This window comes from Capsicum annuum, chromosome 11 (genome assembly GCF_002878395.1).
Source record: "Capsicum annuum cultivar UCD-10X-F1 chromosome 11, UCD10Xv1.1, whole genome shotgun sequence".
Classification (NCBI taxonomy): domain Eukaryota; kingdom Viridiplantae; phylum Streptophyta; class Magnoliopsida; order Solanales; family Solanaceae; genus Capsicum; species Capsicum annuum.
Genome location: NC_061121.1, coordinates 231,243,914 through 231,304,130, shown reverse-complemented (window position 1 = coordinate 231,304,130; position 60,217 = coordinate 231,243,914). Strand labels below are relative to the sequence as shown.

General features: G+C 32.2%; 2 protein-coding genes and 1 long non-coding RNA gene across 4 annotated transcripts; 2 read left to right on the top strand and 1 right to left on the bottom strand.

The window, feature by feature from the left end:
• The first annotated feature begins 18,719 nt into the window (after positions 1-18,719).
• On the top strand, positions 18,720-26,574 carry LOC107848443 (lysosomal Pro-X carboxypeptidase). 2 transcript variants are annotated; one of them, XM_047399903.1, is made up of 9 exons: positions 18,720-19,161; positions 19,912-20,098; positions 20,519-20,652; positions 20,739-20,851; positions 22,147-22,387; positions 24,483-24,638; positions 25,404-25,483; positions 25,602-25,651; positions 26,212-26,574. In XM_047399903.1, exons 1-9 carry the CDS (start codon positions 18,748-18,750, stop codon positions 26,358-26,360), a joined length of 1,524 nt encoding a protein of 507 aa, XP_047255859.1. In that variant the 5' UTR covers positions 18,720-18,747; the 3' UTR covers positions 26,361-26,574. The 2 variants fall into 2 exon arrangements, with proteins under 2 accessions (XP_047255859.1, XP_047255860.1); XM_047399904.1 differs by lacking the exon at positions 26,212-26,574 and adding an exon at positions 26,065-26,102.
• Positions 26,575-32,516: 5,942 nt separating this feature from the next.
• On the top strand, positions 32,517-35,979 carry LOC107846102 (lysosomal Pro-X carboxypeptidase-like). Its single transcript, XM_047400287.1, has 5 exons — positions 32,517-32,537; positions 32,868-33,047; positions 33,694-33,849; positions 35,538-35,617; positions 35,716-35,979. Exons 1-5 carry the CDS (start codon positions 32,517-32,519, stop codon positions 35,813-35,815), a joined length of 537 nt encoding a protein of 178 aa, XP_047256243.1. The 3' UTR covers positions 35,816-35,979.
• A 21,968-nt stretch (positions 35,980-57,947) lies between these two features.
• LOC107847126 lies at positions 57,948-58,463 on the bottom strand. The gene is made up of 2 exons (XR_001667318.2): positions 58,345-58,463; positions 57,948-58,271 (listed from the first exon to the last, which is right to left on the bottom strand). It is a non-coding gene; the product is annotated as an uncharacterized LOC107847126 (long non-coding RNA).
• Positions 58,464-60,217: the final 1,754 nt, after the last annotated feature.

The following is a 60,217-nucleotide window of genomic DNA, read 5'->3' as shown; positions in this document are numbered from 1 at the left end:
GCGTTCTGCTTCCGATTATGACTGATTTGCTGATGTTGAGTTCTTAATGCTCTAGCTTGATCCTCAACTCTTAAGAGGGACTTTAAAAAGACTTAATCGAGAAATCTCAGCAAATATAGACATTTAGCTCATATTACGCATCTCCAACTGATAATTGAGGAGCGCAACAAGAGAGTGAAAATCGACAAAAAATTACTTGACTTCATTTATTACTTAAGACTATACTTCAATTCTGACTTAACTTCATTCTAAAAGAAATGATGAAACTAAGGGTGTTAAGTGGGCCGAGCCGGGTCAACCCGGAACCGGCCCGTTAAGTTTAGCCGGTTGTGGGCCGAGACGGTTCGGGTTGTAGTTAAGTGGTCCGGGCCGGGTTCAACAGTAAAATTTTTAAAAACAACCTTGAACCGGCCCACTTAGCCCAATCCAGTCTAACCCACCTAAACCCAGTTAAAAATTCGGTCAAACCTGGTCAAAATCCAAAAAAAAAAAAAAATTTCCAATATACACTATATATACCCACCTATATACATTTTAAATACGTTAAACAATATATACACACTATATATATAGTATATACTACATTAGAATTTAAAAAATATATACACATAAATACATATATACGTAACATTCAATATATACGACTATACGTACTACTTTAAATAAAACATATACGACAATATATATATATATATATATATAGTTATATAGTTATATAGTTATATACTAATTTATAAAACATATACACATATATACGTTAAATATATACGTCAATAGAAGATATATACACATATATACGTACTACTTTAAATAAAATATACTACAATATATATATACTACAATATATACACACACTATATATATAGTTTTGCACTAATTTATAAAGCATATACACATGTATACGTTAAATATATACTTCAATAGAAGATATATACACATATATACGTACCATTCAATATATACGTACTACTTTAAATAAAATATACTACAATATATATATACTACAATATATAGACACATTATATATATAGTTATACACTAATTTATAAAACATATACACATGTATATGTTAAATATATACGTCAATAGAAGATATATACATATATATACGTACCATTCAATATATATGTATTACTTTAAATAAAATATACTACAATATATATATACTACAATATATATATACACACACTATATATATTGTTATACACAAATATTTAAAGCATATACACATGTATATGTTAAATATATACGTCAATAGAAGATATATACACATATATACGTACCATTCAATACATATGTACTACTTTAAATAAAATATACTACAATATATATATATATATACTACAATACACACACACACACACACACTATATAGTTATACACTAATTTATAAAGCATAACATGTATACGTTAAATATATACGTCAATAGAAGATATATACATATATATACGTATCATTCAATATATACATACTATTTTAAATAACATATACTACGATATACACACACACAATATATATAGTTATACACTAATTTATAAAGCATATACGCATGTATACATTAAATATATACGTTAATAGAAGATATATACACATATATACGTACCATTCAATATTTAAGTACTAATTTAAATAAAATATACTACAATATATAGACACAGTATATATATAGTTATACACTAATTTATAAAATATATACACATGCATACGTTAAATATATACATCAATAGAAGATATATACACATATATACGTACCATTCAATATACACGTACTACTTTAAATAAAATATACTACAATATATATATATACTACAATATATAGACACCCTATATATATAGTTATACACTAATTTATAAAATATAGACACATGTATACGTTAAATATATACGTCAATAGAAGATATATACACATATATACGTACTATTCAATATATATGTACTACTTTAAATAAAATATATACACACACTATATATATAGTTATAAACTAATATATAAAACATATAAGCATGTATACATTAAATATATACTATTTTAGAAAATATATACACATATATACACTATTTTAAATAAAACATATGCTACTTAATATAATAAATTAATAATAGTAAAATGCTTAATAGTAAATTAATAATATATTAAAACTAAGTTTTAAATTTAAACTAGAAATTCAATTTAAATCATTAAATGAAAAAAATTACAAAGTAAGGACTAAGGAATGAATGAATGTTGAATTTTATTTATTGCAAAATGATCCAAATTTCTAATTTATATGAATGAAAAATCTACAAATTTTGCATCATTTTCTTCAATACATTCATGTTAATATTAACGGGAACTTGCATAGGATAGTCAAAGTCAATGGGGCCAAAACCATGCATTGGACTTGATTCTGCTGAGTTTTTCCGTGAAGTCATAATTTCTTCAAGTCTCTGCTCGTTGTTCGGCTCCGCTTCCATTCTTGATTTCTTCGTTCGGCTCTAATCCAATCTCTGAGGCAAACGAGAAGATTCATTGCATTACTTCCCAATGAATGTCGGTTGTCTCCAAGTTGTTGTCGTCCTTGACGAAAAACGCTCTCCGATGCAACGGTTGACATTGGAACATTCAAGATATCTCTAGCTAATCTTGAAAGCACATGATATTGTGTTTCATTACTCCTCCACCAATCCAACACGTTGATTCGTCGTGTGCGATCCTCTATCGGCGACCGAAGATAATACTTGATCTCTTCCCAATAAGTTGATGTGTAAGCTCCCTCATCGACATTGTTCCAACAATTTAAATCATAAAAGTGATCATAAAAATCGCTATGTGCCGGCCTTTTAGAAGATGATGGCTCCTCGGGAGGATGAGGAGCGACAGTTGGAGTGATATTTGTAGGAATGGCTAAATCAACTAAATCAGCATAGTGATTATATAATTTATCTATGTATTCATTCGCATCACCCATAGCCATCCACAAATCAGGTTGTACTTGTTGAGAAGCATTGCTAGAATTTATTTCTAAATTATTATAAATAATAGTACTAAAGTGACACATAGTATTATATTTCATGCATGGATTAAGCATAGCACCAACCAGGTAAATAGGGGCAATCGAAAAAAAATATTTTTTAAATTTAGTAAACATGGCACTACAACATCTTTGTAACCTTCTTTATTTTTATATTCTTTGAGTAAAGCAGAAATATCGGCTATATATGCCAAAATATTACAAATAGTATGATAATAAGCACCGAAAAATTCAACCGTAGCTATATAAATTTTTTCCAAAAACTTAACAAGATCATTAATGACAACCCAATCAGAATCATGTAACATGCAATCAGCAGAATCAGCAAACGAACCACAATATTGGTTAAAAGATAGTGTAATAGAAACTCTATATTTATAACAAGTTTTTAAAAAATCATACGTACCATTCCATCTAGTTTCACATTCTTCAAGCATCAATATCGGTGCAAGTTCATTTTGTTCGCATTTAAGTTTAAAGTCTCTAATTCTACTTCTACGATTATTTCTTTGAATAAAACCAACGGCAAGATGAATTTTTTCAATATAAAACTCAAAAAACTCAAGACCATCTCTTACAATAAAATTATATATATGACATGCACACTTAATAAGAAAAATTTTAGGTAACGGTGGAGATAGCTTAAATTTTAATTTTGTTATAGCAGTCTTGTTGTTAGAAGCATTATCAAAAGCAATACATAAGATTTTATTTTCAATACCATAAAATCTGTAACTTTAGCAATCGAATCAGCAACAAAATCTCCAATATATTTACGATCTTCATCATATAAAAAAGCAAGAATACGTTTTTGCATAATAAAACTACTATCTATCTAGTGACAAGTAGTAGTTAAATAATCATTTTTATTTACAGCACGCCGAAGATCAGAAGTTAGGGACATTCTACATTGAATATTTTTTAACAATGTTGATAAATAAAAATAATATTGTGAATGAAGTCTAAAAATATCGGCCCGACAAGCACTTCTAAGAATACCATTAAACATAGGATTATAAATTGCTTGAATATAATGAATAAAGGCATCAGAAGAAGGAAAACTAAAAGGCAAACAACCCACAACTACCATATTAGCTATTTCTTCCCTGTTCCTCAATTTATTATACTTCATTATTACCTGACCGATTGCTGGGTCCATTCTAGTTTGCGTTGCTCCACCAACATTCGCATCACCTCGTGCAATATTTAACTCTCTTTCGTGAGCATCACCTATATGTCTCATTAATGTACTCGTACCCCCTTGCTTGCCTCCGCTTTTATGCTTATATATTTGTTGACAAATATTACATTGCACCTCAGTATCTGATGTACGTTCAAAAAATTACTATGCAATACTAGTTGTTTTACGAGCTCTTGGGGCACGGAGAGGATGGGGAGGGAGATTAACCAATTCAGATCTAACGTTAGCATTTCCTACTGTGGGTGTCTCACCAATATTTTCATTATCTTTGTCTAAATTAACCGCACCTACTTCATTTTCTTCTTCTATACCGTAATTTTTCTGAGCTTCTACATAATCCATATCGTGGGTACCTACACCTAAAGGTACACCTACTTCTTCCTCAAAAGGCTGACTAAGCGGTGCCGGAGGCACACGAGTACATCTACTACTTGAAATACCTCTACCGCTAGTAATTCGCTTTTTGCTACCACTACCACTTCCGGGACAAATTTTTTTAACACTTTTAGTGGCGAGGTTTCTTAATTTATTCATAATATAAATTAAACTAAAAAAAATTCAAAACACAAATTTAATAAAATCAAATATTCAACAATTAATACACTAATTAAAAATTAAACGTAAGAGATGGAACGATAATACCAAATTTTGGAAGTATCCGAAGGTTGCGACTTTAGAAGCTTCCACTCGTACTTTGTAATCGCAAAATTAAAAAATTAAAGTGAGCACTTAAGGAATTTAAATATATAGAATATTTGAGAATTGAGAGAGAATGAGATTTGAGAGAATGAAAATTTGTGTGAAAAATGATTTGAGAGTGTAGGGTATTTATAAAAAAAAATTTGGGATTAAAAAAGTATTTAAAATGATTTTTTTTTTATAAAAAATGGCCAATTGAGCCGTTTTAAGGGCCCAAAGGGTAATACAGCCGTTGGGCCCAACGGTCGAATTTTGACCCAATCCGATTTAAAAAAAAATCTAAAAATTACACAAATACACAACTTATGTTTCCAATATTACAAAAAATCCCAACATATACACAGAATGTTATGCATATGTTGGTTATGTTATGTATATCAATAAGGAGAGAGAGTAAAGTAATTAAAATGTGGGAGAGAGTGTAATTACTTCCAAAAGGGTTGGTATTTATGTTATTTTCGGTCTGGTTAACTAGCGGGCCAAAACCGGGTTTGGTCCGAGCAGGGTGAACCAGGCCCAAACCCAAAAATAATCCGACCCGGTACCCTACAGCCCGTGGGCTGACCGGGCCGAGTTTGCTTAGTCGGTCGGGTCAGCCCGATCTATTTGACAAGTATAGATGAAACTCAATAAAGACTTTAATTTCACCCTGGTAAAGAATAAAAATCAGTCAATTCTAGACAAAATATACTGATTACATGCTCAACTGAAACACTAAAACGAATGAAATCGAAGTCAATCTTACTCAATTCTGGAAATAGGAGTCGAAAGCCAATCATTTGAGATTGATGCTCAGGTTGCACACCTTAGCAAAGAGAAAGTAAGAATTTGAGATTTCTCCCTCTAACTCAAAAGAAAGAGCTGTAACTATTTCCTTACTCTGACTTCCGTGGAAGTCTAATTGATTTCATTCTTAGATATATTTGGAAGTTGAAAGCTAATAGAATTGAAGTCAGATTATTTCTCTTTAAAATTACTGTTATTTAAAGTTCAATTTGTTCTGAATAAGAAGACCTAAAGGCGACCAAAAGTTTCTTGAGCTTCTTACTCAAAGATAGTAATGTTTCTTAAGAATTCGTGCCCTACTGATTATCTTATTTTTGCCTAACTATTGCTTATGAATGGAGCGGGTTGTCTGACGTGTTCCAAGGAAGCAGTAAAACAGAAAGTAAAGAACACAATGATTTTTACGTGGAAAACACCCAGCTCAAAAAGGTGTAAAAAACCACGACCTTCACCTCTACAGAATTTAACCCCAACTTCACTAAATAACTCTGAGCCTCAATAACAAATTATTACAAAACTCGTGTAACCAACAAATAGGAATTATAAACTCTAATTCCTATAACCCAACAACTAGAAATTATAAACTCTAATCCCTTTAACTCAACGACTAGAAATTATAAACTCTAATTCCTAACTACACATACACCTCCCAAGGTATGCGTTCCCACAGTCTCTGAGTTTTCCCCAACTCGAAGACTAGCTCCTAATTCAGTTTCTAACACACTGAAACTAATATTACATCAATAGTTCAAACACAATGAATAACTCTAAAAATCAATGCTAAAAATCTTAGCTGGATTCTATACTTAGGAACTGGTTCTTCAATGTGTTTCTTCAGTGATTGAGTAGTACTTCGTGAAGTCAATCTGTCGATTGTGCTTTTCTGCTTTGTAAGTGCATGAGTTACTCTATATGATGCATCTTCTATTTAAACACAGCTCTCCAAAGAATTATTCTTTATTTCAAACTCCTCCTTTAATCAGAACTCTCATTACATAGAGTTCTACTTCAAGTGAAACTCCTTCTTCAATTCCAACTCTTGTCTCCTTAGTGTTGTAGTCAAACTTCAACTCTTTAAATCAACTTATCTTCAAGTATTTTACTCAACCACAACTACTTCAATTTCTCACATGATCAGTAGCTTGAGTATATCAGAATTAGGCTTGCTCATTCGTTCCTGACTTTCAACAATCTTTGTTTGCATCTATCAGTAAAACCTGAAACCTGTCTTCCTATGATTGGACCAGGTCAAGTAACATGGTCCATTCATGTGTCAGTCATCAAAAACTTCATTGATCTAACAAAGAGTCCTTCAATTTATATGTTTTCTATCTTGCGTAGACGTCTTCAATCTGCAGAATCTTTCTCCTTCTACACATAGGACTCTTCAGGATATGCTCGGAAGTAAAACTCCTTCTTTCCATAGGACTCCTTTTTCAAATCAACTTGCTTTTCCTTACCATCAAGTGTTTGAATCTGTAAGACCCCGCAAACTCCTCTTGTAGTTTGAGCTTTAGAGCGTGTCAAGTGAAGTGTAAATACGACCCTAAAAGATTTTGAAGTGGCTTCCCAAGTAAGAAATATTTTGAGACATATATAATTTCCCTAATATCAACTTTTTTATGAAGAGAATTGAATAAGCTTTCCGTCGATACCAAATTCGTCCAAATTCGACACTCAAACGCAGAGTTAAAGCCATTTTAGTGAGATAGTGTGCCACCTGGCACTATAGCACGTCGCGGAGTCAGCCAAAATGGCAATTGTCAAATTCCAATGAGCCTTCATGATGCCACCGCATTGCGGTGTATTTCCATTTCGCAACCAAGGTGGCAACGTGATTTCCACCGCGTCACGCCATCAAGCAGTTTCCCAATTGTCCACTTTCCAGTAAGCTGGCGTAATTATGGCGCGTCGCGCCAGCGTGTAAAATTGGGATTTCGTTCAGGTTTCATTATTTAAATTTCTGGGACCCTTTGGTAATTTCCCTAAATCCCCAATCAGTCTCTACACGGGAATTAAAACCCCAATAGCCAAAGTTGCTCATCTATTCTCATTACTTTATCAAGAACAAAACACTCTCTCTCAAAGATAGAAAACCCTAGCCCTCAGGTTTCAAAAGCAATCTCAAGAATCCTTCCAAGAGACTTCAAGAACTTCAAGAATCTAGAAAACTTAGGTATGCAGATGTTGATTCTTGGGTTCCTTTCACCCAAGAAGTTCAAGAATCCTTTTTTAAATTCAAGAGTATATATATATTTATGAGATTTTCATGATTTATTTTGTAAATAGAAATTGAAGTTCATGTTGTTGATGAGTTTTAATTCATGACTTGATTTCAAGGATCCAAGCTTTGATCCTACTATATGACGTTCATGATAAAATTCCTTCAAGTCGCATAATATTGATGTATTCATAATAATTTAAGTATAGACTCTATAGTATAACCATAGCATTCTGCCCATATGTTTGATAGAATGCTTAAGTAAAGAGAATAGTGTCTTTTTAGTATGTTAAGCATGAAATCCCCAATTATGTGATAACTAGTGAATGCCAAGCGTTTGTTGAAATGCCTTCATGAATGTATTATTATAAGTTGCATGTATTCTTGTCCATGAGTATTCCTTATTGAACAAATATAAGATATTAGTATGCCTACCCTATACATTTACATGCTTATGACATTCAAGTGATTGACGAGATATCATATTGATTGTGTTGTGAATGATAGTCCATTGTCATGATATTCAAGTGTGGTTCTGTCTTATTAATTTATGCTATCGAGTCTTGGGGGTATTTATACTCAAAAACTTAGCTGTTTGTCTAGAGCCGAGTCAGTCTCAAGATAATCACAGTCGTGCAATGATCCATAGAATTCTGTCAGTGACAGAATATTTAGAAAAATTCAGAAATCTCAGTACTAGTTCAATCCAGCCTCAGACATCAGTCACTTTCAGACAGAAAGTAGAATTCATAAGTATTTTGTCAGATAACAGAACCAAGTGAACTCAGTCAGATCAGTCAAGAAATATGATCAGTAACAGATTCAGCTCAGTCTAAGTTCAGTTAAGAATCAGTTCAGAGTCCTTCAGTTGGGAGTAGTAACTATCACCGAGCGAGTGCGGGGATGACAACTTACCCGTTAGAGAGGCAGAGCCATTAGCAGCAATCCCTGTACTCCAAAACTGCGTAGCCAGCGCAGGACCATGAGTCACCCGTTATATTAAGGCTTGACTATCATACTGCCTTAGGCTTGACTTCCTGTTCAGGGTTACCCGTTAGAGAGGTTTGACTATAACAGAAGTCTTTACTCGTGGCACGGTATTGATACCCTTCCAGCTGGGGTTACAGGTTGGACCTCACCAGATCAGATGCGGGGCATGTCGGTTAAGTGAGAACTCCTACAGTTACAGTTTCAGTATCAGTCTTTGGAGTAGAACTCAGAAATCAGGACTGTCAGATACAGTCATCAATCTCAGTAAGGAACTCAGATAATTCTATAGATTCATAGACCACCGCTAGATAGGCTTGGTCTCACATAAAGTTATTCAGTATCAGTACCTACAGAGGTCACCCGTCAGATAGGCTTGATCTTAGTCCCAAATTTAGTTGAGTTTTTCTCAATATCAGTTCCAGTGATCACCCATTAGTTAGGCATGATCTCAAGCTTGGTCAATCTTAATCGTTATTAGAAGGTTTAGAGATCATCTCACTAGATAGGTTTGATCTCAGATTCAGCCAGTCGGTATCAATTATCGATAGGCTCAGTCATCCAGTTTATCAGTATTAATAAGTACAGATATCAATTTCAGTAGCTTTAGATATGTATAATCACAGTATGTTCAGAAACCTCAGACTGACGGCATATTCAGTATCAATTATCAGATTCAGTCCCAGTATGCTCAGTCACAGTATGCACAGTATGTTAAGTAGTTACAAATTCTCTATGTATGTTAATCCAGCTCTTGCATATCATTCAGTTAGTTATTGTTCATGCATAAGCCCTTGCATTTAGCCTTACCTCATCTACATACTCAGTACGTTTTCGTACTGATGCATTTGTGTTGTGGTATTTTATTTGATGCCATAGGTTCAGAAGCACGAGCCTCAGAGCACCCTTAGCAGTCCAGACTCAGTCAGTAGCAGTAGACATAGCAGTGAGTCCTCATCATCCAAGGATGCTTATTATTTTAGTACTTCATTATATTCTCTTTATTATCAATAGACGGAGTTAGTTGGGGACATGTTCCATCAACTCCACGGTTCAGAAAGTTAGAGGCTTTTTCAGACAGATGTATTAGTATTCAGTTTTCAGTTTGAGTATTTTAGACGTTTTGAACCTTATGGCAAGTTTTTGCCAGCTTTCCGCATTTATTGTATTATATTATGCAGTGCTTAGGTACAGATATCAGCAAAGGGTTAGCTTGTGGTCTTTTGGGGTCATGAGCACCGTGTAACGACTAGGGGTAGTCTCGGGTTGTTACAGAATCAAATTCAACTTCTTCAAATTTGCACATATTTATTTCCTTGAGTTTATCAGAATTAACCACTCATCTGGTTCTTGATTTCTTCCACCCTTGTCTTTAATCATCGATGATTTTGCTACAAGTTTCAGCTACATGAGACAGTGTGTTTGTGAACCAGGTTGACTGACATGTTTCATATCACGTTGTCAGATTGTCAATCATCAAAACTACATCGTACTCAACAATTTTAATTTGAAAAAATGAAAAAGAGTTATGATTCTCGAATTATAGAGTCAATTCCTCATATTGCCATTCAACTTAGGAAAATATCCCACTAAAGTCATTTATCTTTTTTCTATTCCAATAATGTCATTCAACTTTGTACATTTTTCTTACAAATTAATAATTGCTAAAATAATCCTTATTCTTTAAAAGAAAAATAACCAAAATAATCCCTTAAGTTAATTTTTGAATTGGAATGATCCATGTTCTTTAACAATATGATATACTAATAACTTTTTAACTGTAAAAAATAGTGCGTATGATTTTAATTCAACTTCTATTTGTAATATTAAAATAATATAGTCCACCAAAAAATGTGATTGATATTATTAAAAAAACATATATCCACTCTATTTAATTAAAAATTTAGGAGTTCAATGATAAATAATGTTTTATATTTATTTATTTTATGATTAATCTTTATTTTTTGATAAAATAGTTGAAATGTAGTTGCTAGTTTCTTCTAAAAATAATTGCCAGAAAATTCATAATTCACATAGAAGATGATGAATTCCTTCAACCTCTCGACTCTCTAGCTACTAGAAAAACAATCACATATAAATATTTTAAAGAATTTCTATAAAATATTGATGAAGGATAGCATAATAATATCATAAATCAATAAACATCAAATAAAATTATAAAATTCATATGATCATTGTGTAATTTAAAAATATTTAAGTTTTCAAATATTATTTTTGTCAATCTTGTGATATTATTTGGGAAAAACCTATATTACCTCTTCAACTTGACTTTAAAAACTAAATACATCTCTCAACTTTTTTATTTTGCTTTTTAATATTGTGATATGTCTTTTTAAATTTAATTACTCTGTCCCATTTTAATTGGTCGTCTTACTAAAAATAAATGACTCATATTAATTGATCACTTACTAAATCGTAATAGAATTAATTAATTTTTTTCATGATACCCCTATAATTCATAGCATACATTAATATCTCAACAATTCCAATTCAATATTCATTTGTATGCCCATATCATTAACATTACTAACGGGTAAAATAATAAAAAATTTCATTCAATTTATGATTTTTTAATCACCGTGTAAAATGGAATGTGCCCAACTAAAAAAGGATAGAGGAAGTTTGTAATGAAGTAAAAATGTGAAATATAGTTGGAGGTCTATTAATATTTCAAATAAAAAAAAATAAAGACTATTTAAATTCACAGTTTAACTTAAGGGACTATTTTGTTCATTTTTCTTACAAAGAATAAGGACTATTTTAGCAATTGTTAGTTTGTAAGGAAATGTACAAAGTTGAATGACATTGTTGGAACAAAAAAAAAGATAAAGTGACTTTAGTAGGACATTTTTCTAAGTTGAGTGACAATACGAGGAATTGACTCCGAATTATACCTAGCTCTAGATTAATTTGATAGACACATAATTGGTCCTTGCCATAATCAGACAGATTGTACTTCATTCTCAAACCATAATTAACTTAACTTTATTTCCAATTCTCATTTAATTTCTTGTGTCGTAAGTGCCTATCATGTCATGGTTCTTGGCACAAGAAGAAGGATAATATAAGCTCCTTCGTCAAGTTTGGATCATGACATTAAAGAATTGGTATTCTCATTCAATGCATTACAAACGAATGTATGATATTTGTTGTTTTGCAACAATTTTACTATATAATTTTACTAATATATTTTTTTTGTTTAAAAAGTCAATCTGATGCATTAAAGCTTTTGTTATGCGCGAGTTTCGAGAAGAATTGGACCACAAAGATTTATTATATACAGAGTTATCTTGCATTCTGCCAGAAGTTATTCCCAGTGCTTAAACTCGTGACCTTCTGATCACGTGATATCAACTTTGTCAATTTACTCTAAGAATTTTATTCTATCTTTTGATTATTATATAGAGTAAAGCATCTAGTACCCGTCCCTTGAACTATGACCAAATTTGCTACGACACACTCCAACTTAATGGGGGCCTATTACCCCCTGAACTAAATTTTAGTTATTTTTGTCATCCTTTTTTAGCTGACGTGACACCTTTTGTCACCTTTTTTTAGCTAATATGACACCTTTGACATGGATCCCATTTTATGCAATAAATATGCTATGTCAGCACAAAAGAGTGAAAAATTAAATATGCTAAAATTGAGTTTAGCGAGGGAATAGAACTCGTACAAAGTTAAAATGTGTCGTAGCAATTTTGGCCATAATTCGAGAGGATATTAAATACTTATCTCTTACTATATACTCCATTATATAGTTCAATAAAAACATTGAACATGGATAGATTTTTATGAAATGATTGCTTGAAACTTTGCTTCATTACTAAGCTTAGGGACCCTTGTTTAGGCATGGCTCAAACAACATTGTATTTGTGCTGACAAATTTGACTTGATTCATAATGATCAAGCACTAATTGTTGTAACTTTATGCAGAGACGGATCTAGATTTACGTGAGTTTAGTAAATTTTATTCGCATTTTATATGTATTAAGAGATTCACTTAATATCTATAAATATTATGTCGTGAATTCAATTATTATTGCCGATCAACTTGATGTCATCGTAGGAAACTGATCATAATCTTTAAAATCTCTACTTCTTTATGTGTAGCTCAACTATACAAAAAAATCAAACATGCTCTTACAAAAGTTTTATATATATATATATATATATATATACTAGTTGTGATTCTAAAGCAACAGTAACTTTCATAAAGATAAATGTCTTTTTGGAATATTTGTTAATGTGTATATATATTATATAGTCCGCATGTTAGACCATCAATTCCAACTTTTGTTACATTTTCTATAAACGTGCTTTGTTTTGGTCCAAAGGTGCATGATATATATATATATATATATATATATATATCATTACTTTAATATATAAGTTCACAATTTTTATCGAGAGGATTTAAAATTTGAAGAAAAATTAATTGAAGAGAGTTTATATCTATAATATATATATATAAAAGATTATTTTAATCATATATTAATAATATAATTTTCTGCCAAAGGAGATTCGACCCCTAGTAAAAGACTGGCTCTGCCTTGACCATCTCCATCAACTATTATCATGCATATATATAACATTACCTAGAAGTTATTGCATTTCAGAGTAAGTATTTAATTACCACCAAAGGATATGGTGCAATGGATGGGGTTGTTCTTTTCTTAATCAGAAGTCTCGGGTTTGAGCCTTCCTTAGTAAGGAGCGCTTTCCTCCTAATAGAACCCTACACAACGCGAATCCAAATTAATTGAATTCCAATGCAAATATCAGACACCGGATGAAAAACAAAAAAAATAAGTATTTAATTACGTAAAAGGAAGATGAAAAAAAAAAAGCAGCTTATTTGTCTTTTACTTAAAACCAGTAGTTCGAACGGCCACTTGGATTCTTTCAAATTATTTTTCATTATTAACAAAAATAATAATAAAGACAAAATACAATCTTGTTTTATAGTAAAAATAATTAATCCTTGTGGTTTCAAACTTTCAAGTTCAATCTACTCATTGTAGAGAATTTCCTATTTTTTCTTAAAACAAAGTTTTGTTATTCTTCTTTTTTTCATGCAAAATTGCAAGTGGCATGCTAATTGTGTATAATAAAGCCAAATTATTGTAACTACCATACGTTATGGTAATGATAAAGTTTCTTAAAGTTGCTTAACTTTCTACGTGTCTTTTCAATAAAATTAGAATAGTGGTCATAAAAGGTTACAATAAGATTCATGATTTGAAGTCACTTTTTAGAAAAAAAGAATCTTTTTTTATTTTTAGAATGCAACTTAACCATAAGTAGTATGTTATCATTAAATCTAAAGATACTACCCAATTACCCCCAAATTATATTCGAAAGAGCTCTGACACACCTCAACTTCAAGGGGGTCCTATTACCCTCTGAACTAATTAAAAATGAAATTTTCACCCTTTTAGTGACTATGTGGCACATACGTAGCACATACGAGTGTGCCACGTATGTGCCACATAGACACTAAGGGGATGAAAATTTCACTTGTAATTAGTTCAGGGTAATAGGCCCCCCTTGAAGTTGAGGTGTGTCACGGCTCTTTCGGGTATAGTTCGGGGGTAATTGAGTACAACAACAACAACAATAAAACCTAGTATATTCCCACATAGTGCGGTCTGGGGAGGGTTGAATGTACGCAGTCCATACTACTACCTCTAGGGAGGTAGAGAGGTTGTTTCCGATAGACCCCCCGCTCAAGACAAAAGACATTAAACAGAAACATCAAAATCGTAGAACATGATACAAATAAAATAGGTACAAAACTAGCAATTAGAGAAAAGAAAAAAAGAAATACATACGTAAATCAATAACTAAAGCCATAAATAAATAGATAAATACATAAATTTGCCAACAAACGACAGCAAGTCCACCTACTTACTGACTACTACTCCTCCATAACTTTCTATCCAGGGTCATGTCCTCAGTCAGCTGTAACTGCTCCATGTCACGTTTAATCACTTCTCTCCAGTGTTTTTTCAGTCTACCCCTACCCCGCTTGAAACCTTCCAAGGCCAACCTCTCACACCTATGAACTGGGGCATCCGTGCCCCTCCTCATCACATGACTAAACCATCTCAACCTCACTTCCCGAATTTTATCCTCCACCGACACTACTCCCACTTTCTCCCGAATAATTTCATTCATAACCCTATCAGCCCTAGTGAATCTACACATCCAGCGCAACATTCTCATTTCCGCTACCTTCAACTTTTGGATATGAGAAACACTCTGCTCCATAAAACATAGCAGGCCGGAATGCAACTCTATAGAATTTGCTTTTCAGTTTGAGGGGCACCTTCTTATCGCATAAAATTCTCGAAGCAAGTCTCCATTTCATCCAACCTGCCCCCATGCGGTGAGATACATCCTCATCTATCTCTTTATTCCCCTAAATCGTAGGCCCGAGATACTTAAAACTATCCCTCTTACAAACCACCTAAGAATCCAACTTTACTACCACCTCCTCCTCTTGCCTCGAGTCACTAAACTTTCACTCCAAGTACTCCGTCTTGGTCCTACTCAATCGAAAACCTTTAGACTCCAGGGTCTCTCTCTAAATCTCCAGTTTATCATTAGCCCCTTGTCGCGATTCATCAATCAGAACTATATCATCCGCGAAAAGCATACACCAAGGCACCTCGCCATGTATATTTCGCGTCAGTACATCCATCACCAAAGCGAATAAAAACAGACTAAGAGTTGATCCCTGGTGCAACCCTGTCAAGATTGGGAAATGCTCAGAATCTCTTCCCACTGTCCTCACCCGAGTCTTCACTCCCTCATACATGTCCTTAATCGCTCTGATATACGCTACCGGAACCCCCTCGCCTCCAAGCAACTCCAAAGAACCTCCCTAGGGACCTTGTCATACGCCTTTTCCAGGTCTATAAACACCATGTGAAGATCCCTCTTCCTCTCTCTATACTGCTCCATCAGTCTCTGCACAAGGTGAATTGGCTCAGTTGTGGAGCGACCAGGCATATTGGTTCTCCGAAATAGACATAATCTTCCTCAACCTCCGCTCCACCACCCTCTCCCAAATCTTCATCGTGTGGGTCAACAACTTAATACCCCGGTAGTTGTTACAACTCTGAACGTCACCCTTGTTCTTATATAGAGAAATCATCGTGCTCCATCTCCACGCCTCAGGCATCTTTGCTGACTTGAAAATATTATTAAACAAGTTGGTCAGCCACCGCAACCCTGACCCACCATAGAACTTTCAAAAATCCACCGGAATCTCGTCGGGCCCCGTCGCCCTACCCTTTCGCATCTTGCGAATAGCCTCACTGACCTCCTCTACCCTAAAACACCGATAAAAGCCAAAATCACGACACTCCCCAGAGTGCTCCAACTTTCCTAACACAACACCTTTGTTCCTCTCAGCATTCAAGAGCCTATGGAAATAAGATTGCCATCTATCCTTAATGAGGGCGTCGTCCACCAAAACACTGCCATCCTCCCCCTTAATGCACTTCACCTGATCCAGATCCCGACCCTTCCGCTCCCTAACCTTGGCAAGCCTAAACAACCTCTTCTTCCCTTCTTTCTCCTCTAACCTCTTATATAAACTTTTAAAAGCTGATGTCTTAGCCTCCGTAGCAGATAACTTAGCCTCCTTTTTAGCTACCATGTACTCCTCCATGCTCACCTGCTTCTCTTCTTCATCCTTACTCTCTGCCAACTTAGTGTAAGCCGCTTTCTTCGTCTCCACTTTTTTCTTAACCTCTTCATTCCACCACCAATCCCCCCGATACCGGCCAGACCAGCCCCTTGAAACCCCCTAACACCTCTCTAACCGACTCCCTGATGCAACCAGCGGCCCTCTTCCGCATACTGTCCACGTCCCCTCTGCACTCCCACACCCCCAACCCCTCCAACTTTGCCCCTATCTCCAAAGCACTAGTCGGAGTCAGACTGCCCCACCTAACATTAGGTTTACCCTTCCTATCCCGACGTATCTTACCCTTCTTGATAACTAAGTCCATCACCAGGAGTCTATGCTGAGTCCCAAGAGTCTCGTTCGAAATTATCTTACAATCCTTACATAAAGCTCTATCCCCCTTCCTAAGCAACAAAAAGTCAATCTGAGTCTTGGCTATCCTACTACAGAAAGTAACCAAGTGTTCTTCCTTCTTCGGAAAGCTAGAGTTCACTACCACCAACCCAAAGGCCCTCGCAAAATCCAAAAGTGCAGCTCTCTTATCATTCCTAACCCCGAACCCAAATCCCCATGTACGTCCTTGTACCCTAACGAAAAAGACCCAATGTGCCCGTTGAAATCCCTTTTAATGAAAAACTTCTTCGAGCTAGGCACACCTCTAACCACCTCGTCCAAAACTTCCCAAAATCTCTTCTTCTCCTCCTCGTCCTGACCCACCTGTGGTGCATACACACTACAGAAGTTCAAAGTAGACCCCCCCAAGACCAACTTGATAGTAATAACCCTATCACTAACCCTTTTAACCTCCACTACCTGTTCCCTAAGCTCCTCGTCCACTAAGATACCTACGTCATTCCTACGCCTATCGCTACCTGAATACCACAACTTGTACCTATCTATATCCCTCGCCTTGGAACCTACCCACTTGGTCTCTTGTACACACGCAATATTAATCTTTCTCTTCCTAAGAATCTTAACCAGTTCTATCGACTTACCCTGCAGGTTCCCATGTTCCATGACCCTACCCTCAATCTATCAACTCTCTTATCCCTTCCCTTAACACCTCACACTCCGCAAGTCGGGCCTAACCCACCCCCAGCCCCTCAGCCCCACCCCTCAAGACTCCCTGGACCCATAGGACATGACCCTAATCCACCATTAGCCAACCAAGCCACTACTCAAATACGGTACTACCAAGGCTAAAAGCATCAGTAACAATAAAGGCCCACGCAAAGCTCAAACTGCAACAAAAATTCAAACACAACAGGTGATAGAGAAATACAGAAAGTATGCACAGAAGGAAATCAGAAACAAGAAACAGGAAAATACGCAAGAGACAGACCAGAAACAGGCAGTAAATTTTCATACCCGGCCAGTATATTTTCAACATTTGATTAATTATCTTATATATATATATATATATATATATATTGTTTTAGTCAAATTTACATTGTCAAGAGATTCATTATATATAGAGAGAACAAATTAATATGCATGTCTATAATCCCATAATGCGAATTCAATTGTTAATCTTTAATTTGAATGTGTTTTTAATTTCTATGTAAGGACCTATTTATAGGCTGTTAAATGCTATAAAATTGTCAATTTGGCTAATGTCTCATTTTGACTAAACAAAATACTAGTAAATTGAATCATACAAATGTGGACATAAAGTGCAAGATATTGTTGGAGATATAATTAACTTAATGAAGTGAGTTATTTTTAATATTTGAGTTGTTTATACATTAATTTCAATATGATATTAGAGCAAACTCCGAAAAATATTGGATATTTCAATTGCAAAAGTTGAAAAATAAATATTTATAAAATTTATTCGAAACGATAAAATTCTGGCAGATAAATTAAGTTTTATCAACCCCTTTAATAGACCTTAGACAAAGCAAATTTAAATTAGCAAAACTTAATAACAAAATTCTAATAAAAGACCTCAATCGGAATGAATTCAGATTAGTCAAACGTCAAAGCGAACATCAGACATCAACTAAGAAAAAAAAATTTGTTAGATAAAAACATTCATGCCCCACATTAGAGAGTGGAATAACACTTATAAATATCTCCACAATTTATATAACACTTAACCAAAGTTTTTTTCTTCTCTCAATGAAGATGAATAGGCTTTTCTTATTCCAATGGCTTCTTTTGCTTCTCTTATTCATCTTCACAAAAACTTCAATTTCTTTAAAACTCCATAAAATCCCAAGACTCACACCACTTGTTGAAAATATAATTCAAGATTTTAACACCCTTTCTTCTTCTTCAATAAGAATTCTACCAAAAGGATTTGAGACTTATTACTATACACAAACACTTGATCACTTTAATTATGGACCAAAAAGTTACAAAACTTTTAAGCAAAGGTACATAATTAATTCTAACTACTGGGGTGGTTCAAATTCAAGTTCTCCAATTTTTGCCTATCTTGGTGCTGAATCTTCTATTGATGGAGATCCTTCTTCTATTGGATTTCTCACTAATTTTGCACCTCAATTTAAAGCTCTTCTTGTTTACATGGAGGTAATTACACTCATTAGTTCCATCAAGCATATATACATTTGGCAACTAAAATTTAGGGCAACATTGATCATAAATTTTGAGAGTAGATTTAGAAATTTTATCGTTAAATATTTGTTTAACCATGAGATTTGATTAAAATTTTGAAAATCTGACCTTTGTTTATTTCAAGTTTCACTCACAAAGCTTAAAATCTTTTTTAAGTAAAATACATGTTAAACATAACGTCGAATTCCAAAAATCTGAGTTTTGAAATTTCAACTTCAGAATCTATGATCGAAATGATTAGAGAGTCTTGAGAATGGAAAAACTATACTAAGGAGTGTCTCCTAGTGGTGGAGCCATCCTTACTCCGGGGTGGTGATGGGGTCAAAAAATTACACTGATCGCTTAGCTTCGTTAGTCCTCATTCAATAACTTTGGTAAAACATGACAAAAAATTCATAATAGAGTCCGAAAAGTATGGTGTTATTTTCTGTTTCTGAGATCAAAATTATTTATCATGAACATATACAATAGCTGCTGAATTTCTTGAGTTTTGTCCCTCTATATTTACTATACGTTAAGTTGAATTCTCTTAGCATTTTCTATGTATTTACTTATTTATATTTTGATTCTCTCTATAAAAATCTAAACTTCGACACTAACACTTTCCTTAATAAGTTCTACATCACACGAATTCTGATTAATCGAACCAACGACTTTTATGCTTTAACTTTTTTTCTTTTTCTTTTTTTGCATACTATTTTTCAGCATAGGTTTTATGGAAAATCAAGACCATTTGGGACAATGGAAGAAGCTCTAAAAGATGAAGATATTAGAGGATATTTCAATTCAGCACAAGCTATAGCTGATTATGCACAACTTTTGTTACATATTAAAGAAAAATATTCAGCACAAAAAGCTCCAATTATTGTCATTGGTGGATCTTATGGAGGAAGTAAGAAAAAAAAGTTGTTCTGAATTTTTTTCTCTTTAAATTCTTTTTTTTTTTTAGGTAATTTAGGGTTTGTTGGGGAAGCGGAAAGCATTTTTCAGAAAATGTTTTTAATTTTGTCATATTCGGTTAGTCAGAATTTTAAGAAAATATTTTTTTAGAAAATACCACCGTCCATCACACCACATCTTCACCCCATCACCGCTACCTTATTTCCATAATATATATATATATATATATATATATATACACACACACTTTTAGCATAATATTTTTTTTTTTGGCTTATGTAACAATTTCGATAAATTCACTTATATTTCAAAAAAATATTTTCGAAATACCGAACACACCCTTAAAGTTTGAATATTCTTAAAACTCTTTCTCTAATTTATTTTATTATTATTATTACAATTATTTTTGCAGTGCTTGCTTCTTGGTTTCGAATGAAGTATCCACATATAGCTCTTGGTGCATTAGCTTCATCAGCTCCAATTCTTTATTTTGATAATATCACTCCACAAAATGGATATTATTCAATTGTATCTAAGGATTTTAAAGTAAGAAATTTTGTTTCTTACTCTTAATAAGTTATTTATTTTTTTTTTTTTTTTACTAACTAATTTAATTTCTATAAGTATTTCAGGAAGCTAGTAAGAGTTGTTATCGTTCTATAAAAAAATCATGGTCTATAATTGACAAGATTGCTTCTAGAAAAAATGGACTCTCCTATCTCAGTCGAAAATTCAAGACTTGCTCGTAATGTTCTCTTTTAACTTTCACATATTTAAAAAGTTTTACATCGAATATGCTACTGTTGTTATGAATTTCAAAAAATTAAGTTTAAATATATGTGTCCTCAAATTTTTTATATCATAAAGTTATTTTTATTTGTTTTAGTAGGTAATTTGTCTCGTTTACTTGTAGATGTCTTTTAGTTAATTTGATAGTTATATATGTCATCCGTACTGTAAGAAAATTTTACACCATCAGACACCTTTATTTATTATAGCAATTAGCAAGTAAACTATTTTTTTTGGTTGAATTTATATCATTAGAGAGAGTATGTAGAGTTTTTTATTAATTAATAATAAATTAAAAACCTGGACGTGAATAATTACCAGGAAGGTGGGCTAGACACCTTATCTTACCAATTTTAATACCTATATTAATATTGGCAATCATAGAGAAAGAGCTATAGAAACTAGGTATATGTAGCAAGTAAATTTCTTTATTATGATAGCACATTTTTTTCTGCACGATTTATATGCATCGTACTGTGAAAAAAAATTATACTATATATATAAGATCACCTTTATCTGTTGTAGCAAATAGGATGTCTTATTTTTAAGGTTTAGAAATCTCACATTTCTAAGGGACACTTATTTTAGAATGAACTAATAGTAGTATGAATTACATATATGGATCGCCAATGTAAGCAACTTTTACATCAGATCTATTTTTATCTGTTATAGCATATACCCATCTTATATTTAAAATTATAAATCTCATATTTTAAAGAAATTTACGTGTATGATATTATTTGAGTGATTGAGTAACATAAAAACTTTTCTTGTTTGCACCAATTATATACAGTATTGGTATAGGTAATTCACCATCATATCACTTTTATATGTAATAGGAAGTACTTACTACTTTATTACGCGTCTTTTACTTGATCTGATAATGTAATTTTTTTAATGATATTTAAAAAAAAAAAAGAAACTAATTTTTATTTCTATATTTATTTAGTCTTGATTAGATCTATATATTTTTCATTCATCATTTTTTCTACCTTGGTGGTGCCACTTCATGAAAGTCCACAAGATCCACTACTTTTCTACACCATAATCGTCGATAAGGTCATATCTAGATCACATCACACATATATGCATTTACATACTGTGAAGGGTGGTCAGTTTGAATACTTTTTGTCGAAAACTTCCGTTGTACATATAGAAAATTATATGTAATATATTAATATTTTAACACCCTTCTCGCGAAACTTCTGGTTTCGCCACGGATAACATGTACCTTTTGTCTCGGAAATTCAGGCAGTTGAGGGATGCATCTGAGTTGAAAGATTATTTGGATGAACATTATTCAGTGGCTGCTCAGTATAACCAGCCACCAATTTATCCAGTGACAACACTTTGTGGAGGAATAGATGGTGCACCAAAAGGAAGTCATATTCTTGATCAAATTCATGCTGGCATTGTTGCCTTTGCAGGAAAGAGGCCTTGTTACAACACAAACACAACTCCTAGTGAAACTGGCTTGGGTTGGAGATGGCAAGTAAGTTATGATCACACTAATTTATTCAAGAGTTTAAGTTATATATACTGTGACAGTATAAAGATATAGTTTATGTTATATCGAGATGAAATAGGTTATGTTATCAACTAGTGTTTAAGTCAAGAATGTAACCTAGAGGTCCACTTAATGCAGATATATACTGACATTGAAGATTAGGGTCCAAATCACAACAAAGAGTTAATTAAAAATTAATATTTTTAAGTTATATATAGTGATAATTATATAAAGACATAGTTTATGTAACACCGAGATGAAATAGATTATGCTATTAATTGGTGTTTTAAGTTATCTGATTGTGAACGTTCAAGAATGTAGCCTAGAGATTAATTTAACGTGGATATATACTGAAAATTGAAATTGGAGATTAGGGTCCAAATCACAACAAAGAGTTAATTAAAAATTAATATTTTTAAGTTATATACTGTGGCAATATAAAGATACAGTTTACGTTACACCGAAATGAAATAGATTATGCTATCAACTAGTGTTTTAAGTCAAGAATGTAGCCTAGAGGTCAACTTAACATGTATATATACTGACATTGGAGATTAAAGTCCAAATCACAACAAAGAGTTGATTAAAAATTAATATTTTAAAGTTATATATAGTGATAGTATAAAGATATAGTTTACGTTATATCGATCGAGATGAAATAGGTTATGCTAGTGTTCAAGTCAAGAATGTAGCCTAGAGGTCATGAACTTAACGCGGATATATACGGACATTGGAGATTAGGATCCAAATCACAACAAAGAGTTAATTAAAAATTAATATTTTAAAGTTATATATAGTGACAGTATAAAGATATAGTTTACGTTACACCGGAATGAAATAGATTATGCTATTAGTTAGTGTTTTAAGTTTTCTGATTGTGAACGTTTAAGAATGTGGCCGAGAGATCAACTAACGGACATTGGAGATTAGGGTCCAAATCACAACAAAGAGTTGATTAAAAATTAATATTTTAAAGTTATATATAGTGATAGTATAAAGATATAGTTTACGTTATATCTAGATGAAATAGGTTATGCTATTAATTAGTGTTTAAGTTATCTGATTGTGAACGTCCAAGAACGTAGCATAGAGGTCTAACTTAATGCGGATATATATACTGACATTGGAGAGTAGGGTTCAAATCACAACAATGAGTTAATTAACAATTATTTTTAAGTTATATATAGTGAGAGTATAAAGATATAGTTTCTGTTATATCGAGATGAAATAGGTTATGCTATTAATCAGTATTTTAAATTATCTGATAGTGAACGTTCAAGAGTGTAGCCCAGAGGTCAACTTAATGCAAATATATATTGATATTGGAGATTACGGTCCAAATCACAATAAAGAGTTAATTAAAATTAATATAGGTGTTTATTTTTTGGGGTACCTATATGATGGGGTGGTAGTAAGTATCTGACTTTGAGTACCCAAGATGTGGCTTTAAGTGGTCAATGAAGTCGAGGCAAATCTGTATAACATGATGCAAATTCTAGCAAAAATAGAAATATTAGGTAATTATTTTGCAGGTGCAAAAGTCTTGGGTTGAATTATGTTATCCGATATTTGGTGTGGGGTAATTGGTGAACGTCCAAAAATATATTCTAGAGATCAATTTAACACGAATATAAACTGATAGATTAGGGTTCAAATCACAACAAAGAGTTAAATAAATTAATATAGGGGATTTTTTTTGGGCTACCTATATGATGGGGAGGTAGTAACTAGTAAGTATCTGATTTGAGTACCCAAGATGTGACCTCGAGTGGTCAATGAAGTCGACGCAAACCTATATAACATGATCCAAATTTTAGTAAAAATAAAAATATTATGTAATTATTGAGTGGAATAATGTTATCTGATATTTGATGAGTTGATTATATATGTGTCTAAGAATATAATTTAGAAGTCAATAAATCGCAATATATAGATACTAAAAATCTTAGTTAATGTCTTTCTATTTGTCAACACGTCGGTAGACAGAGTTACTCACTATTATTATGTATGATAAAAGGTAATAAATAAATAATAGAATAATCGAGATAAGAATAAATGATTCGTTTTATTATTTTTGTAGACATGCAGTGAGATGGTGATGCCAATAGGGCGTGGCAAAAACGACACAATGTTCTTTTCAGAACCTTTCAATTTAGATGAATTCATAAAAGAATGCAAGAAAAAGTATGGTGTCTCACCACGTCCACATTGGATCACAACTTATTATGGAGGACATGTATGTATACCTCTTTCTCGTATACTTTAATTTATTACAAAAATTACAATCTTTTATATTTTTTTCGATTTCTCACCCGGTATATAATTTTATAAGTCCTGATGGCCACCTGGAGTAGCCACCACAACTAGAATAACCAGAAGACAAAGCCCTCAAAGACTGATCACTATCCTAACCAGGGCGATCACTAACACAAGACTGACCTCCGTCAGTAGCATGGACATTAACTAAAAACAATTTTTGATGTTTCGAGGGAGGTTCGTCAGAAATTGGCTCATCCGGAGTTTTTCTGAAGGAAACCCCATATTTCTGATTGACCTTCCTTGAAAATTTGATCGAAAATGTGTTTGTTTTTAGTAGCTCGATATCCATTTTAGGGTTTGATTCATCCCAATCCGTGTTGGGAATAAGCGCTATGTTGCTCAGACTTCATTAGAATGTCGATGGATGTTGAATCTCTCAAAAGTAGTGTATTATCTATATACACAGGTGTGATAATATGTTTGTGAGTCCCAAGCAACATTATATTGCCAAAAAAGACTCATTTTGGAGATAAAATGCTTCCTATCATAGACACGACCCACTCTCAATGCGTGAATCTGAGACCGACTCTAATTATAAGTAAAAGATGCTTATCACCTAATTCCATTCTTTAGTATTGTGATAATTACAACCTTTCCTCATTATGCATGTTTTGTCATGTTACTTTTTCTAACTATATATTATATTTGATATGTGAACTAAATTAAAGATTGAATTTTGCAGGATATAAAATTAATTCTTCATAAGTTTGCTAGCAACATCATTTTCTCTAATGGGCTAAGAGATCCTTATAGTAGTGCAGGGTACGTACCCCCACCCCCACCCCCACCCCCACCCCCACCCCACCCCACCCTCAAAATTTTTTCTTTTTTTATTTGGTTTTCTTTATTCTTACATTAATTTTTTTTGTTTCTATTTTAGGGTTTTGAAAGACATATCTCCCAATCTACGAGCTGTTTACACACGTAATGGTATGCCATAATTATTTACTTTCCAAAACAAATTTAATAATAAAGGAACTCATGTTGTTTGTTTTGATAAACTAGGAAATGTTAGTTATTAAAGGAATCTAACATCAATAACTAATTTTACAATTATGAGTTGTCACTTTTAGTTTCTCTTTCTCACGGATGTGGAAAAAGATAATTCACTTAATCATATTACTTAAATTTAAATATTTTATTTCAAATATCTCGTAACCATCGAGGGATTTGATATATTAAAATGGATAGAATCTTTTAAACCTTAATAAGAGATTGAGTTCATGGAAATAATCCTCCTAATAAGAGCTTCGTTTCGGCGCCGTCTTTGAAAAATAGCCATTGTAGAGTTTCTAAAATTTCACAGGTGAAACTCGATAATAATGACTAACTTTCAATTACAGAAGCTCCGGAGTAATATATCGAGGTTCCAAAATGAGTATCGTACAGTGAGTAGAAAAACAAACCAAAAAAATAAATAAATTATTGTAGATATATATTGACTCTAATTTCTTCTTCTCCTCGTTTTTTTTTTTTTTAATGGATTTTAGGTTCCCATTGTTTAGACATTCTTAATGCAAAGCCAAGTGATCCAGAATGGCTAACCATGCAAAGGAACACAGAAGTTAAAATCATTGAAGGATGGATAGCACAATACTATGCTGATGATCTCAAGTCTCAACTTCCTCATCAAAATTAGAAAAATTCCCTAAATAATTAGTCTATTTATTATTATATATTGCAAAATATATATATATAAAGTAAGACAAAGAATGGGGAGAAAAAAAGTTGTTGATCTCATTTCACAGGAGTTTGATTTGTATGTATTAATGAAATTAACAATGTTGTAATTCTCTTTATTCTTCTCTAAATTTTACTTCATAATTAATTAAGGAACTATCATTGAGTTTTAAGTTACCAGTTTCAGAAAAATCTTTAATAAGCTTTAGCTGATTCTTGTTATAAATCTTTTTTGTAAGCAAGGAGCTTGTATCAAGGCTGTGTACGTTACACCGCCCTATGGCCCATTAGGTTGCGGTCTTTCCTTGAATCCTGCGTAAATACGGATATACTTTTTCATATTAAAATTCAGACAGTCAGCTTTCATCATAAAGCAGACTCATTTAATTTTGCATATTTCATAATTTACATTATTATCATTTTACAAATTCAATTATTAACCTTTAATCCAAGGTTTAGGTTAAACAAATTACATTCATCTAAGGACCTACTTAATTATAGGTTGTTAATTGATATTCCCCCGGTTCATTTTACTTGTCGTTCTTACTAAAATTAGGTGGTCCAAAATAGTTGTCATTTAAAAATCAAGGTATAATAGTTGATTGTTTCCGCCTTACACTTAGTCATAAATATGAAGAGATATTTATGTTTCGATCGGACAACAATAAGTAATATAATAAGCAAAAGGAAAAACAAGAGGAACACAAGATTTACGTGGAAATCCTTGACGGGAAAAACCACGGGCAGAGGTAGAAAAATTTCACTATGATGGATGAATAATACAATGAGGAGAATGACGTATATGATACGTCCAAAACGATCCATTAAACGCACTTATATAATACGTGCGTACAAATAAGTTCTAGACCCAAAAACATACAGGTCGGCTCGATCCCTATCTACCACCAGAGACCCTACAAAAAATCATGAATATAGGTTGCACCGCAAACTTTTCAAAGTCGGATCAGCAGAATTTAGGTCACAAACTATAACAATTTATATGATGAAAAAAAAAAAGAAGAGAAGAATTAAATTGGGAAGAGTAATAAATGAAGATAATTCAGTCAAATTACTCTTTTTTCTTAAAAGATTTAAGTAAAATTAAACATGCCAAGTGAAATCATTGAATCACTTATAAATATATCCACAATAGATAGCTTCACCAAGAGATTACATTCTTTACCAAAGTTTTTTTTTTTTTTTTTAAATCCCAATGAAGATGAATAATAGGCTTTTCTTATTCCAATGGCTTCTTTTGCTTCTCTTATTCATCTTCACAAAAACTTCAATTTCTTCAAAACTCCAAAAAATCCCAAGACTCACACCACTTCGTGATCAAAATATAAATCAAGAGTCTAATTCAACAAATCTTCCAAAAGAATTTGAGACTTATTACTACACACAAACACTTGATCACTTCAATTATAGACCAAAAAGTTATAAAACTTTTAAGCAAAGATATATAATTAATTCAAAGTATTGGGGTGGTTCAAATTCAAGTTCTCCAATTTTTGCCTATTTTGGTGCTGAAGATTCCATTGATAGTGATCCTCTTGATATTGGATTTCTCACTGATTTTGCCCCACAATTTAAGGCTCTTCTTGTTTACATAGAGGTAGTTACATTCATTAATTTCATCAAGTGTATAGCTATTAAAACTACAATTATATTGTCTTAGTTTATACTTTGTTTTGTCATGTTTTTTGATAACTAAAACTTAGGCAGCGTATGACCATAGATTTTGGGAGAAGATTTTGAAAATCTATCTTTAAATGCTTATTTGACTGTGAAATTTGATCAGATTTTCAAAATCTATGATCTTCAAATATTTTCAAGTGTCACTCACAAAACTTCAAACTTTTGTCAAGTAAAATACCTGTCCAAACACAACTTCGAATGTCAAAAATCACAACTGCAAAAACTCAAGTTTTAAGTTTCAACTTCAAAATCTAAGGTCAAAATGGGACATCTTTAGAATGGAAAAGTTGTAATGAGCGTCTCCACACGGTGGAGCCATCCTTACTCAAGGGTGGTAATGCGGTCGGAAAAGTACACTCATCGTTTAGCTTTCTTCATCTTTGTTGCAAGAGCGCTCAATCAGGAGGAGCTATGGTAAAATATTGTCAAAAATTCATAATAGAGTCCGAAAAACTATGGTGGTATTTTCTGTTCCCAAGGTCAAAATTATTTAATATAAATATATAGTAGATGCTGATTATTCTTGATTTCTGTCACTGAATATGTTATATGTTACGTCGAATTCTTAGATTTTCTATGCGTTAGTTCTTTATATTTTGATTTTCCTCAATGAAAATTCTGGCTTCAGCACTAACAATCTCTTTAGTAAGTTCGACATCACGTGAATTCTGACTAGCCGGACTAGAGGCTTTTATGCTTTAACTTTTTTTTTTCATACTATTTTTCAGCATAGGTATTATGGAAAATCAAAACCATTTGAGACAATGGAAGAAGCTCTAAAAGATGAAGATATTAGAGGATATTTCAATTCAGCACAAGCTATAGCTGATTATGCAGAAATTTTGTTACATATTAAAGAAAAATACTCAGCGCAAATGTCTCCAATTATTGTCATTGGTGGATCCTATGGAGGAAGTAAGAAAAAAATATCCCCTTATTAATTTCCTTTTTTTAGTCTTTTAGATAATTTAAGGTTTTTTTGATACCGTGAAAAATATTTTTTAGTAAATGCATTTTAATTTTGGATAAATTACTTATAACCACACCTTAAGTTTCTATTATTACTTAAAATCGCATCCAACTAAACTAATTACGAAAATTCCTTTTTACTCAAAATAATTACCTCTTTTTCTGATACATCTAAAAAAAAAACCACCCACATCCCTTTATTGTGCCGCAAATTAAGCCCAAAAATCAGAAAATATATCCCACGATTTTCTCAACTCTTCCATTTTGAATTTCTATAATGTTCTCATCTTCATCTTCTACTTCAACATTCAAGTTACAACTCCCATTAGCTTTCTTTTGAATTTCCACCATGTTCTCATCTTCATCTTCTACTTCAACATTCAAGTTACAACTTCCATTAACTTTCTTTTCAATTTCTACCATGTTCTCATCTACTACTCAATTAGATCTAACAACTCCATCTTTCCAGACTCCAGTATTAATTTTCTTTTTTGATTTCCATCATTTCATTATGATATGAACGACATTGATTTTCGTGAAAATAGATTGAAATGTCAAAACTTTCTTTGGACAAAATGGCTATGATATTTTAGCAAAACTTTTGATTGTTGTTATTACAATTTCTATAAATTAATTTTCGTCCATCTGTTAGACTATTATGCATCAAAAGCTATTTTACTCTTCAGCAATGTATCATATAAACTAATTGTAGGTTTATAATTAACTTAATGTAAATTATATAATGTATCAGATATTTTAAAAAATAAGTCAAGTATAATGCAAATTTATTACAGTGCTGTATCTCAACCAAAATAATTTAATGTATCAGAAACTTACATTATCAATACAATAGTAGATATAATATTGTTGTATTTGCATATAAAGTAATGTATTATAAGATATTTAGTTTTTAATAGAATGTATCAGATAATTTTTACACATATAAAGTATTAAGCAAATTAAATATAATAATGTATTAGTAACCACAAATAAATATAATGTGTCATGAATTGTAGTGTATCATGAACTCTATGTTATTAAATGAGATATTTGTTATCATAATACAATATATCATAAGTTTTTATGAAAAAATTATGATATTTGTTATCATAAGTTATTAAATGTCGTATATTATGTAATTTAAATAGCAATTTCTTTAATTAAGTGCATTAATTGCTCAACTGTACGTAGGCTTAGTTATAGTTTCTTTCCATTTTTAATCATAATTAAAGATTTATTAATGTAGAGGAAATGGTCAAAAGCCCCCCAACCTTTACCCCAAATCTCAACTACACACTCAACCTTTAAATGTGACCTATTACCCCCCTAAACTATTTTAAAGTAAAATTATTACCCCCCTGGACTATTTTAAAGTGGAATTATTATCCTCCCGAAAACTGACAACCAGTCATTTGGAATGTGGTGTGATGCACGCCCTGCCACGTCATTGCCACGTTATTTTTTTTTTTTACTCTAAAAAAATTAATTATTTAACTTTATTATTTTCTTTTTTCTTCCCCATTTTTCATTTTGCTCCATTTTCTTCTTCAACCAACTTCATCTTCTTGAGTCAAATATAAAATTCTTCGCATTGTATATGAAAATTATATATGGCATTGTGGAAATTCAAAACTTTGAGCTCGCCATTAATGGCGATCTTGAGCAAAAAGAGAGGAAATCGAAGTTATCGAATTTTTTCAAGTTTTTTGAATCGGAGTTCCCCAACTTCTTCATTCAAGAATTCATTAATCAGAGAAATCTTATTGTTTCCTTAGTTCAAGTGTTTCTTGGTTTCGATTTCGGAGCAAAAAGAATTTCTTGGTTTTGGAGAAATCCATTAATGAGGAAAATGAGGAACTCCATTAATGAGTTCTTGAATTTTTGTTTTGAAAAAGAGAAGAAGAAGACATGACGTGGCAATTAAAATTCATTAAAAAAAAGTAATAATTAAAATTTATTATATTATTAAAAAAATGACGTGACAATCAGAAAATAAAGAATTTAAAGTGAAATGGGGTCAACTGACGCGTCCATGGGCAAGTGTAGTCACGTCCAATGACAGGTCAGCAATTGGGGGATAATAAATTCGGTAAAAATAAGTTTAGGGGTGTAATAGGTCACTTTTAAAGGTTGAGTGTGTAGTTGAAATTTCGACTAAAGGTTGGGGGGTAATAGACCATTTTCTCATTAATGTATCATAAACTAATGTATCATGACGTTAACTAATGTATCATATCTGAGATTTTATGTAATTATTATAAAAGCAGGGAGAGAGAGTAATTAGGTAGTAAAGTGTTGAGATTTATGTTGTTTACCCTTCAATTTTTTCATGTCTGGTTAGTCAGATTTTTAGATAACATTTTCTATAGAAAAATAAGTTCCTCAAAAAATTAGGCCAGCGACTTCTTAAGCGAAAGTAGGGAAAGAGGTTCCATAAGTGACATTTCACATTGATTCTGTCGTCCCCACCTTCCGATACACCTCATTTTCACCCCCACTATCCACCACCCGTCTCCATATAATTTGCTTAGATATATATATAAATACTTTTAGAATAAGATTTTTAACTTATGTATCATATATAAAAAAAATAAAAAATAATTAGCTTATATTTCAAGAAAACATTTTCAAAATACCGAACATACCCTTAAAGTTTGAATATTCTTAAAACTCTTTCTCTAATTTTTTGTTAATTTTTAATTATTAATTTTTATGCAGTGCTTGCTTCTTGGTTTAGATTGAAGTATCCTCATATAGCTCTTAGTGCACTAGCTTCATCAGCTCCAATTCTTTATTTTGATAATATCACTCCACAAAATGGATATTATTCAATTGTGTCTAAGGATTTTAAAGTAAGAAAGTTTTTTTTTCTTTCTTACTTAGTTGTCCTTTATTATTTTATTTTATTTTTTACTAACAAGTTAAGTTTCTATAATTATTTCAGGAAGCTAGTAAGAGTTGTTATCGTACTATAAGAAAATCATGGTCTATAATTGACAGAATTGCTTCCAAAAATAATGGACTCTCCTATCTCAGCCAGAAATTCAAAACTTGCTCGTAATGTTTTCTTTTACTTTTCATATATATTGTTATAATTGTGGTGAGGCACTTCCCGAACCCTACATACGCAGAGCGGAAGCTTTAGTGCACGAGCTGCCTTTTTATCAGTTTGATTTGTTATAGCATGCACACATCTTATATTCAAAATTATATATCCCATAATTTAGGGAAATTTCCCAGAGTGATCGATTAGCATAAAAACTTATTTTGTTTACACAGATTATATACACTATTAGTATAAGTAATTCACCATCATATATATCACTTTTATCCATCGTAACTCGTAAGAAGTAATTACGAACTACTTTATTGTGTATCTATATTTATTTGTGTTGGAGTTTGTGACCCAAATTCTGTTGATCCGCCCCTGAAAAGTTCGCGGTGCGACATGTTTGTGATTTTTCATGAGGTCTGTGGTGATAGCGTAGGGATTGGCCCAATCCCGGAGCCCACCACTGATCCTGTTGGGTCTAGGATTTATTTGTATGCACATTTTATATAAGTGCAATTAGTGGGTTTTTGGATGTTCAGAAAATACGTCATTCATATATATATATATATATATATATATATATTGAAAGGTTTCCACGTAAATCTGTGTGTTCTTTTTGTTTTGCTTTTGCGTGTGGTTTGCTTATTTCTGTCCGATCATAACAATTTATTTTGGGAATTTCAGACAGTTGAATGATTCATTTGAGTTGAAGGATTATTTGAATTTCAAATATTCATCTGCTGTCAGTATAATGATCCACCAAGTTATCCAGTGACAACACTTTGTGGAGGGATTGATCATGGTGCACCAAAAGGAAGTCATGTTCTTGATCGAATTCATGCAGGCATTGTTGCCTATGAAGGAAATTTGTCTTGTTATAACACAATCTACACTCCTAGTGAAAGTGACATGGGATGGGCATGGCAAGTAAGACTAGTTAGTCATTTTTTTCTCATATGTTTAGGTCTTAATGGGGTTCACTTGTTATATTGTTATTTGTCCTGAGCCGGGGCTCTATCGAAAACAGCATCTCTACTTCATCTGAGGTAGTGGTATGATCTGCGTACACATTACCCTCCCCAGACCCCACTTTGTGGAAATATACTAGGTATATTGCTGTTGTTTAGGTCTTCATGGGTAGCGTTGCTCGACACCTATGACGGGAATGTACCTAAGGTGTGGCCCAGAGTGGTTAATGAGGTTGGGGATTTTTTATAGGTAGTATGACTTGATAAGTCTTGGAGATTTTTGTATATCTACGTAAATTATGGTGGACAATGACATCTGATATTTGCTGGGAGGTAGTAGGTACTTGATTGTATGTGCTTAAGAGTATAACTTAAAAGTTAATGTACTTGATTGTATGTGCTTAAGAGTATAACTTAAAAGTTAATGAAGTGAACGCGAATCTTGGAGATGATCGGGAGACGGAGTTTAAACCCTAATAGATAAAAAAAAATACTAGTTGATATCTTCCTGTTTGCCTACACCTCAATGGGCAAAGCTATCCACTATTATATTGATGGAAAGTAATCGAGGTTCGAACAAACTGACTCGTTTTACTATTTTGTAGACATGCAGTGAGATGGTGACACCTATACGGCGTGACGAAAATGACACAATGTTCTTTTCAGAACCTTTCAATTTGGATGAATTCATGAAAGATTGCAAGAAAAAGTATGGTGTCTCACCACGTCCACATTGGATCACAACTTATTATGGAGGACATGTATGTATACCTCTTTCTCATACTTTAATTTATCATCAAACTTTCAACCTTTAATTTTTTTTTGGTTTCTCACCCGGTATATACAAATCGTGCATGCACATTCACGGTAGACAAGGAGAAATAAGGTTAGAAATGAGATTATTCGGGAGAAGGTGGGAGTGACATCGGTAAAGGACAAGATGCGAGAAGTGAGGTTGCGTTGGTTCGGACATGTGATGAGAAGGGAAGCGGATGCTCCAATTCGGAGGTGTGAGAGACTGGCTATGGATAGTTACGTTTTAGGCGGGGTAGAGGTAGGCCGAAGAAATATTGGAGGGAAGTGATTGGGTAGGACATGGGGCAGTTACAGATTATACGGAAGACATGACCCTTGATAAGAAGGTATGGAAGATGCGGATTAGGATAGAGCGTAGTAGGCAGGAGTTCGTTCGTAATAGTAGAAAAGGGCAGAGGCGGACCTACGTATAGAGTAGGGGGTGCACATGCACCTACTAGCCTCGAAAAAAACTCTGTATATATAGGTTGTATATCTGTATATATACCAGTGAATTTAACTAAATATATGTTGTGCACCCTCAAAGATAACTAATTGTGTTAGTGCAGTGATTAAACTTGTAGCATAAAATCCCCTTTTTGGGTGGAGGACTTGGGTTCGAAACCTACCCAACTACAATTGTTTTATTGCTCCTTTTTTCCAAGTACAATTTGTTGTAGTTTTAATTTTATTCCAAAAATACAAGCTCTCCTCCAATTTCAAAAGGTAAATTCCCCCTATCTTACACTCCCTCCGTTTTATAATAAATGAATTGTTGGATTTTGACACACAGATTAAGAAAAAAGCAATAAAGATATAAATTTAACACAACTTTTCATTTTTACCCTCCAAAAAGCAAAAGTTGACCTTTAATACCTTTTCGAAAATTAATTGATTGTCAAATCATAAGGGTAACTTTGAAAAATAATTCAATGATTCACTCATTTTGAAACACCAATAAATACCCCAACAATTCACTTATTCCGAAACGGAGGGAGTCCTATATAATGTTTATTTTACTTTTATTTTTTAATCATTGACTTATTTTCTATTTAAAAATTAGCAATTTAAAGTTTGAAATAGGCTTAAATCCAACGTTTTCTCGTAGCAACCATTTAGCAAACAAATCTCTCAGATTTTTTATTTTTCAAAAACTCTCTATTATTGTTAAAAATATAAAAGTGCATCGAATTCAAGTACGGTGAATAACACTCTTTTGTCATATTAACCAAATTAATGATATTTAATAATATTAAGTTTTCAAAGAACTATATGTCGAACTTTGGCACTATCAATTGTTATGTTTAAATATAAAGGTGCACCCGTCAAGCTCAAATCTTGGGTTCCCCACTGAAAAAGGGTGCGCTGTTTGGATTGTTATCTGTAGTGTTTTGTAGCCTCTTGTATTCTTTAGTATCTGTCGGTGTGTCACCCCTTGTTTGTTGTTTGTTTCTATGTTTTTGTTATATTTGTTATCTGTCGTGAGTCGGAGGTCTATGGAAAACAACATTTCTACTTTATCTAAAGTAGTGGTATGGGCTGCGACACTGCATACACTCAACCCATCCCCAGACTTCATTTTGTGAGAATATATTGGATATGTTATTGTTGTATATTAGATATATTTGAACTTTAACACGACTGAATTTTGCAGGACATAAAATTAATTCTTTATAAGTTTGCTAGCAACATCATTTTCTCTAATGGGCTAAGAGATCCTTATGGTAGTGGAGGGTACGTACAACCTCCCCCCAAATAAAAAAAGTTTTTTCCTTTTTCTATTTGGTTTTATTTATTCTTACGTTACTTTTTCATTTTGGTTTCTATTTTAGAATTTTGCAAGACATATCTCATAGTCTACCGGCTGTCTACACACGTAATGGTATGCCATTATTTACCCTTCATGTTCTTTCTGATATCTCGTATAAATGAGAGGCGGAGCCAGGCTAGTAATAGGGGTTCGTTCGAACTCCTTCGATGAAAAAATATATTATTAATACATGATTAAAATTGATTTTTATGAATATACCATAGATGTTGACCCCCCAGGTGAGTTTTTCTTTAGATTTGAACCCCTCATCAACAGAAATTCTGGCTCCGCCTCTGATGTAAATTATTGAAGTTTATGTGATGAAATGAAAATAGAACCTTATTGACGATATACCTTTTAGCCATGTTTTTGAAAAAATGTCACCTTCATAGAATTTTGTAAATTTCACAGGTGAAACTCAATGACAATGACTAACTTTTAGTGGCCGAGGCGCTTCCTACTTTAATGAACGAATAAGGTGTGAATAGATCCAGATTAATCTAGGTCCCAAAATGAGTACTGAATACTGAGTGAAAATTTACCAAATAGAAGTTTTTTTTCGCATATATATATATCGACTCGAATTTCTTCTCAATTCTTATTTTTGTAGGTTCCCATTGTCTGGACATTCTTACTGCAAAGCCAAGTGATCCAGAATGGCTAAACATGCAAAGGAAAACAGAAGTTGAAATCATTGAAGGATGGATGACACAATACTATGTTGATCTCTGGAAAAATTCTCTAAAAAATTAGTCCATTTATTTTTAATCTTCTTCAACATAAATAATGTGTATGAAAACACATATCTTAGATTTATTAATTCAGTATAAAACACATCTATTTTTATTATAAGGATAATAAATAAATATGACCCTTAAACTTGATAGAGCACAAATATGACATTTAACTATTTAAAACTGCACACATATGACATCCGATCCTATGTGGCAAAATGCGTGTTGTACACGCAAAATTAGGCGTGTCGGGCTAAAAATTTGAGCGTCCCAACAGTAAAAAAAGGATAAAATGACTATTATACCCTTACTAATTCCTTTTTATATATTTAAATGACTTTTCACTATTATTTTTTCATTATTTTCAGCTCAAAGATGAAACTATACTAATAATAAATAAAAAAATTATAGTTTAATAAAAAGTTATTAAATTAAAGTTATTAAATTAATGTTATTAAAACATCATAACGTTATTAAATTAACATTACTAAAACGTTATTAAAACGTTATTAAGGGCAGTAGTAGTAATTTATTAAATTAACGTTATTAAAACATTATTAATAAAAGGTTGTTAAGGGCAGTAGTAGTATATTAAATTATTATTAAAATATTATTATATGAACATTATTAAATTAACGTTATTAAGGACAGTAGTAGTATATTAAATTAACATTATTAATAAAACGTTATTAAGATGAAAATTTTATTAAAATATTGTTATTATTATTATTCTTTTTCATTTGATAATTTTTTCAATCATTAATTCAAAGTTGAAGAAAATGTCAAAATGGTTCGTTTGGTAGAGTTAATATAATCTATCTCTAAAATATGGACATTCAAGATCATATTAAGATAAATAAAACTTAACTTTAACTCTAAAATGTAAATTGGCAGAATAAAGTAAAAATTAGCAAATGCATGAATAAAAATCAATATGTTTGCTCCATCACTAATTCAGTTGACCAGTTATTTACTTAGGCTAAACAATAAAATCAACTTAAGGTCTCTTTATAAGAAAGTTACACATTAATGTAAGGACGATTAAAGCATATAAGTGGCCTACGATCAAAATTAAACGGAGGTCTTCAATTTTTTTAAAAAACATAAACTTTTTTAATAAAGTCCATTTTAAAAATCGTATGATCGATAATAAATATAATCGATGCATTAATCTTACAATTGTATATGATATACTCCATATCTCACTTATATGTTTTCCAAAAAAAAAATTATGAACCATTTTTTACCTTTCTTCAAAGTGCTTCTTTCACATTAACCACTTCATGAGTAAAGTATAATTTGTTATCCTTATTCTATTTATTCCTAAACCAACTGTTGGATGTATGGCATGTGCTCTTAGTTTTTTGGCCATTTTTACCTTCTATGCTATCTTTATAGCATCACATAAGTAGCATGCATCCAAATACACCTACTAATTAGCATATTTTTTTCCTAGATATTTCAAAATTATTTTTGTAGCCTCAGTTAAAATAGAATTAGAGTTGGGAGATCTATCGGAAACAACCTCTCTACTTCATCTGAAGTAATGGTATAGACTGCGCACACTTTACTTTCTTCAGACCCCACTTTGTGAAAATGCTCTATATATGTTATTAAGCTGACATAGAATTAGAGAACAAAATCAACATCTCAATTCCCCAATCTAGTTGACCAAAAAAGGGAAAGTTTAGTTGTTTTACAATATAATGGTCATATTTATGTTAGTTTGAGTGGATATCATTGGGCTATTCAGTTAATTTACTATGCAATCTTTTAATCATTTGTCTACTCCGAAGTAATTTTAACTGAATCAGATATGTGGTGTTTGAAGTTACATATGATACGAGTTCAAGTAAATTAAATGCTATAAAATAGGCGAACGTCAATCATATGTGAATGAACCCTAGAGACCAAAGTGTTTGAACTTCAAATAAAACTAACTGAATTCAATCATATACGTGTAGACTACCATTATAGTGGCTTTTATAACTTTTGTGGGGTAATACGTTGCCCACAAAGTTAGAGTGTTTTTTTGTAAATATCAGACAAGTTCGGTGTTGATTGTATGTCTTTTTTCTTTATTAAATATTTGAAAATATGTCATCATTTGACCATGGATATCTTACTTTTTTTCCATAGTTAAATTCCTTAATATAAAATTTTAACATTTTAAAATTTAACTTGAAATTGAATTTTGAAATTCGAAAAGACCCAAATAGTTGTTTTCACTCAAAATCATTCACGAAATTAAAAAACAACTCACATTTTTACCCTAATTTTCAATTATTATTTTCAATTAGAAAAACTAAAATTACTTTTTTTTTCTTTTTATATTTCACAATTTTCATGACTAAACAGACATACATTTTTCAAGTGATCAATATTGGATTCTGTATCACATTAACGAGTCCAGTTGTGATGTAGCCAAATGGACTTCAAATTTCAAATCTCTTATCCACTTTTTATACACAAAAAACTCTAACAACATAGGTCAATATGCGTGTAACCAAACACTACTTTAATTTTTAAGTATTATTTTTCACTATGAAAGCACAATTACTTTTTTTTTTTTTAAATACACACACACAATTTTCATGGTCAAACAAACATATAACATATCTATCAGCTGGCCAGTAATGGATCTCATTACAAATTCACAAAGCCCATATCAACGTTTCAAGCAAGCCCAGTGGACTTCAAAATTCAAAAAATTCATATCCACAGTTCTATCAAACCCAATGGACTTAAAAGTCATAAAACTAATATCCACATTTCTAATAAGCCCAATGAACTTCAAAATTCACAAAGTTCATATCCACACTTCTAACAAACCCAATAAATTTCAACATTCTCAAATCCCATATCCACATTTCTAACAAGCCCAACAGACTTCAAAATTCTCAAATCCCATAACCACATTTCTAACAAGCCCAACAGACTTCAAAATTCACAAAAGTTCATATCCATATTTCTAAGAAGCCCAATGAACTTCAAAATTTACAAAAGTTCATATCCAAATTTCTAAGAAGCCCAATGAAATTCAAAATTCTCAAAACCCATATCCACATTTTTAACTGCCAAATAAACTTCAAAATTCACAAAGTCCATATCTATATTTCTAACAAGCCCAATATGCTTTAAAATTCACAAAATCCACATCCACATCTCTAACAAGCCCAGTATGTTTCAAAATTCACAAAGTTCATATCCACATTTCTAACAAGCCCAATAAGCTTAAAAATTAACAAAGTCCATATCCACATTTCTAACAAGATCGATGGACTTAAAATCTACATAGTCCATATCCACAATTTTAGTAAGCCCGATGGACTTCAAATTCACAAAGTCCATATCCACATTTCTAACAAGTCCGATGGACTTTAAAATTCCCAAAGCTCATATCCATGTTTCTAACAATCTCGATGGACTTTAAAATTCACAAAAGTTCATATCCATATTTCTAACAAGCCCGATGGACTTCAAGTTCACAAAGTCCATATCCACATTTCTAACAAGTTCAATGAACTTCAAAATTCTCAAAACCCGTATCCACATTTCTAACAAGCCCAATATACTTCGAAATTCTCAAAATCCATATCCACATTTCTAACAAGCCCAATAGACTTCAAAATTCTCAAAGCCCATATCCACATTTCTAAAAAGTCCAATAGAGTTCAAAATTCCCAAAGCCCATATCCACATTTCTAGCAAGTCCAAAAGACTTCAAATTTCTCAAAGCCCATGTCCACATTTCTAAAAAGTCCAATAGACTTCGACATTTTCAAAGCCCATATTCACATTTCTACCAAGTCCAATAGACTTCAAAATTCTCAAAGCCCATATCTGCATTTCTAACAAGTCCAATAGACCTCTAAATTCTCAAAGCCCATATCTACATTTCTAACAAGTCCAATAGACCTCAAAATTCTCAAAGCCCATATCCACATTTCTGACAAGTTCAATAGACTTCAAAATTCACAAAGTCCATATCAAATAAACCTATTTTTTCTCAAGTTTAATGTGCACCTCAATATTTATAGAAGTACTTTTTTAATAAATTTTTATTTTAGGAGTATTTTACTAATTGATCAGTACAAAAAAAAATATTAATCGATTCTCCTTCCATATATTTTAGGAGTCTTATATATTTTAGGAATCTAATTAATATAATAAAATAATTAAATAATAAATTGAAGAAAAATAGTGAAAAGACAGCTTTTTCTAAAGGAGAGTCTTCACAAAAAGTTCAAATCATTTTTCTAAATGTTTTCACACTTTTAATATATTATAGATATGGATTATAGAATAGATATAGATTATAGAGTCACACTCTCTTCCACTTCTTTAATTAATTTACTTTCTCTCCCGATTCATAAACATAATAAGACCGATTCATATACACAACAAATATGACAAGACCGACATATACATAACAAGGCCGATTCATATACATAATAGGATTGATATATACATAGAAAGCTATGTATATTTATTTTTAGAGAAAAATGAGATTTTTGTAATATGTTTGGTGAGATGGATTTTTTGTAATAAGTGAAACTTAAGTTGTGGTTTGTATAATTTTTAGAAAAAAATGCTTATTAATTTTTCGTCGAATTGCTTATCTATATCAATATCTATATCTATATCTATTTTATAATCTATAATATGTATCTGTATCTATGTCTATCTATATCTATCTATAATTTATATCTTCTTTAAAAATCGTTGTTTTAGATAAAATCGTCTTTTCACTGTTTTTTCCTAATATTTAAGATTTGAAAATTATTTAAATATATTTATGATAAAACTTTTTTTTATTAGAAGTGATCAGAATTTCAATATTTTTTCTAATTTAAGATTTGAAAATTAATTAAATATATTTATGGTAAAACCTTTCTTTTTAAAAGTCATCAAAATTAATGACAACTGATACTTTTTTCATTAAATTAAGAATTCTAAATTGACTAAATTTGATTTTAAGAAGATTTGAAAAATCTAGAAATAAATATAAAGCTATTAGAATAAGAAAAATTTAAGAAGTACTAGGTTTTTAAAAGTTTTAAGTACGTAATAAGAATCTAATCAATGATTTTGTAAAGATTTGACTTTTAAAATAAGGAAAGATTTTACATATTAAAAAAAATAATCATAACACAAATATGTTTTAAATTGATGCTTCTGGCAAAAAGGGAGAAGAGGTACTACATGACAAATGCAAAAGTAATAATTCATCAACCACTTAAAATTTTTTGTGGTAAAACATATATGTGTATATATTTATATTTATATTATTATATTAAAATGTAAAAGATTTTTGAAAAGTTATTTAAATTTGTACATTTTATTAAAAATCTCCGCAATAAGATAAATTATTTAATTTTAAATAATTAAACGTTACATGTGCGAGGCACGTGCAGTTAAACAAGTACTCCCTCCGTCCCAATTTTTCTAATTTGATTTCTCATTTTACTTCTCTTTTTTCATTAATTAAGAAGAGACAAAAAATATTCATGTTTTATCCTTTACATTAATTACTTTTTCTTCAAATTAAAATGTAAACATCGGGGTACTATGATAAACTAGGCATGCTATTAATTATTTTTCTTAATCAATGTGTCATCTCAATTTGAGATGAAGAAAGTGTATATTAAAAGTGTTAAGACCCTTGTAAAAATAATTCAAACTTTTTCCTTAAAAATTCCACCACAGAGAAAATTGTCATTTACTATTTTTTTTTTAAATTATTATTATTTAATGTTTATTCAAGCTTTCGGTTTCTACACAAATTACTTTTACTTTTCTTTATTTGGATTTATCTCTTTATGTTTAGTCATATTAATGGTATTGCTGCGTAGGTTAATGGCACTTTCGTATTAGAAAAGTAGTTAGTTTAATTGTCAAATTGAAGTTCTAATTAAGATCATACAATTCTACCAGGAAAGAAACTATTTTACCTTTTGTTATATATAAATTCAATTGCTAATTAAAAATAATACATTGATTTATTTTTTCTCCTCCATTCTGCATAACACTTTTTCCGTTAGTTTATTGATAGGAAGGTGTGAAAAGCGCGGATTAAGATACAATGTTAGTGGGTAGGAGTATGTTCGGAATAGTAGGAATGAGTGCTCTATTTGGATTGGTATTTGCAGTGTCTTATAGCCTCTTGTATTCTTTAGTATCTGGGGGTATGTCACCCCTTGTTTGTTGTTTTGCTTTTATGTTTTTGTTATATCTGTTATATTATATGTCTTTAGCCGAGAATTTATCGGAAACAGTCTTTCTACTTTATCTGAGGTTTTAACATAAATTTTGCAGGACATAAAAGTAATTCTCATATTACTTTTTTTTTTTTTGGTTTCTATTTTAGAATTTTGCAAGACATATCTCATAGTCTACGAGCTGTCTACACACGTCATGTGGTATGCCAGACTAGTAATAGAGGTTCATCCAGACCCCCTTTGACGAAAAAATATATTATTAATACATGATTAAAAATGATTTTTATGAATATATCGTAGATGTTGAACCCTCCTTAGGTGAGTTTTTCTTTAGATTTGAACCCCTCAGCAGAAATCCTGACTCCGCCTCTGAACTGTAAATATTGAAGGTTGTGATGAAATGAAAATTGAACCTTATTGACTATCTATCTTTTAGTCATGTTTTTGAAAAAAATGTCACCGTCACAGAGTTTCGTAAATTCCACAGGTGAAACTCAATGACAATGACTAACTCTTAGGGCCCGAGGCGCTTCCTACTTTAATGAACGAACAAAGTGTGAATCGATCTAGATTAAGCTAGGCCCCAAAATGAGTACCGAATACTGAGGCCTTATTTGTTTGCACTTAATGGAGGTCTGAATCTGAATGGTTCAGACTTCGGATCACTAAGTGCATTTATTTTTTATTAAGATTTTAGCTCTTAATAAGTCTTAATCATTTAGATCTAGAATCAAATCTTGATAGGTCTGAAGAGATATTATGATGTTGGATACTTTATTCATAATCAGTAGTCACCACCACTAACCACCTCTGCCCCTGCCACCATTATCAACCACCACCTACTATCACCAACCATCTCCACCAACGATAATAAATATCGCTACCAACTACTATTGTCAATCGCTACCACACATACTACCTCTATTATTCTAATTATATTCACCGCCACCACCACCGTCAACAACACCACCGTCATCAATCACTATCGGCCAATCCCTACTATCGACCAACTCATGTATCACAACTAGCACCACCACTAACTACCACTAATACATCACAATTTAAATTTGAAGTTTGTTCACAAAATAGTAATTAACAATTAAATTATCAAATATTACAAAAATTCATGTAAAGCACAAATTAAATTATGGTCAAACAAATCATTTTTTAGTACAAATGAATAAATATTTTAATGAATTTTCTAAACATGATCCACACAAAGTTTGACCAAATAAGTACAAATTAAATTATGGTCAAACGAATCATTTTTCTGTAGAAAAATTAATAAATATTTAATTGAATTTTCTAAACATGATCCACTCAAAGTTTGACAAGATAAGTATTCCCTCTGTCTCAAATTATCCGTCCCAAATTTTTTTATTTGATTTCCCATTTTACTTATCCTTTTTCATTAATTAAGAAGAGACAAAAAATCTTTTTCCATGTTTTACCCTTTGCGTTAATTACTTTTTCTCAAATTAAAATGTAAACATAATTTAATAGGGGTACTATGGTAAACTAGGCATGTTATTAATTATTTTTCTTAATTAATGTCTCATCTCAGTTTGGGACGGGTAATTTGGGACGGATGGAGTACAAATTAAATTATGGTCAAACGAATTATTTTTCAGTAGAAAACTAATTTTTTAGTAGAAAATTAATAAATATTTAATTGAATTTTCTAAACGTTATCCACACAAAGTTTGACTAGATAAGTAAAAATTAAATTATGGTCAAACAAATGTTTTTTCAGTAGAAAATTAATAAATATTTTAATGAATCTTCTAAACATGATTTATAGAAAATTTGATCAGATAAGCATAGATTAAATTATGACCAAACTAATCATATTTTACTGAAAAAAATAGTCATTTTTTAGAACAATATTTTAATAATTTTTCTAAACATGATCTATACAAAGTTCGAAAAGAAGTTTGGTTCAATATCAAGCGCTACTTTATTTTTTGAACGTAAAAATATTCTTTTCCATCTGATTTTTTTTTTCAACCATTTTTCAAATATTGAGACAAGGGTCAAAACGACTCTTAGGGTAGCTTGATAGAGTGTATAATAACAATGCCAAATATAATATATTAATAATGCTGATATTATTAATTTTTGTATTAGTTATGCATGCATTAATTATATTGAGCGTAGACACCTAATTTTGTCCCTCCCGAAGACCCAAGGTATCAATTTTTACCTCATTTTACCATGTGTCCTACCCCATGTAATTATACCCTGCAAAAATGTAAAAACAACTACTTTAAACAAACTCCCTAACAAACTTTATCCTACCCAACAAACCTACCCCACACCCCTATACCCCTAACCCCACCCCATACCTTTACCCTCACCAACCTCTACCCCACTCACGGGAATTCCATTTTTGTTTTCAAGTGAAAAGGAAACATACACATCCATTTTTGTTTCCGGGGAATATATACACATAACAAATCACAAATAGAGGGGCCCACAGGAGATTCCTTTGGCTTCTTTTTTGCCAAATAAAAATAAGAGGGCCCACGGATTTGGATCCACTTATTCACATATATACGCCTAATCATCATCTAGGAGGGGGATAGAGAAAAGAAAAAAAAGCTCTCCATTTTTGTTCCAATTTTTAGCTCACGATACGCACACATACATATGCAAAAATCACACACACACACACACGAGAATCAGAGAGATTAAGAGGAGTGAACAGCGAAGAGAGGGAGGGAGATAGGTCGAGAAAGTCAAAGAAGAGATAAAAAAAGGAATAAAAATGGACTGAAATTCAAAAAGGGTCGATCGAAATAGTGATACCGGTGATAGATCCGGTTTATTTTGTGTTTTTTCTGGCGAAATCTTCTCCATAATCGGTTTAAATTCATCAAGTTGACTCACCCAGTCTCAAAATTCCCCTCAAAATCTCTACGTTTCCTCGATTTTTAGGCGTAATCTCGATGGAAAACGCTGAAGTCACCGGACTCCGACCCTTTCCCGTCGATTCTTCCCGCCGTTCGAGCTCACCGGAGCTTTAGTTGCATGGTTTTCTTTAGTTTTCTTCCCATTTTTCTGGTTTTACGTGGGTAACTGTTCTTCGGGATTCTTAGTTCAACTCGAATTTTGAGGTTATCGTGTGTTCGGCTGATTCTTGACTGATTTAGAGAGTTGAGATCTCATTGGGATTCTTCAAGGTTCTTGGATGGGCTCCTATTTCTCTTATCAAGTCAATCGAAAGCTCTTGAGGTCCAACTCTAACTTTTCTCCTTTTAATTTTTTCCGTGATTACGAATGATTTGTATGTTTGAACATATTTGAATCCTTGTTGGTTGCTTGTTTGATGTTGGAATGGAGGTGAAAACTTTGTTGTTGAATTGTGTATAGAACTAGTTTAATTATTTTGAGAATGAATTCGGGAAGGGATTAAAAAATTCGTAAAAGTGAACACCGACTTGTGTTGATTAATTCGTTTTTGTTGATGTGAAATGCACGTTAAACTCTTCGAACCTGGTAGTATCATGTCTTAGGCCGGGCATCATCAAGTAAATTCTAGGTTTGGGTAGGCAAAAGTAGGACTTGTGATTTTGTTTGATTAAAATGTTTGTTGAATGGATTTGATTTTATGAATTTGATTCAAGTGTATTCATTGTCCGGGGAATGCCCTGAGGTTTTATGTACTTATTCACCAGGGAATACCCCGAGGCATCTTGTACTCGTAGGACGTTCGCGATGAAGGCCCGATGCGTCGGGTAGAACATTAGTCTAGGATTAGTTTAGAATAGAATTTACATTTTCGTATTTTTCTATTTTTTGGGACTGTATAATTTGGACTGGACATTATTTTGGTCTTGAATTTTGTTTGATTTGTTTTGTTTTGCTTGTTTTGTGAGTTTATGTGGTTTATACATTTTATAGTGTCAAAATTAGCCGATACATTCCACCGAGCGACCGTGGTCGAACCACGGGATCGAGGAGTACCTAACACCTTTCCCTCGGTCAACAGAATTCTTTAGCCGAAATCTCTGTTCGTAAATCAGTCTTAAAGAGTCAAATCATTTTGAAGAGGATTTTCCAAAGGTGACTTAGTACACCGGATTATGCCAAGTGGCAACTCTGAGTTTAAATGAAAATAATCCTTTTTGAAACAATTCATTATTTTTGTCACTTTAATAATAATAAAACCTTTTCGAACTTAAAATCACAATTCTTTTTGGGAGTTAAAAAAAGGGTGTGACAGCTCTGGCGACTCTGTTAGGAAATTTTTCAGAATTCGAGTTTATTTTTAGAGTTGTATCGGCTTAGTTTGATATTATGGGTGGATAAACATTGTTTGTGTTATCATTTGTTGTTTATTTTATCATTGTTGAGTGCTACGTGTTTACAGTTTTTCTCTTGTGTGTTACTGCATTATATCTGGCATCATGTGCATAATCCAAGTCAATTCTTTCTGTAACAAGTCCTGGAGTGCACGTCGTGCGCACGAACTCTAGTTGAGTCACCCTTATTTTAGGAGGGGGAGCCATTGGGTGTATGGAGTAGGTGGAAAGCAAAGTAGCCACTATCGACCATATGCTCCCCGAACGGTCTTGTAAGTGAACCACAACGTAGGTTAGCCTTTAGGTCATGTTTATGTGCATCATATTGAGACCTAGAGGGGCCCACTTGGTATTTTGTAGGAGACTCTCCTCTAAAACATCCCTACGTGCTAATTGTTGCATTTTTTTAGGGTAACAGGGTTATTTGACGAACTGATTTAGGGAAAGCATGAGCTAGAATTTAAAAAAGAGGTGTGTAGGCATGGAAAAAAAAAGGAAAAAAAGAGAAAAGGTGAGCAAAAAAAAATATTTCGTAGTTTGTTTAGAGTTCTTTATGACTTTCGTTTTTCACAATTTAAAAATCCAAAAAGATTTTTTACCCTTTTTACACTCATTTTCCAAAAAAAATCAAAACATCAAAAAGATTTTTCTCTGTCTTCTTTAGCATGCATTCACAATTCAAAAACTCCAAAAAGATTTTTTTCATTCATAGGAGTTTTTATAAAAGAAAAATACAAAAAAAAAAAAAAAAATTGTAGGAGTTTTGTACATTTCACGAAAATACCAAAAAGATTTTTCTTTCATAGTTGTTGGTGTCATTTTTATGTGAAGTGTCAAATTGAAAATTCTAAAAGATTTTATTGACGTTTTGCATCTTCTGTTGGTGCTCGTGTCTCTCAAGTCAGTGTGTTAGTTATTTAATCCTTAATTGTCCAATCTGGATGAACTACGCACCCCTGATTCTCCTCTCTCGGGAGTGAGATACGTAGGCAGCCTACTATAGGTTCGGGGATTTTATTTAAAAAATCCAAAAAGATTTTCTTCACTCTTCATTTAGAATAGGTGTTTCATACATGTCTTGAAAAGAAAATTACAGAAAAAAAAAGAATTTTTTTTTCTCAATAGTCGTAAATTTCATTTTTTGTTGATCTTATCTCAAAAATTCAATAAGATTTTCTTCACTCTTTATTTAGACTAAGTGTTTCATATACATCTTTAAAAGAGAATTACAAAAAGATTTTTCTTTAATAGGTTCAAATTTCATTTTTATATGAAATTCAAAATTAAAAATCCAAAAAAAATTTTCTTTGGTAATCATAGGTTTCATTTTGTAAAGGAATTTTAAACGTGAAAAATGCAAAAAGAGTCTATTCTTTTGACAATTTGTTATTTTCTTCTCTTTTTAAAGTTTCAAGAAAAGAAAAAAAAGAAAGGAAAAAATTTTAATTGGTCATTTTGGCAAAACTTCACGAACTACGCACACCTGATTCTCCTCTTTCGGGGTGAGATACGTAGGCGCCCTTCTTGGGTTCGGTGATATTTTATAAAAGAAAAAAAAAGGTTTTGAAGAAAATATTGAACTCTAACATATTTGTTGCCTCTTGTTCAGTTAGTTTAAGGTGGTTGGTTTGTGGCTTCCTGGATGGTCCTCCATATCACAACAAATCCAATGGAGGGTTAGTTGTGTCCAACAAGGATATAGAGAGTGGCATCATGGATGAAATAAAGAGTCAAGAAATTGAGAGTTTAAAGAAAGAGAATTTGAGACTGAGACAACAAATGATGGAAATGTACCGAGCTTGGGCCAGTGGGCTGCCTCCACCCCCGTTCCCCACTTTGACGCTGCAAATACCTTGAGTCTTCCACCAAAATTGTAAAGTCAGTTTCCTTCTGTTGTTGATGCACCACCGTATGCCTCAGAATCCATTCCACATCAAATGCACCTCAATACTTCCACCACTCTTTCTTTAGCTACTCAGTATAAGTCTACCACATTCACAGCACCACATACCGTCTGTGCTTTTGTTGCTCAACCTTCTACTAAGGCTTTCACTTTGGCTATCAATCCAACGATTGTGCTTCCACAGTCCACTAGTGAATCCACGTTCAATACTCTTGATGACCATTTTTATACTCTTGAGCCTACCGTTGAATTAAGTGGACCATCAAAATTTCTTACTAAGAAGCCTAGCATGCTAGAAGGGCCAGAGGAAATGGTTGGGAAAGTTAAGAGTATAGAAAATTATAGGAAAAGTTTCTTGGGACTTGTAGGCTATGAAGATGTTTCATACAAAAACTGGGGCATGTTGTCAAGTGTTAACCTTCCTCCAAGCTATGAGACATCAAAATTTGAGGAGCTTGGTGGACAGCATGATTTCGTGAATCATTTAGGATAATATTGCAAGAAACTGAAGGAAAGAAGAAGGAAAACACACCTATTGTCGTGCCAGGACCAAATCATAGTTTAAGAGGTCCAACTCACCAATAATGTTAGCCTCAATCTCGAGCTTACATATCAAATCCACTTACTCATCTGCAATAAGGTTCCTCTTTTCAAAATCCAAGGAGTTTCATTCTACTTCCTCAATGTCCTTTGAAAAATGCACAATTGTGTACCCATCCGTCTTCTTATCCACAATGGCATGCATCTATCCCTCAACATCATCCTCCACCCCACAAATTTACCAAGGAACCTTTAAATACAAGTTTCATCCGATGCCAGAGTTTACAAGGAGGAGGAAGAAAAAGGATAATTTCACTCCTAATGGGTAATCCTATGCCAGTTTTTTCCAGAGATTGAGATAGAGGGACATTATTACTCCTCTCCTCTGGCACACTCCTAATCAAAATTTAAGAAATTTTGATCCTAATGCACGATGTGCGTATCATTCTGATGCTCAGGGTCATAGTATTGAAGATTGTCGAGATTTGAAAAGAGAAATTGAAAAGATGATTCAAGATGGATCAATTATGGTGCAGAACATTGACAGTTCGGGAAGCTCCAGTCATGTTGATAGGCAAACCAGTGGCTAAGTTGTTAGACTGAGTAATTGAGAAGTCACCCCTCTTCCTACTAGGAAGAGGTCTGGTAGTTTGTTTTGTTTGCAGTTTTCCAAAGTATTTTAGGGTTGTAGTTTGGGATTTATATTTTTTTGTCCCTTTGTCATTTATGTTTGAACCCTTTATCTTTTATTTCAATTAAATAGAGTGTCCCTTTTTCCCTTTATGTTCAAATATATGTTGTTTATTTGTTTTCTTCACATAGTGTATTTTATGTTGATTCTAGTGATATGACATGCTTGCGAAATTTTCAGTCAGATCTTTAAATCCAATTTAACCATAAAATGTTGAATCAGAGGTTTAAGTTAGAAAAAGAGAGCATCTAAGGAAATAGGTAGAGTGTTGAGACATTTGGTGATAAGTTGAAGCCATCTTTGAAAATTAAGGCACTTATTTTGAAAATCACAAGAATAACTTGGTCATCAATTAAAAGACATATCTCAATTAGGTCAAATAGTGGCTGCGTGAATAGGATAAAAATCAGCTCCACAAAATCATGAGTCATTCAATGTGAGGAATATGCAACAAAAGTGGAGTTGTATGCTAGAAAAGCGCAGAAGAAATAGTGATGCATAGACTTAGTCAAAGTTAATGCTGCAAAAGATGTCATAAATGATCTTCATCTTTCACTTCTATATTGCATGATATGTACTTGCATTTTTAAGGATTGATATGACGAAAGCATTTCATTCTGCTATCCAAACATTGTGTCATCCTTTGTTTACCCCATTTGAACTTTAGTCCTATTTTCTTTTATACCCCTTTATTGGAATCAAGATAGAGTCAGTAAAACTCAAAAGAAAATTTTTGAAAAAAAAAATTGTCCAAAAGGAAAGAAAAGAGAAGAGTATCCAAATAGGGTCAGAAAAAAATCCCAAAAAGAAAAAAAAAGAAACAAAAATCAGAATCAATCAAAAGAACAAGCTGCCAGAACTACGCGTGACCTGATTCTCCTCTCTCGGAGTGAGATATGTAGGCTGACCTACTCTGGGCTCGGTCCAACCAAATAAAAAATTTAGAATTGCCTAGTCAAAAGAAACTGGGGCATGAGTTAATCCTCATTGTTTGAGTCGATTCCAAAAGTTATAAGTCATACTCTACTTCAGGTGTCATTTAGGCCCCATGCCATTCTTTCTTTCTAACCCTATCCAAAAGCCAAGTTGCAACCAAAGTAAGACTTTCAAATCAATCTTTGAGAATGTTAAGGCTAAGCATGCAATGGATGTGATGACACATTTTGGATACTACTTATCTTCCTCGGCATAAGGAATTAAGAGAGAAATAAAAATGAGAGAGTCTTATTAGTGAAAACCCTCATGGACACCGTAAGATGATGGTAAGTTGAGAGAGATAAAAATGAGAGAGTCTTATCGGTGAGAACCCTTACGGGCACTGTGAGACAACTGTGAGTTGAAAGAAACAAAAATAAGGGAATCTTATTGGTAAAAAACCCTCTCGGATACTATAAGGCTATGTCAGGTGATAAAAGGAAATGAGAGAGGCTTGTTGGCAAAAACCCTTTAAGGCGCCACTAGCTGAATAAGGTCTCCGAATGCAATTGGCCCAAGAAAGCAACTTACTTTTAGGGTCATTAACTCAACAACAATTTGTGAGAGTTTTGGATGGAAAGATCAGGCAGTTTAATCCAATATGTATGTCATAATCATTAGAGTTGACTGTCATTTTCAGATAAACTTTTCTTTCATCCTTTTCAATGGGGACATTCATTATCATTTCTTTCTTTTCTATAGTTATATTTTTATTTTTCTTGAGTCAGTTATCCAAATAAAATCATTGTCATTTTTCTCTTGTCTTTGAGTCAAGTCTATGTCAAAATAAGTGAGAAAAGATTTCAAAACTGGCTGCCAACTTCTTCAATTGTACAAAGCAAGGCAGAAAGGCCAACGCATAAAAGAGACATGATTGTGAGCCAAAATGAGGCAAGCAGAAAGTTTTGTCAACAAATAAGTCTGGGAACTCTTGAAATACCAAGGTTCCAAGGGGTTTATCTGAGAAGCATGGCAAAGCAGAGATGCTGTGTTTGTCTCAGTCACTCTTAATAATCTGAGTTTGGTCAATGAAACAGCAAGTCAATGACACAGGCTAATGGTTGGAAGCAAGGTTAAATGTGATGATAGCAAGAGCGTTTGCCACGAAAGTCAAAGCCACAAACCAACCACCATTTTTTTATACTCACAAGTTTTCTTTGCATGAAACAGGAACACATGTTACCTTCAAATCAAGGATTTCAAAGCCTAAACATCAAGGCCCGTAATTTCTCACTTTTACAAATGCAAGAAGCAATGTTATTGCACGGGTTTGTAAATTAAATCATAGTAAAAATTCATTATCTTATATCCCTCAGAGAAACACTTTCTGGTCCAAGGATTTCAGTTTTCATTTGTTGGGTGATACACTTCTTAAATTGAACCTTCACTTCTAGAAGACGTACCTTTTAGTCGAGTCATTCCCCTGATTCCTATAAGACGTACTTTTTAATCGAGTCATTTCCTTTGATTCCTGTAAGACGTACCTTTTAGTCGAGTCATTCCCCTTATTCCTATAAGACGTACCTTTTAGTCGAGTCATTCATTTTAATTCATATAAGACGTACCTTTTAGTCAAGTCATCCCCTTTGATTCCTATTAGACATACCTTTTAGTCAAGTCATTCCCCGTGATTCCTATAAGACGTACCTTTTAGTTGAGTCATTCCCCTTGACCCCTAGAAGATGAACCTTTTAGTTGAGTCACTCCCTTTGATTCCTATAAAATGTACCTTTTAGTCGAGTCATTCCCCTTAACCCCTATAAGACGTATCTTTTAGTCGAGTCATTCCCTTTGATTCCTATAAGATGTACCTTTTAGTCGAGTCATTCCCTTTGATTCCTATAAGACGTACCTTTTAGTCGAGTCATTCCCTTTGATTCCTATAAGATGTACCTTTTAATCGAGTCATTCCCCTTGATTCCTATAAGACGTACCTTTCAGTCAAGTCATCTCCCTTGATTCCTATAAGACATACCTTTTAGTCGAGTCAACTCCCTTGACCCCTAGAAAGCGTACCTTTTAGTCGAGTCATCTCCCTTTATTCCTATAAGACATACCTTTTAGTCGAGTCAACTCCCTTGACCCCTAGAAGACGTACCTTTTAGTCGAGTCATCTCCCTTGATTCCTATAAGACATACCTTTTAGTCGAGTTATTTCCCTTGACCACTAGAAGTCATATCTTTTAGTCGAGTTATTCTCCTTAATTCCTATAATAATGTGACTTTCACAAAAGTCCTTTGATGATAAACTGGGGCAAAATTTAATTTTGTTGTTTGGAAATTCACTTTTCTAGAAAATGATCTCTTTATATAATCTTTGTTTGGGATAATTTTCTTTTTAGTTTTGATGTGATTTCAGGAGTCCGCCTGAAGAATAGGGTGAATAAATGAAAAGTCAGGCTACATGGTGAAGAAGTTGAAATTCAAGCAACAAGGTGAAGAAACTGAAAGTCAGTAGATTGAAAAAATAGCAAGTCAGGAGCCCGCCTAGATAATAGGGTGATGAAGTTGAAAATAAAGCAGTAAGTTGAAGAAATTGCAAGTCAGGAGCCCGCCTGAAGAATAGGGTGATGAAACTCAAGTAAAAAACAAGCTGCATAGATAGGATTTTGTAATTTCATTTATGTTTTAACTTGTAATGTTCATTTTTGATGTAATAACAGAGCCGTGGACCGAAACCTCGACGGAACCTCGCTCGACTCTCCAACTCGGTATATTCCCTCTTCTTTCAGTCCTTGGGGATACCTATGACTTGATTTCCTCATAATTAGGGATTAGTATGATGTCCAAAGTCAAGACTTGGTTTTCCCCCTTCCTTCTGTTTCATGTTGTTTCTTCCTTTGACTAATGGTCGGAACAAAATTCTGTTTTGTTGTCTACTTCTTTGTATGAAAACACCTTGTGTTTACATTCAAAGGGGGCATGATGTAGACACCTAATTTTGTCCCTCCCGAAGACCCAAGGTATCAATTTTTACCCTCGTCTTACCATGTGTCCTACCCCATATAATTATACCCCGCAAAAAATATAAAAATAAAAACTTTAAACAAACTCTCTAACAAACTTTATCCTACCCAACGAACCTACCCCACACCCCTATACCCCTAACCCCACCCCATACCTACCTCACTCACGGGAATTCTATTTTTGTTTCCAAGTGAAAAAGGAGCATACACATCCATTTTTGTTTCCAGGGAATATAGACACATAACAAATCACAAATAGAGGGGCCCACAGAAGATTCCTTTGGCTTCTTTTTTGCCAAATTAAAATAAGGGGGCCCACGGATTTGGATCCACTTATTCACATATATACACCTAATCATCATCTAGGGGGGGATAGAGAAAAGAAAAAAAAGCTCTCCATTTTTGCTCTAATTTTCAGCTCACAATACACACACATACATATGCAAAAATCACACACACACATACGAGAATCAGAGAGATTAAGAGGAGTGAACAGCGAAGAGAGGGAGGGAGATAGGTTGAGATAGTCAAAGTAGTGATAAAAAAAGGGATAAAAATGAACTGAAATTCCAAAAGGATCGATCAGAATAGTGATACCGGTGATAGATCCAGTTTATTTTGTATTTTTTCTGGCGAAATCTTCCCCATAATCGGTTTAAATTCATCAAGTCGACTCACCCAGTCTCAAAATTCCCCTCAAAATCTCTACGTTTCCTTGACTTTTAGGCGTAATCTCGATGGAAAACGCTGAAGTCGCCGGACTCCGACCCTTTCCCATCGATTTTTCCCACCGTTTGAGCTCACCAGAGCTTTAGTCGCATGGTTTACTTTAGTTTTCTTCCATTTTTCTGGTTTTGCGTGGATAACTGCTCTTCGAGATTCTTAGTTCAACTCGAATTTTGGGGTTATCGCATGTTGGGCTGATTCTTGACTGATTTAGAGAGTTGAGATCTCGTTGATGTTCTTCGAGGTTCTTGGACGGGCTCCTATTTCTCTTATCAAGTCAATCGAAAGCTCTTGAGGTCCAACTCTAACTTTTCTCCTTTTAATTTTTTCCGTGATTACGAATGATTTGTATGTTTGGGCATATTTGAACCCTTGTTGGTTGCTTGTTTGATGTTGGATTGGAGGTGAAAACCTTGTTGTTGAATTGTGTATAGAACTAGTTTAATTATTTTGAGAATGAATTCGGGAAGGGATTAAAAAATTCGTAAAAGTGAACACCGGCTTGTGTTGATTAATTCGTTTTTGTTGATTTGAAATGCATGTTAAACTCTTCGAACCTGGTAGTATCATGTCTTAGGCCGGGCATCATCAGACAAATTTTAGGTTCGGGTAGGCAAAAGTAGGACTTGTGATTTTGAATGATTAAAATGTTTGTTGAATGAATTTGATTCAAGTGTATTCATTTGGCCGGGGAATGCCCTGAGGTTTTATGTACTTATTCACCGGGGAATGCCGCGAGGCATCTTGTACTCGGAGGACGTTCGCGATGAAGGCCCGATGCATTGGGTAGAGCATCAGTCTAGGATTAGTTTAGAATAGGAATTTACATTTCCGTATTTTTCTATTTTTTGTGAGGTTATGTGGTTTGTACATTTTATAGTGTCAAAATTAGCCGATACATTCTACCGAACGACCGTGGTCGAACCATGGGATCGAGGGGTGCCTAAACCTTCTCCTCGGTCAACAGAATTCCTTAGCCGGAATCTCTGTTCGTAAACCAGTCTTAAAGAGTCAAATCGTTTTGAAGAGGATTTTCCAAAGGTGACTTGGCACACCGGTGTTAAAAATCCCTTCGAACTTAAAATCACAATTTTTGGAAGTTAAAAAAGGGGTGTGACATTGAGATATTTTTACGTGTTGATTGATTTGATTTATTAAAAATAATATATATACATTATTTATATATATATATTTCATACAAAAATATCCTTCATAAATATAGTGAAAAAGATTATGAGGGCAATTATATCTTCAGACATACAAATACATGCATTGGAATCCGAAGATGTTGATACTAAATTTTACATTGGGCTGATATATGTCTCAATATACATTGATATACAAGAAAGACGATTGAAATAAAAGCTATGATGTACAAATGATATACCGGAGGTTAAAATGGATCAAAGACCATGAGAATGAAGTCCATAAATCTGACAGGTTAATGGGCCAAACTGGGGTCTAAATCTCAAACTTTGCTTCATTTTCTTGTAATATGTTGCTAGTAATTTGTACTAACTTTTTTTAATTAACCTAAGTAATTTCCTAAGACATTATCATTTTCTTATATCTGGAATTTCTTACTTAATTCATAATTTTCTCACCTTATTTTTCTTGTTTAAAATAGATTAAATTGATTCCTTCAAATTTTCTCCTTAAAATAAGTTTTCTAAAATTAACTCTTTAAATCAAGACAACATTTATTTTGTTCATATGACTAATAGTTTAACGTGTAAAAGTAATATCCTTTAAAATCTAAGAAACTATTTTTTTTTTGAAAATTTTAACTTTTCATAATTAATAAAATACTTTTAATCTAATACTCTACTAACATCTTTTTCCCAAAGACGTTTTTTTTTTTTTTATGACAAAATCGAGTTTGCTATAACAAAACAACAACGACAACAACAACATATAATAATAATAATAATAATAATAATAATAATAATAATAATAATGAAAATAGTAAGAAAATAATTAATGACGTAATCCTCTTTTCCCATAAAAGCATAGATTAATTTTTTCTTAAATTAAAAAATTTGCAGTTTAGTTTAAGAGGTCTATCTTTAATTCAAATAGAATATTTTCATATGAATGACTAAGTATCAATTTAGGTTAATAATTTTGATATTTTATATAAAATCAATTGTATGCAAAATTAGTCATTTGTTAGTCAAATTATTTCTGATAAATTATTTTCTATACGGAAGCTCTTAAGTGTCTTAAAACCTTATTAGAGTTTTAATTAAATTCTTGATCAATTTATCTTATTTTGAAAATTTATTTCTATTTTTGAATTTTTGAAATTTCTTTAAGTTTTCTTGATATTTTCTATAAAAATCAAGTAGCGACTCCGTAATTTTCTTAAAAGTTACTTCAAAATTTTCTTAAATTTTTGAAATAGTTTTAAAAAGTCAAACTCATTTTCTTTTAGATGAAATTCAAAAAGAATAAAACAATAAGTTTTTTATGAATGAACTATTTTTTTACGTAAAGGAGACTAAACATTTTTGTCATTCCCGTTTAAGTTTTAACTGAATTACTAGGGATATAGTCATGTTTGACTATATTTTCATAGTTATGTATCTATATATATAGCTCCAAGTGAACAAATACAAATTTCAGTCACTGAATGAAAGAATGAACACAATTGATAACGAAAAATTGGATACATTAACAAGAAATGATAATTAAGTTAAATAATATTGTGAATTATAATCAAATAACAAACTATAATTGTTTATTTTTCTTAAAACTACAATATTGATTCCGTAATGAGCCCTTCAATATCTAGTCTCTCTCTCTATAATCCACTTGTAAATCCAAAATCTATATCTCAATGTATTATACAAGGGAATCAACGCTATGCTTAATAAGTCTAAGTATAATATGGTCGAACAGGTGACAGTTTATGCAATAATAGTTTTTCGCATTTTCTTTTTCAAACATGAAGTTGAAGATGGGTCATCAATCTAAAATTCATGGCAATAATTTGCACTTGTTTTTTCACCATTCTTAATTTGTAATTCAAATAATGTAACTTTCTATTCATCTTAAGACTTTTAAAAAATATAATAAATTACAATAATATAAAGAAATTAAATATCATTTCCAACAGGTATATCAAATAATAAAAATAAGACAAATCATGATAAACTAATATGATTCAATAGAGTTGTATAAGACGAGAAAAGGAAAGGAAAAAATAGAAAGCTTTATTATTTGGCTAATGCCTTTTTATAAGTTGCATAGAACAAGCAACACTACTAGTTATATATTTAATTGAAATAATTCAAATCTTATTGTTGCTTTCTATTTTGGGCCCATGAAATTTACAATTCCTCAATTTATGCCTTCATCAATTTCAGCAATTTCATTTTGGGAATGTGGAGCCCAATTACAGAAGCAAAGTCCAATATTACAATGGTATTTAGGAACACCACAACGGTCTCTACAATCTTCATTTGTTTTGCAACAACAAAAATTAAAGTCCTTTGCTTTTGCCTTTGGTGAGACACCTATCATATCAAAAGTCAATATTATGTACTAACATATTGTATACTGCAAAATCAAAGCAAATAAAAAACTTACAGATTCCCATCACCATGAAGATAAGAAGAAAAGCCATTACTTTGAAAGCCATAATTTAGTATTTAGTATGCTACCACTTGAAAGTAATTTATTCTTCTCCTTTGTGCTCTATTTATACCATGTTTAGCCAGCAATCTTAATAAGAATAATATTAAATAATATAATAATAGATAAAGTTAATTTAATAGATACTCCAATTTGAAATAAATATATTCAACAGAGAATTAAATTAAATTTAAATTTTGTTCACAAAATAGCAATTAACAATTAAATTATCAAATATTACAAGAATTTATGTAAAGCAAAAGTTATATTATGGTCAAACAAATCAGTTTTTAGTAGGAAATGAATAACTATTTTAATGAATTTTCCAAACATGATTGATACAAAGTTTGATCGGATAAGTACAAATTAAATTATAATCAAATAATTTTTTTTCATAGAAAATTAATAAATATTTTAATGAATCTTCTAAACATGCTAAATAAAAAGTTTGATCAGATAAGCATAAATTAAATTATGGTCAAACTAATAATATTTTATGAAAAAAGAAAAAGTTATTTTTAGTACAAAATTAATAAATATTTTAATGAATTCTCGGAACATGATCCATATAAAGTTTGATCAGATAATTATAGATTAAATTATGACCAAATTAATTATTTTTACTGAAAAAGAAATAGTCATTTTTAGTACATAATTAATAAATATTTTAGTGAATTCACTGAACATGATCTATACAAAATTTGATCAGATAAGCACAGATTAAATTATGGCCAAACTAATCACTTTTTACTTTATAAGAAATAGACATTTTTTAGTACAAAATCACTAGATATTTTAATAAATTCTTTGAACATGATCTGTACAAAGTAGAAATAGACATTTTTTAGTACAAAATCACTAGATATTTTAATAAATTCTTTGAACATGATCTGTACAAAGTTTGACCAGAACTTTGATTCAAATATCGAGCGCTACTCTATTTTTGAACATAAAAATATTCTTTTTCATTTGATTTATTTTTTAATCATTTGTCAAATGTTGAGAAAACGATTAAAATGACTCTTAGTGTAGCTTGACAGAGTATATGGTATTAATTCAAAATATTGTATGTTAATAATGCTAATACTAGTAATTTTAGTAGTAGTTGTGCGTGTACCTGAGATTTTTTTACGTGATATATATCGATTTAATGTCCTGTTTGAGTTACAAGTTTAGTATGATATCATACTAAGTGATTCTTTTGTATAGGTACAGTATTATGACATCAAACATAGATGAATCAGTGAATTCATTATTTGGCGATGAAAGAGAATTTCCCATCAATGCTATGTTTGAAAAAATAAGTAAGAAGTATGGCCAATTTTTTAACGAAAGGCGTGTGCAGTTCAAGTGCCCAAAAAAAAACTTGATTTGTTCTCAAAATCGAAAAAATAATATCAATGAACATCAGTTTGGGGAATAGGTTATTATCTCATAAAATAGCAGATTAAAAATTAAGTATCACCGGTCATAGAGATGTTTATGATTAAGTTAGATGTATATTAAGGCTTCAAATAACTCCCAGCTATCGGACGAATCAAAACATTCCTTATCGATTGAATTCTTGAGAAGGATATTGGTATAGTCAACTTAAAATGAGCATATCTATCATTATACTTGGAATTTTTGAGCTCATGACCTATCAAAAGATAGATAATTGAATTAGCTTTCCAAAGATGCCAATTTTGCCTAAATCCAATATCAAATCAAAGAGTTATTCCTAATTTACTCCAGCATGTCAGGATGAAAATAGTGTGACGACATTCGTGGTAGCTTACCACATTTGTGACGCCCTATCACGAAGGTCGTCAGCCTTAGGTAGAAACCA

What these genes read in the sequence shown, in the direction of transcription:
- LOC107848443 (XM_047399903.1), top strand. Translation starts at nt 18,748, where the DNA reads ATGAAGATGAATAGGCTTTTCTTATTCCAATGGCTTCTTTTGCTTCTC. An exon ending in TGGTGGATCTTATGGAGGAA is followed by an intron (nt 20,099 to 20,518) that starts GTAAGAAAAAAA and finishes TTATTTTTGCAG; the next exon opens with TGCTTGCTTCTTGGTTTCGA. An exon ending in AGCTGTTTACACACGTAATG is followed by an intron (nt 25,652 to 26,211) that starts GTATGCCATAAT and finishes AATGGATTTTAG; the next exon opens with GTTCCCATTGTTTAGACATT.
- LOC107846102 (XM_047400287.1), top strand. Translation starts at nt 32,517, where the DNA reads ATGTTTGTGATTTTTCATGAG. An exon ending in TGTTTGTGATTTTTCATGAG is followed by an intron (nt 32,538 to 32,867) that starts GTCTGTGGTGAT and finishes ATCTGCTGTCAG; the next exon opens with TATAATGATCCACCAAGTTA. An exon ending in GATCCTTATGGTAGTGGAGG is followed by an intron (nt 35,618 to 35,715) that starts GTACGTACAACC and finishes TTTCTATTTTAG; the next exon opens with AATTTTGCAAGACATATCTC.